This window comes from Symphalangus syndactylus, chromosome X (genome assembly GCF_028878055.3).
Source record: "Symphalangus syndactylus isolate Jambi chromosome X, NHGRI_mSymSyn1-v2.1_pri, whole genome shotgun sequence".
In the NCBI taxonomy this organism is placed as follows: domain Eukaryota; kingdom Metazoa; phylum Chordata; class Mammalia; order Primates; family Hylobatidae; genus Symphalangus; species Symphalangus syndactylus.
The window spans coordinates 66880067-66952155 of record NC_072447.2 but is presented as its reverse complement, the minus strand read 5'-3'; the positions used below and the strand labels follow the sequence as shown (position 1 = coordinate 66952155).

The 72089-nt window shown below is 41.5% G+C and overlaps 1 protein-coding gene and 1 pseudogene across 1 annotated transcript; both read right to left on the bottom strand.

Annotated features, from left to right (window-relative positions):
• Nucleotides 1–32575: 32575 nt before the first annotated feature.
• On the bottom strand, nucleotides 32576–43162 carry LOC129475317 (small ribosomal subunit protein bS18m-like). Its single transcript, XM_055267430.1, has 3 exons — nucleotides 43078–43162; nucleotides 34201–34305; nucleotides 32576–33047 (listed from the first exon to the last, which is right to left on the bottom strand). Exons 1-3 carry the CDS (start codon nucleotides 43160–43162, stop codon nucleotides 32605–32607), a joined length of 633 nt encoding a protein of 210 aa, XP_055123405.1. The 3' UTR covers nucleotides 32576–32604.
• Nucleotides 43163–50353: 7191 nt separating this feature from the next.
• On the bottom strand, nucleotides 50354–52147 carry LOC129475316 (large ribosomal subunit protein bL32m-like; annotated as a pseudogene).
• Between the last annotated feature and the right edge of the window lie 19942 nt (nucleotides 52148–72089).

Here is a 72089-nt window from a genome sequence, read left to right as displayed (position 1 = left end):
TCTCTGTTCTTATGATTCAGGTTGGATTTTTGTCACCCAGCATAGAACACTTCTGATTATACATATCAAGTAAGAATTTAGTAGGTTTCCTATCTGTTTCACTTTTTAGGAATACCATGATGAACTATCCAATGCCATAGGTCTGTGGGAGTCAGACTATTTTGATTGCTGCTCTGACTCTGCTGTCCATTATGGTAACTGCACCCATCTTGCCTTTCATGTTTGAGTGCTGCCACTTGGCCCCTGCCACTTTGGGATCCAATTACTCCGTTGCATTCAAGTCTCCCAATTGAATAGCTGTGGCTCTCACTGTAAAGTCTGGCCTACAGAGAAAAATAATCACAGAGCCCTTTGAATGCTGGGCCCTTCCTCACAAATTTATTTCTCACAGTATTGGTAAAATGCATGTCCTTGTGTCCAAAAAGCTTATGACAAAAAGCTCACTATCACAGATGATTAAAGAAATGCAAACCAAAACCACAATGAGATAACATCTCACACCAATCAGAATGGCTTTTTTTTTTTTTTAGAGACAGAGTCTTGCTCTGTCGCCTAGGCTGGAGTGCAATGGCGTGATCACTGCAACTTCTGCCCCCTGGGTTCAAGCAATTCTCCTGCCTCAGCTTCCCAAGTAGCTGGGATTACAGGTGCCCGCCACCATGCCTTGTTAACTTTTCATATTTTTAGTAGAGATGGAATTTCGCCATGTTGGCCAGGCTGGTCTCAAACTCTTAACCTCAGGTAATCCACCCACCTTGGCCTTTCAAAGTGCTGGGATTACAGGCATGAGCCATGGTGCCTGGCCCAGGATGGCTATTATTAAAAAATCAAAAAATAACAGATGCTGGTGAGGTTACAGAGAAAAGGGAACACATACACTGTTGGTGGGAGTGTAAATTAGTCCAACCATTGTGGAAAGCAGAGTGGTGATTCCTCAGTTAAAAACAGAACTATCATTTGACCCAGCGATCCCATTACCGGGTATATACCCAAAGGAATATAAATTGTTCTACTATAAAGACACATGCACACATACGTTCATTGCAGCACTATTCACAATAGCAAAGACATGGAATCAACCTAAATGCCCATCAATGGTAGACTGGATAAAGAAAATGTGGTACGTACTGGCCGGGCGCAGTGGCTCACGCCTGTAATCCCAGCACTTTGGGAGGCCGAGGTGGGCGGATCACCTGAGGTTGGGAGTTCGAGACCAGCCTGACTAACATGGAGAAACCTCATCTCTACTAAAAATACAAAATTAGCCGGGCGTGGTGGTGCGTGCCTGTAATACTAGCTTCTCGGGGGGCTGAGGCAGGAGAATCACTTGAACCCGGGAGGCGGAGGTTGTGGTGAGCCGAGATCGTGCCATTGCACTCCAGCCTGGGCAACAAGAGCAAAACTCCGTCTCAAAAAAAAAAAGAAAATGTGGTACATATATACCATGGAATACTAGGCAGCTGTAAAAAAGAATGAGATCATGTTTTTGTGGAAACATGAAGTGGGCTGGAGGCCATTATCCTTAGCAAACTAATGCAGAAACAGAAAACCAAATACTACATGTTGTCACTGATAAATGGGAGCTAAATGACAAGAACACATGGACACAAAGAAGAGAACGACACACACTGGGGCCTCCTTGAGGATGGAGAGTGGGAGGAGAGAGAGGATCAGAAAAAATAACTATTAGGTACTAGGCTTAGTACCTGGGTGACAAAATAATCTGTACAACAAACCCCCATGACACAAGTTTACCTATGTAACAAACCTGCACATGTACCCCTCAACCTAAAATAAACATTTGAAAAAAAAGAAATGAATGTCTTCCAGACCCCACCAGTGTGGGTGAGTAGGTCTTAAATGACAAATGCACTCTAACATTCCAATCTCTCTAAATCTTTGTATCTCTTCCTTTACATTAAATTAAGGCAGGTCATGGCAGGGCATGGTGGCTCACACCTGTAATCCCAGCACTTTGGGAGGCTGAGGGGGGTGGACCACCTGAGGTCAGGAGTTCGAGACCAGCCTGGCGAACATGGTGAAACCCCGTTTCTACTAAAAATACAAAAATTAGCTGGGCCTGGTGGCACATGCCTGTAGTCCCAGAGAGGACTGAGGCACAAGAGGCTGAGGCACAAGAATCGCTTGAACCTGGGAGGCAGAGGTTGCAGTGAGCTGAGACCGTGCCACTGCACTTCAGCCTGGGTGACAGAGTGAGACTCCATCTCAAAAAAAAAAAAAAAATTAAGGCAGGTCAGAAATTTCCAGTTCACTCATTGTGGGCCATCTTCTTGTCCATATTTGAGACGACCACCCAAACAAATTGTTAGAGCCCTTTCTAACCCCCTGAGATGCACCATCAAATGCAGAATCTCTACTTACTGAGCCCCTATCAATAAATTTGGTCTGATCCAACTTTACGTTCCTTCCATTATTTCACTCAGTGATTATCCATTCCTACACATGTTCCCTGGATTTCCGGCTGTATAAATTAGGAAACTCAGATAGTTCTTTTGGAGTGTAGCATGCTGTTTCTTGGGTCACACATTGTACTTCACCTTTAGGGACCACTGAGACTTGAGTCTAGTTATAGGTCTAGAAGCAAAGAGGGGCGGTGGTGGGGTGGGTTCCTGAGGAGAATCAGCATTGCCTTGCATGGTAACTGTCTTAGAGGAGACCATTACAGTTTCCTCGGGCAAAGCATCAGTCATCCTCTCAGACCGTGATGGGAAGGCTTAATACCACTGGGAGCAGAGAGGCCAAAACCACTGGTGAGGATTTTTGTTCTATTCAGGCCTTCAGTGGATTGAATGATGCCTACTCACATTGGGCAGGGCCCTCCGTTTTACTCAGTCCACCAATCCAAATGCTAAATCTCTTTTGGAAACACCCTCACATAAACACTGAGAAACAATGTTTAATCAGATATCTAGGCACCGCATAGCCCAGTCAAATTGACACAAAATCAACCATCACATTCAGGAAGGCAAGCTTCTCCCTGGTAGAATTCCTCTTGTATCACATTAGCCTCCCTTGCATGCCTACCCTTAGGCCCATCAGTAACTAAAAGGGGCTGGGTGCGGTGGCTCACGTCTGTAATCCCAGCACTTTGGAAGGCCGTGGCAGGTGGATCACTTGAAGTCAGGAGTTCGAGACCAGCCTGGCCAACATGGTGAAACCCCATCTCTACTAAAAAATACAAAAATTAGCTGGGCGTGGCTGGGCGCAGTAGCTCACACCTGTGATCCCAGCACTTTGGGAGGTCGAGGCGGGTGGATCACCAGGTCAGGAGATCAAAACCATCCTGGCTAACAAGGTGAAACCCCGTCTCTACTAAAAATACAAAAAATTAGCCGGGCGTGGTGGCGGGCGCCTGTAGCCCTGTAGTCCCAGCTACTCAGGAGGCTGAGACATGAGAATGGCATGAACCCGGGAGGCGGAGCTTGCAGCGAGCCAAGATCGCGCCACTGCACTCCAGCCTGGGCGACAGAGCCAGACTATAAATTACTGTTGATGATAGTTACCCTGTTGTGCTATCAAGTACTAGATCTTATTCATTCTTATTCATTCTATGTAACTATATTTTTGTACCCTTCAACCACAGCCCCTACTACCCTTTCCAGCCTCTGGTAACCATCATTCTACTCTTTATCTCCATGAGTTCAGTTGTTTTCATTTTTAACTCTCACAAATAAGAACATGCAAAGTTTGTCTTTTTTTGCCTGCCTTATTCCACTTAACATAATGACCTCCAGTTCCACCCATGTTGTTGCAAATGACAGGATCTCATTCCTTTTTATTGCTGAATAGTACTCCATTGCGTATCTGTACCACATTTTATTTATCCATTCATCTGTCGATGGACACTTAGATTGCTTCCAAATCTTGGCTACTGTGAACAGTGCTGCAATAAACATGGGAGTGCAGTTGTCTCTTCAGTACACTGGTTTCCTTTCTTTAGGGTATATACCTGGCAGTGAGATTGCTGGATCATATGGTAGCTCTATTTTTAGTTTTTTTGAGGAAACTCCAAACTGTTTTCCATAGTGGTTGTATTAATTTACTTTCCCACCAATAGTATACAAGAGTTTCCTTTTCTCCATATCCTCACCAGCATTTGTTATTGCCTGTCTTTTGGAAAAAAGCCTTTTTAGGGCCGGGCATGGTGGCTCACGCCTGTAATCCCAGCACTTTGGGAGGTCGAGGAGGGCGGATCACGAGGTCAGGAGTTTGAGACCATCCTGGCTAACACGGTGAAACCCCGTCTCTACTAAAAGTACAAAAAATTTTCTGGGTGTGGTGGTGGGCGCCTGTAGTCCCAGCTACTTGGAGGCTGAGGCAGGAGAATGGCGTGAACCTGGGAGGTGGAGCTTACAGTGAGCTGAGATCGTGCCACTGCACTCCAGCCTGGGCAACAGAGCAAGACTCCGTCTCAAAAAAAAAAAAAGCCTTTTTAACTGGGGTGAGATGATTCTCTCATAGCTTTGATTTGCATTTCTCTGATGATCAGTGGTGTTGAGCACCTTTTCATGTACCTGTTTGCCATTTTTATGTCTTTTTTGAGAAATGTCTATTCCGATCTTTTGTCCATTTTAAATTAGATTATTAGATTTTTTTCCCTATAGAGTTGTTTGAGCTCCTTATATATTCTGGTTATTAATTCCTTGTCGGATGGGTAGTTTGCAAACATTTTCTCCCATTCTGTGGGTTGTCTCTTCACTTTGTTGATAGTTTCCTTTGCTATGCAGGTTTTTAATTTGATGTGATCCCTTTTGTCCATTTTTGCTTTGGTTGCCTGTGTTTGTGGGATATTACTCAAGAAATCCTTCCCCAGACCAATGTCCTGGAGAGTTTCCCCAATGTTCTCTTTTAGTAGTTTCAAAATTTGAAGTCTTAGATTTAATTCTTTAATACATTTTGATTTGATTTTTTTATATGCCAAGAGATAGGGGTCTAGTTTCATTCTTCTGCACATGGATATCCAGTTTTGCCAGCACCATTTACTGAAGAGACTGTCTTTTCCCCATTGTATGTTCTTGGCATGTTCTGGTGAAGCAGTGAGTCAAGGGTGGAGGATCCCTGGGCAGGGCAGTGGTGCCATAGGTGTGCGGCTAACATGGCACCTGTGGCTCAGGGTTATTTGCCCAGAAGATGGCTGTTGGGTCTGCCCAGGTCACACTCCCAAAGCTGGGCCTCCCTCCCCTCTCTACCCCAGGGGCAGGCCTGACCTGTTAGATTTGTCCCAAGCCTCACATGCGTAGATTGCTGGGCTGTTGCTTGTGTTCTGGACTGCGGGGCTCCCTCAGGCAGAAGCTGCAGCTGGCCAACAGGCTACACCATTCTGGGACCTGCCTTTCAGAGGAAGGGGTGCTCAGCTCCCATACCAGGACACGAACTGGCACCTCACTTGTCTCAGTGTTCTAAGAGTGGGGTCCCCTCCCCTGCTCAAGCTCTGGCCATAGATTTCAGCTCCATATCCCTGGGCAATGTGCTCAAACTCTGGGGGTGGGAGGAGGTGGGACCAGGCCCACAGCTTTGTCCCCTGGCTCCTCCGAGTTGAGCACTGGTTGTACTGGGGCTGTGGGGGGCAACCTGTTCCAAGGCCACTGGCAAAATACTCAGGTGGGGCAGTGGAAGCTGTACTGTGTGCACCTTCTTATGGGAGCAGGTAGGCAAGCAGACTTGGGAGGGGCCAGCAGATAAGGGGCAGGCAGATCAGATGTGCCCCAGCCCCACTGGAAAAGCAGCCCTACTCTCATCTAGCCTGGATGTCAGCAGGGGCTAGAGTCACTCACAGGAAGATGGAGAGCTTTGGGGGTTGGGTGCCTATGGTCACATTTTGCTGCAGCTGCCCCATGTGAAACCTGGGTGCCACTTAGTTTTTGGTTTTTGTTTTTGTTTCTTTGTTTGTTTTGAGACAGAGGTTTACTCCTGTTGCCCAGGCTGGAATGCAGTGGCACGATCTCCCGGGTTCAAGGGATTCTTCTGCCTCAGCCTCCCGAGTAGCTGGGACTACAGGCGCCCACCACCACGCCTAGCTAATTTAAAAAATATTTTTAGTAGAAATGGAGTTTCACCATGTTGGCCAGTCTGGTGCAAGCCTGGGCAATGGCGGGTGCCCCTCCCCCAGCCTTGCCGCTGCCTTGCAGTTTGATTTCAGACTGCTGTGCTAGCAATCAGCGAGACTCTGTGGGCATAGGACCCTCCAAGCCAGGTGCGGGATATAATCTCCTGGTGTGCCGTTTTTTAAGCCCGTCGGAAAAGCACAGTATTAGGGTGGGAGTGACCCGATTTTCCAAGTGCCGTCTGTCACCCCTTTCTTTGACTAGGAAAGGGAACTCCCTGACTCCTTGTGCTTCCCCAGTGAGGCAATGCCTCGCCCTGCTTCGGCTTGCACACAGTGCACTGCACCCACTGTCCTGCGCCCACTGTCTGGCACTCCCTAGTGAGATGAACCTGGTACCTCAGATGGAAATGCAGAAATCACCCGTCTTCTGCGTCACTCACGCTAGGAGCTGTAGACCGGAGCTCTTCCTATTCGGCCATCTTGGCTCCACTCCAGCACAAGCATTCTTATACACCAATAACAGACAAATAGAGAGCCAAATCATGAGTGGACTCCCATTGATAGACTGCTAGCAAGACTAATAGAGAAGAAAAGAGAGAAGAATCAAATAAACGCAATAAAAAATGATAAAGGGGATATCACCACCGATCCCACAGAAATACAAACTACCGTCAGAGAATACTATAAACACCTTTATGCAAATAAACTAGAAAATCTAGAAGAATGCCGGGCGCGGTGGCTCACGCTTGTAATCCCAGCACTTTGGGAGGCCGAGGCGGGCGGATCATGAGGTCAGGAGATCGAGACCACGGTGAAACCCCGTCTCTACTAAAAATACAAAAAATTAGCCGGGCGTGGTGGCGGGCACCTGTAGTCCCAGCTACTCAGAGAGGCTGAGGCAGGAGAATGGCGTGAACCCGGGAGGCGGAGCTTGCAGTGAGCTGAGATTGCGCCACAGCACTCCAGCCTGGGCGACAGAGCGAGATTCCGTCTCAAAAAAAAAAAAAAAAAAAAAGAAAATCTAGAAGAAATGGATAAATTCCTCGACACATACACTCTCCCAAGACTAAACAAGGAAGAAGTTGCATCTCTGAATAGACCAATAACAGGCTCTGAAATTGAGGCAATAATTAAATGCAGGATGACGCTTCAAAGAGAATAAAATACCTAGGAATCCAACTTACAAGGGATGTGAAGGACCTCTTCAAGGAGAACTACAAACAACTGCTCAATGAAATAAAACAGGATACAAACAAATGGAAGAACATTCCATGCTCATGGGTAGGAAGAATCGATATCGTGAAAATGGCCATACTGCCCAAGGTAATTTATAGATTCAATGCCATCCCTATCAAGCTACCAATGACTTTCTTCACAGAACTGGAAAAAACTACTTTAAAGTTCATATGGAACCAAAAAAGAGCCTGCATAGCCAAGTCAATCCTAAGCCAAAAGAACAAAGCTGGAGGCATCATGCTACCTGACTTCAAACTATACTACAAGGCTACAGTAACCACAACAGCATGGTACTGGTACCAAAACAGAGATATAGACCAATGGAACAGAACAGAGCCCTCAGAAATAATGCCACATATCTACAATTATCTGATCTTTGACAAACCTGACAAAAACAAGCAATGGGGAAAGGATTCCCTATTTAATAAATGGTGCTGGGAAAACTGGCTAGCCATATGTAGAAAGCTGAAACTGGATCCCTTCCTTACACCTTATACAAAAATTAATTCAAGATAGATTAAACACTTAAATGTTAGACCTAAAACCATAAAAACCCTAGAAGAAAACCTAGGCAATACCATTCAGGACATAGGCATGGGCAAGGACTTCATGTCTAAAACACCAAAAGCAATGGCAACAAAAGCCACAATTGACAAATGGGATCTAATTAAACTAAAGAGCTTCTGCACAGCAAAAGAAACTACCATCAGAGTGGACAGGCAACCTACAGAATGGGAGAAAATTTTTGCAATCTACTCATCTGACAAAGGGCTAACATCCAGAATCTACAATGAACTTAAACAAATTTACAAGAAAAAAACAAACAACCCCATCAAAAAGTGGGCAAAGGATATGAACAGACACTTCTCAAAAGAAGACATTTATGCAGCCAAAAGACACACGAAAAAATGCTCATCATCACTGGCCATCAGAGAAATGCAAATGAAAACAACAGTGAGATACCATCTCACACCAGTTACAATGGCGATCATTAAAAAGTCAGGAAACAACAAGAGCTGGAGAGGATGTGGAGAAATAGGAACACTTTTACACTGTTGGTGGGACTGTAAACTAGTTCAACCATTGTGGAAGTCAGTGTGGCGATTCCTCAGGGATCTAGAGCTAGAATTACCATTTGACCCAGCCATCCCATTACTGGGTATATAACCAAAGGATTATAAATCATGCTGGTATAAAGACACATGCACATGTATGTTTATTGCGGCACTATTCACAATAGCAAAGACTTGGAACCAACCCAAATGTCCATCAATAATAGACTGGATTAAGAAAATGTGGCACATATACACCATGGGATACTATGCAGCCATAAAAAATGATGAGTTAATGTCCTTTGTAGGGACATGGATGAAGCTGGAAACCATCATTCTCAGCAAACTATCGCAAGGACAAAAAACCAAACACCGCATGTTCTCACTCATAGGTGGGAATTGAACAATGAGAACACATGGACACAGGAAGGGGAACATCACACACCGGGGCCTGTTGTGGGGTGGGGGGTGGGGGAGGGATAGCATTAGGAGATATACCTAATGCTAAATGACGAGTTAATGGGTGCAGCACAACAACATAGCACATGTATACATATGTAACAAACCTGCACGTTGTGCACATGTACCCTAAAACTTATAGTATAATAAAAAAAGGCCGGGTGCGGTGGCTCACGCTTGTAATCCCAGCACTTTGGGAGGCCGAGGCAGGCGGATCACGAGGTCAGGAGATCGAGACCATTCTGGCCAACACAGTGAAACCCCGTCTCTACTAAAAATACAAAAAAAAATTAGCCGGGCAAGGTGGCGGGCGCCTGTAGTCCCAGCTACTCGGGAGGCTGAGGCAGGAGAATGGTGTGAACCCCGGGGGGCGGAGCCTGCAGTGAGCCGAGATCACGCCACTGCACTCCAGCCTGGGCGACAGCGAGACTCTGTCTCAAAAATAAAAATAAAAATAAAAATAAAAAAATAAAAAATAAAAAAAAAAAGAAAAAAATAAGACAGAAAAAACTGTCCTAAAATTTACATGGAAAAGAGCCAGAATAGCCAAAGCCATCCTGAGGAAAAAGAACAAAACTGGAGGAATTACATTGCCTGACTTCAAATTATACTGCAGAGCCATAGTAAGCAAAACAGCATGGCATTGGCATAAAAACAGAAACTTAACCCAATGGAACAGAGTAGAGAACCCCAAAATAAATTTGTACATTTACAATGAACTCATTTTTAACAAAAACCCCAAGAACATACATTCGGGGAAAAGACAGTCTCTTCAATAAATGACGCTGGCAAAGCTGTATATCTATATGCAGAAGAATGAAACTAGACCCCTATCTCTCACCATACACAAACATCAAATCAAAATGGATTAACGAATTAAATCTAAGATCTCAAACTGTGTAACTACTACAAGAAAATATTGGGCAAAATCCAATTGGACATTGGATTGGGTAAAGATTTCCTTAGTAATAACCCACAAGCACAGGTAATCAAAGCAAAAATGGACAAATGAGATCACATCAAGTTAAGAAGCTTCTGTACAGCAAATGAAACAATCAACAAAGTGAAGAGACAACCCCCAAATTTGAGAAAAGATTTGCAAACTACCCATCTGACAAGAGATTAATAACTAGAACATATAAGGAGCTCAAACAACTCTATAGAAAAAAATCTAATAATCCAACTAAAAATGGGCATAAGATTTGAATAAACATTTCCCAAAAGAAGACATACAAAAGGCAAACAGGTATATGAAAAGGTGCTCAATATCACTGACCATCAGAGAAATGCAAATAAAAATTACAATGAGATATCATTTCACCTCAGTTAAAATAGCTTTTATCCAAAAGACAGCAAATGGTGGTGAGAATGTGGAGAAAAGGAAACTCTCATATGCTGTTGGTGGGAATGTAAATTAGTACATTCACTATGTAGAACAGTCTGGAGGTTCTTCAAAAATCTAAAAACTGAGCTACCATATGATCCAGCAATCCCACTGCTAAGTATATACCTAAAAGAAAGAAAATCATTATATCAAAGAAATATCTGCGCTCCTGTGTTTATTCAAGCTCTAGTCACAATAGGCAAGATTTGGAAGCAATCTTAGTGTCCATCAACAGATGAAGGGATAGAGAAAATGTGGCACATATACACAGCAGAGTACTATTCAACCATAAAAAAGAATGAGCCCAAAAAAGGAATGTTATAGTCATATGCAAGAATGCGTGGAATCGGGGTCATTATATTAAGTAAAACAAGCCAGGCACAGAAAGACAAACTTCACATGTTCTCACTCATTGATGGGAGCTAAAAATGAAAACAATTGAACTCACGGCGATAAAGAGTAGAATGATGGTTACCAGAGGCTGGGAAGCATTGTGGTGGGGTTGGGGTAAATGGGAATGGTTAATGGGTACAAAGAAATAGAAAGAATGAATAAGATGTAGTCTTTTTGGTTTTTTTTTTTTTTTTGAGACAGAGCTTCACTCTTTTGCCCAGGCTGGAGTGAAGTGGCACAATCTTGGCTCACTGCAACCTCTGCCTGCTGGGTTCAAACAATTCTCCTGCCTCAGCCTCCCAAGTAGCCGGGATTATAAGCTCCTGCCACCATGTCTGGCTAATTTTTGTATTTTTAGTAGAGATGAGGTTTCACCATGTTGGCCAGGCTGGTCTCAAACTCCTGACCTCAGGTGATCCACCTGCCTTGGCCTCCCAAAGTGCTGGGATTACAGGCGTGAGCCACCGATAGCACAACAGGGTGACTACTGTCAACAATAATTTATTGTGCATTTAAACATAACTAAAAGTATATAATTGGATTGTTTGTAACACAAAAGGTAAATGCATGAGGTGATGGATACCTCATTTACCTGGATGTAATTATTTTGATACAGTCATAAAATGTGTAATAATTACATCCAGGTAAATGAGGTATCCATCACCTCATGCATTTACCCTTTGTGTTACAAACAATCCACCTATTATGTACCCACAAAAAATAAAAATTGAAAAAGAAAAATCACACAAAAATAACAAAGATAGGCACAGAAAAACAAACTTTTCATGCTCTCACATATCTGTGGGAACTTAAAATTAAAACAACTGAACACGTGGAAATAAAGAGTAGAACAATGAATGGCTACCAGAGGCTGGGAAGGCTAGTGGTGGGGTGGACTGTGAGGTTGGGTACAAAAATACAGTTAGACGGAATTAGTAAGATCTAGTATTTGATAGCACAACAGGGTGAATACAGTCAACAATAACTTATAGCACATTTTAAACAATTGAAAGAGTATAATTGGAATGTTTGTAACACAAGGAAAGGATAAAGGTTTGAGGTGATGGATACCCCATTTACCCTGATGTGATTATTATGCATTGTATACCTGTATCAAAACAAAACATCTCATGTACCCCATAAATATATTCATTTACTATGTAGTATAAAAATTAAAGATAAAAATTTTTAAAGAGGAAAACAAATTAGGCCTATTTACAAGGCATTCATTGAAAACATGAACCATGGATTCTTAGTGGATGGGGAAAAAATTGACACGGCAGAGATATAAAGAAAGGTAGAAAGATGAGTTAGTTCGCCTAGCAATTTTGACGAAGTCTAAGAAGAGATGAAGTGAAAGCAGTAATGTATCAGGCTGTAAGGAGAGAAGGCTTTGGTCCCACCAGGATACTTAAATAGGAAGTTTCTGAGGTAGAGAAGTTTCACCTTATGATAAAATCCAGGATGTAACTGTAGGCATAGGTGACTGAGATGAGTGTAGAAAAAGGACATTAGAGATGAGGACATGGAAAGAAGAGGCCAAGTTATTGGACAGGATGAATATTGAATTAATCCAGAACGATGGCAGGAGTTGTGATGAAGAGAGCTATTAGCCAAGTGCCAAGGTTTTAAATGTATGAAGGGGTATATCATAGGTTTGTAGGTGACAGTGATGAAGAGTGGTAGAGCCAAATGGCCAGAGCCTCCAAGGAACATGATCCTCTTCATAGTAGAGAGGGAGTATTGGTTGGCAGTAGCATTGTGGAGTCATGACGCTGTCTTTTTGTTTCCACCCTGATATATAAGGGCAGTATAAGAATGAGCAGCCTTGGCCGGGCGTGGCAGCTCATGCCTATAATCTCAGCACTTTGGGAGGCCAAAGCGGGCAGATCACCTGAGTTCAGGAGTTTGAGATAATCAGCCTGGCCAACATGGTGAAACCCTGTCTCTACTAAAAATACAAATATTGGCCAGGCATGGTGGTGGGCGCCTGTAGTTCCAGCTACCTGGGAAGCTGAGGCAGGAGAATTGCTTGAACCTGGGAAGTGGAGGCTGCAGTGAGCCGAGATCGTGCCACTGCACTCCAGCCTGGGCAACAGAGTGAGACTCCATCTCAAAAAAAAAAAAAAAAAAAGAATGAGCAGCCTCACTGCAGAGAGCTGCAGTAGAAGTAGGGTGACTGGGGATTGCCAGGGTTGAGTTAAGGTAGAAAGAGCAAGTAACTTCCATCGAAATTGAGAATATAAAGGAGTTGTGCACCACCGAGCAGGAGTTTCAGGGAATTTGTTGTAAGGATCTGAGAGAGCAAAGAGAAGGTCTGGAGTGTAGTACATGAAGGGAGAGGAAGCCAAAGCATTAGGGAGAGAGGAAAAACAACAAAATGCATTGGTCTGGGCAGGGACTAGGGAAAATAGGGATTGGAGGCAGGGTAGAATTGGCTGGGTCACCAGGTTGTCAAGGTCGTAAGTCCTGACCATGGGATAATGGACACTAACACTCAGAATTCTGTTGCAGACTGGTGGATAGACTCCCAAGTCAGCACAATAGACCATATATTTCTGGCTCCAGAAACTTTAAGGCCCTTCACACTGTAAAGGTAGACGCAGTGGTGTTGCCTAAGTGCTCAGAAATCACGGGGTCTGTGGGAGTGGAGAGGATGCTGTACAGTCAGGTAGGTATCTAATTGGTGGAGAGTAGTATGGCTGTGGATGGAGATCATTGTTGACAAGATCATTGTTGACTCTGGGAGTTGGGTGCGGGGTTGGTGATGGAAATGTTTAAAGAAATAACTTTAGGTTCAGAGAGTTTAAAGGATTTACCAAGGACACAGCTGGCAAGTGGCAGAGCTGAGACTCAAAATCCGATCTGCACTTATGAATCTGTAATTATTTCAAAATAAAAAGGTTTTTGTAAAGGTTAAAAGAATCAGAGCTATGTAGTTCTGAATCATTATGCTGACTTTTCAGATAGAAAGGAATGCCACAAAAGAAAAAATATCAAACTGCCTTCAGTGGTTTCATTCCCAAATCTGAATGCTAGAAGATAGTGAAACAATGTCTAACATTGGCATATGGACAGCAGAATCCTTCAAAATAAAAATTGACAGGCCACCAACAAAGAAAACCCCCAAGCCTTGACCCAGCATGGCAGGGAGTCCTTGCTCCTCTGGAAATCCCAGTGTTCAGGAGAAAGATGCCAGCCCCAGCCAGAGGTGGGCTATTACAGTCATATAATCCCCTGGGATCAATCATCTCCAGTGTTCCTCCTGGGACTGTCCCTGAAGGACAGGACAAGGAAAATCTGCCAGGAGGAAGAACCTAGGGAATCCAGATTTGCTGACAAAAGACTTGCTTCTCTTCTAAGGATGTAATCCAACAATTGATGACCATAAGATTCACTGTCCTGTCACTTATGTGTCCTGCAGGATGTAATAAATGCACTGACCAGGTGATGCTGAACTAAGGTCTCTCTCTCTCTGTTTGTCTCTCCTCCTCCTCCCCCCAACCCTTTCCCTACTTTCTTCTTTCTTTTTTAAAGTTGGAGTTTTGTTGGGGTTGCACTATTTTGCTTCCACCATTTTGATGGGTCAATCTTCTGAGTTTATCTCCCAGGAATTTAGTTTATTTTGGTATAATTTGTATGGTATTAAGATAGTATGATTATCAGAAGACCCAAGGAGATTAGCATCTTTCCCCAGACCACTGTCATCACTCTCTATAAAATTCTAAATGAGGCCGGGCGCGGTGGCTCACGCTTGTAATCCCAGCACTTTGGGAGGCCGAGGCGGGCGGATCACGAGGTCAGGAGATCGAGACCACGGTGAAACCCCGTCTCTACTAAAAAATACAAAAAAAAATTAGCCGGGCGTGGTGGCGGGTGCCTGTAGTCCCAGCTACTTGGAGAGGCTGAGACAGGAGAATGGCGTGAACCCGGGAGGCGGAGCTTGCAGTGAGCCGAGATTGTGCCACTGCACTCCAGCCTGGGCAACAGAGCGAGACTCCGTCTCAAAAAAAAAAAAAAAAAAAAAAAATTCTAAATGGAGAGATATGCCTAGGGGAAATGACAAATGAAAAATAAGATGCATTTTCAAATACCTGCCAACTTGAGAGCATCTACTCCTGTAATGACAGGATCTCATTCCTACCCCAAAGTATCCTGTAGTTATTTCTCCTTTTAAAGCCATCACTCAGGACCCCCTCCTGGTCACTGTCTCCCCAGATGTTAGCCAGTACCCTAGCCTATTAATATTTTAAATAAATTTTACCTGTTTTTGAAATTTATGTTTGTGAGATGCATCCTAATTGTGTCTACAGTAGTTCATTTATTGTCATTGTTATAGAGTTTTCCATCTTGCAATACACTTTTTTGTTGTTGTTAAAAAGAGACATTCTTCAAAGTAATGGGGCTTTAAAAAGTCATTTAGATGGGAGAAGAAGTGCCAGTGATTGACTTCTGATTTGACAAAGCAACATTACAAGTAATTATTTAAATTCTTTAGTCACACAAAGATGTCAATTGCAACATTATTACAAGGTCAAAAAATTATCAAACAAGACTCCCAATCAGAATTATAGGTTTCTTTTGAAGGCTATTTTCACAGGACATGGCAACAATTTCCCGTTTTGTTTTTTTTTTTTCATCTTGCAAGATCCTGTTGTGCAAATGATACTTCCAAGGCTAGATTTGTATGAAGAAATAATGTATCAATTGATAACAACTACTGAAAACACAGAAGCCTCTATTTTGCACAGAGGAAAAAATATATATTTTTGTGAGAGCTTTAAACCTAACATTTTAACAAGTCAGATTATTTTAAATTGTCTGGGATAAAGAATAGTGACTCTTTATAGCTGCAGAAAAAAGGAGATAACTGCTTCATCTGTTTCTGAGACTCTTTTTAAAAATAATCTTTGTATTATAAAATAAAACATAGAAACAGAAAACCACATGGATCAAATATATGGCTTAATGAATTACTAAAAGGTGAAAAGCACCCAGATATGAAATAGAACTTTGCCAGTCACCCAGGAAGCCCCTTCTATGTGCCACATCCCAATCATAGTCCCCACTATCCATAATAAGTAACTAGTATCCTGGTTTTTATACCAATTAATTTCTTGTAAGTTTGTTGTAGTTTTATCATCCCAATGTCAATTCCTTAGGCGCTATAGTTGATATTGTCCACAAATCCATGTATCTTTCCTTCATCTTTTTAATTTTTTACCATTTAAATTTATACTAATAATACTACCAATATAAATACTGGAGATATTAAAATATTTTGGGCATATGATCTCTCCATTCTCTACTACCAGTTTTTAAAAATAGTCATACAATATCTACATTGTCAGAGCACATAGCCTACATAATATATTCTCTCTCTCTTAACACGTTTATTCTTAGTTCTGTAATAATTATACATTTCATGCTTACAACCAGTCCTATGCTTGGTTATAAACATATATCTGGTTATCTGGATCTGGTTATCTGGGCCTGGTTTTTTGGTAGGTTCTTCAGGAAGGTTTCATGGGAAAAATATTCCCTGAGTTTTTGCATAAGAGTTTCTCTGTGTTGTTTATACTTGAAAGTCAGTTTTGTGGTATATAAAAATCTTTATTTTATTTTATTTTTTATTTTTGTGGGTACCTAGTAGATGTATATATTTATGAGGTACATAAGATTTTTTTTGTTTTCTTTTTGAGACAGGGTCTCACTCTGACGCCCAGACTGGAGTGCAGTGGCACGATCTCGGCTCACTGCAACCTCCGCCTCCTGGGTTCAAGTGATTCTCCTGCCTCAGTCTCCTGAGTAGCTGGGATTACAGGTGTGCTCCACTACCGCTGGCTAATTTTTATACTTTTAGTAGAGATGGGGTTTCACCCTGTTGGCCAGGCTGGTCTTGAACTCCTGATCTCATATGATCCACCCGCCTCAGCCTCCCACAGTGCTGGGATTACAGGCGTGAGCCACCATGCCTGGCCTACATAAGATATTTTGATGTGACGTGATGCATAATCATCACATCAGGGTAAATGGGGTATCCATCACCTCATGCATTTATCCTTTGTGTTATAAACAATTCAATTATACTCTTTTTCTTTTCTTTTCTTTTCTTTTTTTTTTTTGAGAAGGAGTCTCGCTCTTTCACCCAGGCTGGAGTGCAGTGGCGCAATCTCGGCTCACTGCAGGCTCTGCCCCCCGGGGTTCACGCCATTCTCCTGCCTCAGCCTCCCGCATGGCTGGGACTACAGGCGCCCGCCACCTCGCCCGGCTAATTTTTTGTATTTTTAGTAGAGACGGGGTTTCACCGTGTTAGCCAGGATGGTCTTGATCTCCTGACCTCGTGATCCACCCGCCTTGGCCTCCCAAAGTGCTGGGATTACAGGGGTGAGCCACCATGCCCGGCCTCAATTATACTCTTTTAGTTACTTTTAAATGTACGATTACATTATTTTTGACTAGTCACCCTGTTGTGCTATCAAATACTAGGTCTTATTTATTCTTTCTAACTATGCTTTTTGTACATGTTAACCCTCCCCACTCCCCCTTCACCTCCTCTACAACCGTTCCCATCCTCTGGTAACCTTCCTTATACTCTCTATGTCCATGAGTTCAATTGTTTTGATTTTTTGATCCCACAAATAAATGAGAACATGTGACGTTTGTCTCTGTGCCTGGCTTATTTCACTTAACATAATGATCTCCAGTTCTATGCATATTGTTGCAAATGACAGTATCTCATTCTTTTTTATTGCTAAAAATTCCATTGTGTATATTTGATTCTTAGTTTAAAACATATCTACATTCTGACTTCTTAACACTTTCACTGTTATCATGCTGATCTAATTCGTCTCTTACTTAAATAATTTCAGTAGCATCCTAATTGTTCTTCCCTTTGCCTTTGCTCCTGTTTAGCCTTTTTCTTATTGTAGGGACATCATAGATACATCTTCAGCAAAAAATCCTCCCCTATGAAAGCAAATTCAAATAAATGGAAGAAGTGCCTGTTACTCCAGATGTACAGATGTCAATGTAAGGACACAGGAAACATGAAAAAGGAAATAAATATGACACCTCCAAAGGAAGATAATAATTCTCTAGCAAGAGATCTCAATCAAAAAGAAAACCTGGAAAAATAATTCAAAACGTCAATTCTAAAGAAGCACTGTGAGAGATAAGAGAATACTGAAAAATAAGACAAAGAAATCAGAAAAACAGCTCTGGATATAAATGAAAATTTTTTTTTTTTTTTGAGACGGAGTCTTGCTCTGTTGCCCAGGCTAGAGTGCAATGGTGCTATCTCGGCTCACTGCAACCTGCGCCTCCTGGGTTCAAGCAATTATCCTACCTCAGCATCCCGAGTAGCTAGGAATACAGGCACTCACCATCATGCCTAGCTAATTTTTGTATTTTTAGTAGAGACGGGGTTTCACCATATTGGCCAGGCTGGTCTTGAACTCTTGACCTCAAGTCATCCGCCTGCCTTGGCCTCCCAAAGTGCTGGGATTATAGGCGTGAGCCACCGATAGCAAAATATATTTGAAGGCTTCAACAATAGATTAAATCAAGCAGAAGAAAAAAATCTCAGAACTCAAAGACAGGTCTTTTGAAATAACTCAGTCAGAAAAAATAAAGATAAAAGAATAAAAATAATACACAGACCAGGTGCAGTGGCTCATGCCTGTAATCCCAGCACTTTGGCAGGCCAAGGCAGGAAGATCATTTGAAGCCAGGAGTTCAAGACCAGCCTGGGCAACACAGTGAGATCCCATCTCTAAAAAAAAAAAAAATAGCCAGGTGTGGTCACACATATCTATAGTCCTAGCTACTCAGGAGGCTGAGGTAGGAGGATTGCTTGAGCCCAGGAGTCTGAGACTTTAGTGAGCTATGACTGTGCCACTGCACTTTGGCCTGGGCAAAAGAGCAAGACACCGTAGAAGAAGAAGATGAAGAAGGAGGAGGAGGAGGAGGCAAAGGAGGAGAAAGAGGCACAAAGCCATATGATATATGGGACACCATGAAGCAACCAAATATTCGAATTTTCTGTGTCCCAGAAGGTGAAGAGAAAATGAAAGGTTAGAAAATCTATGTAATGAAATAATAGATGGAAACTTCCCAAGCCTAGCAAGAGTTTTAGACACCTGGACACATGAGGCTCAAAGATCCCCAAACAGATACAATTTAAAAGGTCTCCATGGCACATCAGACTGCCAAAAGACAAAGAGAAAATCCCTAACAGCAAGAATAAAGTAGCTAGTCACTTATAAGGGAACCTCCATCAGAACAACAGCAGATTTCTCAGCAGAAACCTTACAGGCCAAGAGAGAACAGGATGATATATTTGAATGATGAAAGAACAAAACTGTTAGACAAATATTATACCCAGTCAAGCTATCCTTCATAAATGAAGGAGAAATAAAGTCTTTCCTAGAGAAGCTGAGGGATTAATCACCACTAGACTGGCCTTTTAAGAAATGCTCATGGGCCAGGTGTGGTGGCTCACACCTGTAATCCCAGCACTTTGGAAGGATGAAGCGGGCGGATCATGAGGTCAGGAGTTCAAGACCAGCCTGGCCAACATGGTGAAACCCCGTCTCTACTAAAACTACAAAAAAAATTAGCTGGGCATGGTGGCACGCACCTATAATCCCAGCTACTCAGGAGGCTGGGCAGGAGAATTTCTGAACCCGGGAAGCAGAGGTTGCAGTGAGCCAAGATCGCACCACTGCACTCCAGCCTGGGCTGCAGAGAGACTCATCTCAAAAAAAAAAAAAAAAAAAGAAAAAAAGAAAAAAGAAATGCTGCTTAAGGAAATACGACACCCAGAAGCAAAAGAACAATAATTATCATCATGAAACGCACAAAAGTATAAAAACTACTGGTAAAGCAAACAAAAAAAAGGAAGAGAAAAAACTCAAACATTACCACTACAGAATACCATCAAACCACAAAGATAAACAATGAGAGAAAGAAAGGAACAAAGAATACACAAAACAACCAGAAATCAATTAATAGAATGACAGGAATAATCCTTTGCATATTGATAATAATCTTGAATGTAAATAAATGAAAATTCTCACTTAAAATTTATGGCTGAATGGATAGCAAAACATGACTCAACTATATGTTACCTATAAGAGACTCATCTGACCTATGAAGACACATATAGACTGAAAATAAAGGATGGAAAAAGATATTCCATGTAAGCAGAAACCAAAAGCAAACAGAGTAGCTATACTTATATCAGATAAAACAGACATTAGGCCAAAAACAGTAAACAGGGACAAAGAAGGTTATCATATAATAATAAAGGGATCAATTCTGCAAGATGATATAATAATTCTAAACATAGATGCACCTAATGCTGGAACAGATATATAAAGAAAATATTAGATCTAAAGGGAGAGATAGATTCCAATACAATAATAGTTAGGACTTCAACACCCCTGTGTCAACATTATACAGATCTTCTATTCAGAAAATCAACAATGAAACATTGAACTTAATTGGCACTATAGACCAAATGGACCAGACAGATATTTACAGGGCATATCATCCAACAGCTACAAAATACACATTCTTCTCAACACATGAAATATTCTCCAGGATAGACCATATTTTAGGCCACAAAACAAGTCTCAATAATTTTTAAAAATTTGAAATTATATCAGGTATCTTCTCAGACCTCAATGGAATAAAACTAGAAATCAATAACAAGAGCAAATTTGGCAACTGTATAAATACATGGAAATTAAACAACATGCTCCTGAATAATATTTGAGAAATTAAGGAGGCAATCAAAAATTTATTAAAATAAATGAAAATTGGGATACCCCATTTACCCTGATGTGAATATTACTTACTGTATGCCTGCATCAAAATATCTTATGTGACCCCAAAATATATACCTACCACATACCCACAGAAACTAAAAATTAAGAAAAAAGCAAGTGACAATTAAAACTCAACATATCGGGCCGGGCGCGGTGGCTCACGCTTGTAATCCCAGCACTTTGGGAGGCCGAGGTGGGTGGATCACGAGGTCAGGAGATCGAGACCACGGTGAAACCCCGTCTCTACTAAAAATACAAAAAAATTAGCCAGGCGTGGTGGCGAGCGCCTGTAGTCCTAACTACTCGGAGAGGCTGAGGCAGGAGAATGGCGTGAACCCGGGAGGCGGAGCTTGCAGTGAGCCGAGATTGCGCCACTGCATTCCAGCCTGGGCGACAGAGTGAGACTCTGTCTCGAAAAAAAAGAAACAAAAAAACTCAACATATCAAAACCTATGGGGTATGGCAAAAGCAGCACTAAGAGGGAAGTTTATAGCAATAAGCACCTTCATTAGAAAAGCAAAAAGATTTTAAATAAACAATCTAATGATGCACTTCAAAGAAATAGAAAAGCAGGAAAGAACCAAATCCAAAATTAGTAGAAGAAAAGAAATAATAAAGAGCACAGCAAAACTTAAAAAATTAGACACACATTGCCGGGCACGGTGGCTCACGCCTGTAATCCCAGCACTTTGGGAGGCTGAGGTGGGCGGATCACGAGGTCAGGAGATCGAGACCATCCTGGCTAACACGGTGAAACCCCGTCTCTACTAAAAATAGAAAAAATTAGCCAGGCGCGGTGGCGGGCGCCTGTAGTCCTAGCTGCTTGAGAGGATGAGGCAGGAGAATCGCTTGAACCCGGGAGGTGGAGGTTGCAGTGAGCTGAGATCACTCCACTGCACTCCAGTTTGGGTGACAGAGCAAGATTCCGCCTCAAAAAAAAAAAAAAAAAAAGATACAATTAAAATCGAAAATAAAAAGAAGACACCATCACTGATAACACAAAAATATAACAGAGCATCAGAGACTATTATAAAGTGATACACTAACAAACTGGAAAACCTAGAGAAAATGGATAAATTCCTGGACAAATAAAACCTGCCAAGATTGGACTAGGCACGGTGGCTCACGCCTGTAATCCCAGCACTTTGGGAGGCTGAGGCGGGTGGATCACCTGAGGTCAGGTGTTCGAGACCAGCCTGGCCAACATGGTGAAACCCCCCCCATACTAAAAATGCAAAAAAATTAGATGGGCACGGTGGTGGGCGCCTGTAATCCCAGCTACTCGGGAGGCTGAGGCAGGAGAATCGCTTGAACCCGAGAGGCGGAGGTTGCAGTGAGCCGAGAACACGCCATTGCACTCCAGCGTGGGCGACAAGAGTGAAACTCCATCTCAAAAAAAAAAGAAAAGAAAAGAAAAAAGAAAAAGAAAAAAAATCAATAAACCTACTAAGATTGAATCAGAAAGAAATAGGAAACTGAAACAAACCAATAACAAGTAATGAGATTAAGCTAGTAATAAAAAAAGTCTCCCCAAAACAACAACAAAAAAGACCAGGACCAGATGTCTTCACTGCCAAATTCTACCTAATATACAGAGAAGAACTAACACCAAAGCTCCTCAAACTATTCCAAAAAATGGAAGACAAGAGGATTTTCTGTCTCATTCTACAAGGCCAGCATTACCCTGATACCAAAACCAGACAAGAATGCAACAACAACAAATAAAAAACTACAGGCCAATATCCCTGATGAACATAGAAGCAAAAATGCTCAAGAAAATACTATCAAACTGAATCCAACAGAACATTAAAAATATAATGCACCATGATCAATTGAGATTTATCCCAGGGATGCAAGGGTGATTTAACAGATGCATATCACATCAACAGAATGAAGCACCAAAACTATGAGATCATCTCAATAGAAAAAGCATTTGATACAATTCGTTGTTATTTCACGGTAATAACTCTCAAGAAACTAGGCATAGAAGGAACATATCTCAACATAATAAAGGCCACGTATGACAAACCAACAGATAACATCACACTGAATGGAGAAAAGCTGAAATCCTTTTCTCTAAGAAATGGAATAAGACAAGGATGCCCACTTTCACCACTCCTATTCAACATAGTACTGGAAGTCCTAGCCAGCGTAATAACAGAAGGGAAAGAAGTAAAAAGCATCCAAATTGGAAAAGAGGAGGTCAAATTGTCCTTCTTTGCATGTGACATAATCTTATACTAGAAAAACCTAAGGAAAGTCACAGACACAAAATTAACTAACAAAAATCAGTAGCATTTCCATACACCAATGAAACCAGCTGAGGAAGAAATCAAGAAGGCAGTCCCATTTAAAATAGGTACAAAAATACCTAGGAATAAATTTATCCAAGGAGGTGAAAGACCTCTACAAGGAAAACTGCAAAACAGTGATAAAAGAAATAGAAGAGGACACAAATAAATGGAAAGGTATCCCATGCTCTTGGATCAGAAGAATTAATATCGTTAAAATGACCATACTATCCAAAGCAATCTACAGATTTAATGCAATCTCTATCAAAATACTAAAGTCATTTTTTTCATAGAAGTAGAAAAAACATTTCTAAAACTTGTATGGAATCACAAAAGACCCCAAATAGCCAAGGAAATCCCAAGAAAAAAGAACAAAGCTGAAGGCATTACATTACTTGACCTCAACATATATTACGAGGCTATATTACCCCAAACAGCATGGTATTGGCATAAAAACAGATACAGACTAATGGAGCAGAATAGAGAACACAGAAATAAATCCACATATTTACGGCCAACTGATTTTCAACAAAGGTGCCAAGAACATACATTGGGGAAAACACGTTTCTCTTCAATAAAGGTGCTGGGAAAATTGGATATCCATATGCAGAAAGATGAAACTGCACCCCTATCTTTCACCAAATTAAAAAATTAACTTAAGACGGATTAAATACTTAAACATAAGACCTGAAACTCTATAACCACTAGAAGCAACCATAGGAGGAAAACTTCAGGACATTGGTCTAGACAAAGATGTTATGGCCAGGACCTCAAAAGCCTGGGAAACAAAAACAAAAATAGACAAACGGGACTATAATAAACTAAAAAGCTTCTGCAGGCCAGGTGCGGTGACTCACGCCTGTAATCCCAGCACTTTGGGAGGCTGAGGCAGGGGCTCACGAGGTCACGAGTTTGAGACCAGCCTGGCCAATATGGTGAAACCCCGTCTCTACTAAAAATGCAAAAATTAGCCTGGCGTGGTGGCACGCACCTGTAGTCCCAGCTACTCAGGAGGCTGTGGCAGGAGAATAGCTTGAATCCAGGAGGTGGAGGTTGCAGTGAGCCAAGATTGCACCACTGCACTCCAGCCTGGGCGACAGAGTGAGACTGTTTCAAAAAAAAAAAAAAAAAGCTTCTACATAGCAAAGGAAACAATCAACAGAGTGAAGAGACAAACTGTTAAATGGGAGAAAATATTTGCAAATTATTTATCTGACAAGAACTAACATCAAGAATATACAAGAAACACAAACTATTTAAAAATAACAAAAAATAAATAATCCCATTAAAAAGTGGGCAAAAGACATGCATAGGCATTTTTTTAAAAGAAGACATACAAATGGCCAATAATTATATGTAAAAAATGCTCAACATCGCTAATTTTATATGTAATTTTATATGTAAAAAATGCTGAACATCGCTAATCATCAGGGAAATGCAAATTAATCCTACCCCAGTTAGGCAAAAAACAACAAATGGTAGCAAAGATGTGAAGAACACGAATTTTTTTTTTTTTTTTGAGATGGAGTCTCACTCTGTTGCCCAGGCTGGAGTGTAGTGGCAAGATCTCGGCTCACTGCAACCTCTGCCTCCCGGGTTCAAGCAATTCTCCTGCCTCAGCCTCCCTCCCAAGTAGCTGGGATTACAGGCGCCTGCCACTACACCTGGCTAATTTTTTTGTATTTTTAGTAGAGACAGGGTTTCACCATGTTGGCCAGGCTGGTCTTGAACTGTTGACCTCAGGTGATCCACCCGCCTCGGCCTCCCAAAGTGCTGGGATTACAGGCGTGAGCCATTGTGCCTGGCCTGGAAATTTTTATACATTGTTGGCGGAAATGTAAATTAACACAGCCACTATGAAAAAAGTATGGAGATCTCTCAAAAAACTAAAAATAGAACTAAGATATGATCCAGCAATCCCACTACTGGGTATTTATCCAAAGGAAATTAAATTAGCATATTGAAGAATACCTGCACCCCCCATGTTTATTGCAGGACTGCGTACAATAGCAAAGATATAGACTCAAGGTAAGTGTTCATCAACAGATGAATGGATAAAGAAAATGTGGTATATATACACAGTATAATATTATTTGGCCATAAAAAATGAAATCATGTAATTTACAGCAACATGGATGGTACTGGAGGTCATTATGCTTAGTGAAATAAACCAACCACCAATATAGAAACATCACATGTTCTCACCCATATGTGGGAGCTAAAAAAGTTGATCAGGAGGTAGAAAGTAAAATGATATATATTAGGGGTTGGGAAGGATATGTGTTCGGGAGATGAACAGAGAGGTTGGTTAATGGGTACAAACATACAGTTATACAGAAGGAATAAGTTCCAATGTTCAATAACAGAGTAGGATAACTACAGTTAACAACAATGTATTGTATATTTCAAAATAGCTAGAAGAGAGGACTTGTAATGTCCCCAACACATAGAAATGATAAATACTTGAGGTGATGCATACCCTAAATACTCCAACTTGATCATTACACATACATGCATGTAACAAAATATCGCATGTACCCCATAAATATGTACAAATATTATGTATCAATAAAAATTTGGAAATTAAACAACACTCTCCAAATAATCCATGGGTAAAGAAATAAATCATAAGGGAAATTAGAAAACTGTTTTGAACAAAATGAAAATGAAACACACAACAAATTAAATTTTATGGGATTTAGTTAAAATAGTGTTTAGATGGAAATATATGCTTGTAAATGTTTCTATTAGATAAGTAAGATCTAGGAGTGATGTCAGCAAAGTGGCAGAATAGGAAGTCCCAGCCCTGATCCCACTACAGAAACACCAATTTAACAATATAGAGACCAAAATACCTTTATTAGTAATTCAGACTCCAGTTAAGAAATTGTCGTTCTTCAAAAAAGCACAAAATCAGTAACAGCCACATTGAAACAAGTAAGAAGAGAAATTTCACTTTACCTGCGTAAGCCACCGCCTTACACTGGCCCAGCTCAGTGCTGAGAGAGATGGTCTCAGCCCACGACTTCTCCTTCAGGAGGAAGAGGTAGTGGAGCATGCATCCAACATCCCTAGTATTTTGAGGCACTACCTGAGGGACCTGTTTCTGTCCTTTCTCAATCAATCTCCAGTATGAGATTTCTGAGGGAACTGGCATAGTTTGAACACCTGGGGGCAGCCAAGAAAAAAGATAAAAGGTGGACAGCATACCGCAGCCAGCACAGTTCTGTAGGATCAGAAGGAACAGGCCCCCGAGACTTCTTCCTCAGGAGGGAGGGAGAGGAGTGGAGCATGCACCCAATGTTACAGCCTTTCAGCGTACTGCCCTAGGAAAAAGAAGGTAGCTTACTGTTGCCAACATAGATGAGATTGGGAGAATGTGTATAACCATGAGCGTGCACATCCACAGTAAAGGTTTGAGAGGCTCTCAAGGGATTAGTAACCAGAATATATAAGGAACTCAAATAATGACAGCAAAAAACCCAATAATAATACAATTAAAATATGGGCAAATGATCTGAATTGACATTTCTCAAAAGAAGACATACAAATGGCCAAAAAGTATATGAAAAAATGCCCAATGTCACTAATCAGAGAAATGCAGACCAAAACCACAATAAAACTTCACCTCACCCCAGTTAAAGTGGCTATTATCAAAAAGACAAATTAGAATATGTGGAAGGCAAAAAAAAAAAAGAAAACAAAAACAAAAAGACAAAAAATAACAAATGTGGATAAGGATGTGGAGAAAAGGGAACTCTTATACATTGTTGTTGGGAACGTAAAGTAGTGCAGCCATTATGGAAAAAAGTGTGGAAGTTTCTCAAAAAACTAAAAATAGAACTACCATATAATCCGTAAATCCCACTGCTGGGTATTTATCCAAAAGAAAGTAAATCAATATATCAAAGAGATCTCTGCAACCTCATGTTTATTGCAGCACTGTTCACAATAGCCACAATTTGTAATCAACCTAAATGTCCATCAGCAGATGAGTGGATAAAGAAAATGTGGTACATATACACAGTGGAATACTATTCGACAATGAAAATCAATGAAATTCTGTCAATCATGGCAACCTGGATGAACCTGGAGGATAGGATATAATGTTAAGTGAAATAAGTCAGGTACAGAAAGATAAATGCCAGAAATTCTCATTCATATGTGGGGGCTAAAAAAATTCAGTTTATAAAAGTAGAAGGTAGAATTATGGTCATTAAAAGCTGGAAAGGGGATGGAGGAAGGTAGGGTAGGGAAAAGCTAGTTAACAGATACAAAATTATAGCTAGATGGGAGGAATAAGTTCTAGTGTTCTATAGCACTATAGGGTGAATATAGTTTGCAATAATTTATTGTATATGTTTAAAAGCTAGAAAAGAGAATTTTTAATGTTCCCAACACAAAGAAATGATAAACGATTGAGGTGATGCCTATCCTAATGAACCTGGTTTAATCATTACACGGTGTATTCATGTATCAAAGTACTACACTGTGCCACATAAATATGTATAATTATTATGCGTCAACTAAAAATAAAATGAAAAAAATAAACACATGACTTAAGGCCGCCCCCTAAAAAAACTAAAACTAAAAACAGAATTACTATATGATACACCAATCCCACTACTGGGTATATGCCCAAAGGAATTGAAATCAGTATGCCAAAAAGATGTCTGCACTCTGATGTTCATTGCAGCATTATTCACAATAGCCAAGATATGGAAAAAACCTAAGTGACGATAAAAGGATGAATAAATTTTAACGATGTCATACACACACACACACACACACACACACACAATTGAACACTATTCACCCTTAAAAGAACAGGAAATTCTATTTGTAACAACGTGAATGAATGAATAAACCTAGAGAACATTATGTTAAGTGAAATAAGCCAGGCACAGAGAGACAGAAACCATATAATCTCACTTTTATCTGGACTCTAAAACTCTTTCAGAGTTTAACTCCTAGAAGTAGAGAGTAGAATGGTGGTTACCAGAGGCTGGGGGGAAAGGGGCGGGAATGGACAGGCAAAGGGGAGATGTTGGTCAACGGTTACAGTGTTACAGTTAGACTAATAAGTTCTGGAGTACCATTGCACAGCACGGGGACTATAGTTAATACTAATGTATATTTCAGAATAGCTAAAAGAGAAGATTTTAAAATGTTCTTTCAGCCAAGCATGGTGGCTCTGGCCTGTAATCCCAGTGCTTTGAGAGGCTGAGGTGGGAGGATCACTTGAGTTGAGGACTTTGAGACCAGCCTGGGCAACACAGTAAGACCCTGTCTCTATCAATCAATCAATCAATCAATCAATATTCTTCCCACAAAGAAATAAATATTTGATGTGATGCATATACTAATTAGCCTGATTTGATTATTCCACATGTATACATGTATCAAAACATTACATTGTACCCCATAAGTACATATAATTATTATTGGAAATTAAAAATAAAATAAAACTTTTTTTAAAAAGCCATATAAAAGCACAGTTGCAAATGATACGGTGTAACCATGAAGTGCTGGCAGAAAGACCATCTCAGTGTGCAATAATCTGAAATATGATCAGTGTTTTTAAAGCTTAAAAACATAACAGCTACAATAATTTTTTAAGGGATATACAATATAAAAGATGTAAATTGTATCATTGTACACATAAAATGTCTGCAGGGTGGAGTTAAAGTTTACAATTGTTTAATGTGATCAAAGTTAAGTTGTTATCAGCTCAAACTAGCTTGTATCTGTAAGATGTTTTATGTAAGCCTCATGGTAACCACAAAACAGAAACCTAGAGTAGATATACAATGATAAAAAGTAAGTAATCAAAGTATACTACCAGAGAAAATAATCTAATCATAAAGGAAGACAGCAGGAGAAAGAAAAGAACAAAGGCTCTATAAAATAACCAGAAAGGCCAGGCACAGTGGCTCATGCCTGTAATCCCAGCATTTTGGGAGGCCAAGGCAGGCAGATCACCTGAGGTCAGGAGTTTGAGACCAGCCTGGCCAACATGGCAAAATCCATTCTCTACTAAAAATACAAAAGTTAGCCAGGCGTGGTGGCCGGTGCCTGCAATCCCAGCTACTAGGGAAGCTGAGGCAGGAGAATCGCTTGAACCCGGGAGGCGGAGGTTGCAGTGAGCTGAGATAGTGCCATTGCACTCCAGCCTGAGCAACAAGAGCAAAATTCTGTCTCAGAAAAAAACAAAAACAAAAACAAAAAACAGAAAAACAACAAAACAGCAGTAGAAGTTCTTATCTATCAATAATCATCTTGATTAAATTCTCCAATCAAAAGGCATAGAGTGAATGAATAAAAAACAAGACCCAACTATGTGTTCCCTAGAAGAGACTCACTTAACCTTTAAGGTCACACATTGATTGAAAGTGAAAGGATGGGAAAAGATATTCTATGCAAATTAAAACCAAAAGAGAACAGGGGTAGTGATACTTATTTAAGAAAAAATAGGCCGGGCGCGGTGGCTCAAGCCTGTAATCCCAGCACTTTGGGAGGCCGAGGCGGGCGGATCACGAGGTCAGGAGATCGAGACCATCCTGGCTAACACGGTGAAACCCTGTCTCTACTAAAAATACAAAAAATTAGCCGGGCGTGTTGGCGGGCGCCTGTAGTCCCAGCTCCTCGGGAGGCTGAGGCAGGAGAATGGCCTGAACCCGGGAGGCGGAGCTTGCAGTGAGCCGAGACTGCGCCACTGCACTCCAGCCTGGGTGACACAGCAAGACTCCGTCTCAAAAAAAAAAAAAAAAAAAGAAAAAATAAACTTTAGGTCAAAAACTAAAACAAGACTGATATGGTTTGGATCTGTGTCCCCACCAAATCTCATGTTGAATTGTAATCCCTAATGTTGGAGGTGCGGCCTAATGGGAGGTTTTTGGATCATGGCAGAGGATTTCTCATGAATGGTTTTGCACCATCCCCCTTGATACTGTCCTTGTGATAGTGAGTGGGTTCTTGTGAGATCTGGTTGTTTAAAAGTGTGTGGCACCTCCGGCCCTCTCTCTCTTGCTCTTGCTCTGGTGACATGACTGCTCTGCCTTAGCCTTCTGCCATGATTGTAAGTTTCCTGAGGTCTCCCCAGAAGCCAAGCAGATGCCAGCAGCATGCATCCTGTACAGCCTGCAGAACTGTGAGCCAATTAAACCTCTTTTCTTTATAAATTACCCAGTCTCAGGTATTTCTGTATAGCAATATGAGAATAGACTAATACAGAGACTAAGAGAGTCATTATATAATGATAAAGGAAAAATTTATCAAGAAGATATAACAATTTTAAATATATATGCATACAACATTGGAGCACCTACATATATAAAGCTAATGTTCATAGATCCAAAGACAGAGATAGATTATAATATAATAATATTAGGAAACTTCAATATCCTACTTTCAAAAATGGACAGATCATCAAGTCAGGAAATTAATAAGGGAATATTAGACTTGAAATACACTTTAGACCAAATGGACATAGCAGACATATAAAAAACATTCCATTCAATAGCAACAGAATACACATTCTTCTCAAGAGCACACAAAACATTCTCCAGGGTACAGCATACGTTAGGTCACAAAAGAAGTCTTTTTTTTTTTTTTTTTGAGACGGAGTTTCGCTCTTGTTGCCCAGGCTGGAGTGCAATGGCATGATCTTGGCTCACTGCAACCTCTGCCTCCCGGGTTCAAGCGATTCTCCTGCCTCAGACTCACGAGTAGCTAGGATTACAGGTATGCGCCACTACGCCCGGCTAATTTTTGTATTTTTAGTAGAGATGAGGTTTCTCCATGTTGGTCAGGCTAGTCTTGAACTCCTGACCTCAGGTGATCCGCCCGCCTCGGCCTCCCAAAGTGCTGGGATTACAGGCATGAGCCACCACATCTGGCCAAAACAAGTCTTAACAAATTTAATTAGACTGAAATACTATCAAGTGTCTTTTTCAACCAGAAAGGTATGAAACTAGAAATAAATAATAAAAATAATTTTGGGAAATTCACAAATAAATGAAAATTAAACAACGTGTTCCTAAACAACCAATTGGTCAATAAATATATTAAAGACAAAATTTAAAAATATCTTGAGACAAACAAAAATGGAAACAAAACATACCAAAACTTATGGGATTCAGCAAAGAGGAAATTTTATAACAGTAAACACCTACATTCAAAAAGAAGAATGATCAGCCAGGTGCGGTGTCTCACGCCTGTAATCCCAGCACTTTGGGAGGCCCAGGTGGGTGGATCACCTGAGGTCAGGAGTTCGAGACCAGCCTGACCAACATGGAGAAACCCCATCTCTACTAAAAATACAAAATTAGCCGGGTGTGGTGGCACATGCCTGTAATCCCAGCTACTCTGGAGGCTGAGGCAGGAGAATTGCTCGAACCTGGGAGGTGGAAGCTACAGTGAGCTGAGATGACGCCATTGCACTCCAGCCTGGGCAACAAGAGCAAAACTCCATCTCAAAAAAACAAAACAAACAAACAAAAAAACAAAAAGAAGAATGATCACAAATAACCTAAAGTTATGTCTCAAGGAATTCATTCTTTTTATGGCTGAATACTACTCCATTGGGTATAAGTACCATATTTTCTTTTTTTTCTTTTGAGCCAGTCTCACCCTGTTGCCCAGGCTGGAGTGCAGTGGCTCGCCCTCTGCTCACTGCAACCTCTGCCTCCCGGGTTCAAGCAATTCTCCTGCCTCAGCCTCCCGAGTAGCTGGGATTACAGGCGCCCGCCACCACGTCCGGCCAATTTTTATATTTTCAGTAGAGACTGGGTTTCACCATGTTGGCCAGGCTGGTCCCAAACCCCTGACCTCGGGTGATCCGCCCACCTTAGCCTCCCAAAGTGCTGTGATTACAGGCATGAGCCACAGCGCCCGGCTCACATTTTCATTTTCTTTTTTGAGATGGAGTCTCGCTCTTTCACCCAGGCTGGAGTGCAGTGGCGTGATCTCGGCTCACTGCAAGCTCCGCCTCCCGGGTTCACGCCATTCTCCTGCCTCAGCCTCCCGAGTAGCTGGGACTACAGGCGCCCACCACCACACCCAGCTAATTTTTTTTTTTTTTGTATTTTTAGTAGAGACGGGGTTTCACCATGTTAGCCAGGATGGTCTCGATCTCCTGACCTCGTGATCCGCCCGCCTCAGCCTCCCAAAGTGCTGGGATTACAGGCCTGAGCCACCGCGCCCGGCCACATTTTCTTTATCCATTCATCTGTTGATGGATACTTAGGTTGTTCCCAAATCTTAGCTATTGTAAACAGTGGGGCAACAAGCATGAGAGTGCACATAACTCTTTGATATACTGATTTCCTTTCTTTTGGGTATAGACCCAGCAGTAAGATTGCTGGATCATGGCAGCTCTATTTTTAGTTTTTGTTTTTTTTTTTTTTTTTGGAGATGGAGTCTGGCTCTGTCGCCCAGGCTGGAGTGCAGTGGCTTGATGTCTGCTCACTGCAAGCTCCGCCTCCCGGGTTCACGCCATTCTCCTGCCTCAGCCTCCCGAATAGCTGGGACTATAGGCGCCCGCCACCGCGCCCGGCTAATTTTTTTGTATTTTTAGTACAGACAGGGTTTCACTGTGTTAGCCAGGATGGTCTCGATCTCCTGACCTCGTGATCCGCCCGCCTCGGCCTTCCAAAGTGCTGGGATTACAGGCGTGAGCCACCGCGCCTGGCCTCTATTTTTAGTTTTATTGAGAAACCTCCAAACTGTTCTCCTTAGTAGTTGTACTAATTTACATTCCCACCAACAGTGTATTAGTGTTCCCTTTTCTCCACGTCCTCACCAGCATTTGTTATTGCCTGACTTTTGGGTAAAAGCCATTTTTCTTTTTTACTGTAAAATAAGTTTATTGATGGTAACGTGATAGAATTTATTCCTGATATCTGATGTTACAAACTTTAGGGTCCTTGAGATATGCAGGATCTTTGTATGTAACTGGCATAAACCCCATTATTTGAGCTCTCTTAATTGCTTTTGTGATTTCTTTCTGTTTCTTCCCACAAAGACCTGTAATGTGCCTTCCATAAATGCATCCAGTAAATGGAGAAACAAACTGGGACAAAAGCTGTGCATTCTTATAATTTACATGCTTTCCACACAAGATACATTTCTTAAGAGATTCTTTATAAGGGTTTTCCATTGGAGTAGGCAGGTCCTCAATGCTGGATACCTGTTTATATTGTGAACAACCCCTTCTCGAAAGCACCGTGGGAGTCCCGGGATGTGTAAGGCTGACAGCAGCCGTTACCAGGTGTGTCAACTTCTTCCTCCCTAGACCACCGCAAACAGCAACCGTAGCAATCTTGGTTCCGCCTGGGTAAAAGCCATTTTAACTGAAGTGAGATAATATCTCACTATAGTTTTGATTTGCATTTCTCTGATGGTCAGTGATATTGAGCACCTTATCATATGCCTGTTTGTCATTTGTATGTCTTCTTTTGAGAAATGCCTATTCAACTCTTTTGCCCATTTTTTGATTGGAGTATTAGATTTTTTTCCAATACAGTTGTTTGAGCTCCTTGTTTATTCTGGTTAGTAATCAATTCCCTTGTCAGATGGGTAGTTAGCAAAAGTATTTTTTCCCATTCTGTGTATTGTCTCTTCACTTTGTTGATTGTTTCCTTTGCTGTGCAGCCTTTTTTTTTTTTTTTTTTTGAGACGGAGTTTCGCTCTTGTCGCCCAGGCTGGAGTGCAATGTGCAATCTTGGCTCACCACAACCTCCGCCTCCCAGGTTCAAGTGATTCTCCTGCCTCGGCCTCCAGAGTATCTGGGATTGCAGGCATGTGCCACCACGTCCAGCTAATTTCGTAATTTAATAGAGACGGGGTTACTCCATGTTGGTCAGGCTGGTCTGGAACTCCCGACCTCAAGTGATCCGCCTGCCTCGGCCTCCCAAAGTGTAGGGATTACAGGCGTGAGCCACCATGCCCAGCCTTTGACCTTTTAATAATAGCCATTCTGACTGGTATTCAATTAAAGCTCAAGGGCTCTTCTGTCAGCTTTTGGTGAACGCTGCCTGGCCTGGGACTTACCCTTCAAGCAGGTCCAGAAATGCTGTCCAAGAGCCTAGGCCTGGACTCAGGGAACCCAAGAGCCTGCGTGTTGTTCTACCTCATTGTAGCTGAGCTGGTACCTAAAGTTCAAGGCAAAGTCTCCTTTACTTTTCCCTCTGCTTTTCTCAAACAGAAGGAGTCTTTCACCTTAGCCTTCACAGCTGGGAATGTGCTGGGTCACACCTGAAGCCAGTACATCTCAGAGGTCAAGGCCCACAGCATACTCCCTGCATATTACTGCTGGTTATTCAGGGCCTAAGGGCTTAGTCAGCACATGATGAATCCTGCAGGACTAGGTCCTTCCCTTCAAGGCACTGGGTTCCCTTTTGGCCCAGTATGTATCTAGAAATGTCATTCAGGAGTTAGGGCCCAGAATGGGGGCCTCACAACTCTGTCCAATGCCCTGTCCTACTGCGGCTGAGCTGGTATCCAAGATGCAAGACAAAGTCCTGCTTACTCTTCAGTCTCCTCTCCTTAAACAGGAGGGAGTCACTTTCATTGCCTTGAGCTGCACTGCCTAGGGTTGGGGGAGGAATGGCACAAGCACTCCCTTAGCGACCCCAGCTGGTGTCTCCCTGGCTCTAAGCCCAGCTGGACACTAGGATTTGCCTAGGAATGGCAGTTCCTGTGTCCTGGACCGCATTTCAAGTTTACCTAGGACCCCAGAGCACTTCAGCCCATGGTGGTGAGGCTTGCTGAGAAACTCAAGTTCTGACCACTCAGATGGCTGACTTCCCTCTGGTCCAAATGCTTCCTCCATGTGCAGGTGCTGGCTGAGCCTAGTACAGCTTTATTCTCTGCTACAACAGGGCAGCACTGAGTTCAATGTAAAGTCATCCCAGTCTGCTGCACTCTCCCTCTCCAAAGTACACAGATTCTCTCTCTGCACCACACAGACACTGCCAGAGGATGGGAGAGGTGTGGTGTCGGCAATTCAAGACTGTCTCTCCTGCCCTGCTCAATGCCTCTTTCGGAGATATGAAGCTAAATCCAGGTACTGTGATTGCTCACCTGATTTTTTGTTCTTGTGATGGTGCTTTTCTGTATGTAGATAATTGTTAAAATTTGGTTTTCCAGTTGGGGTCGGGGGAAGAATGGTGTAGGCTTCTATTCCACCATCTTCCTCTGCCCTCCTAATTTGAAAAGGTTTTTTGAGAAGATAAAATTGATAAACTGCCAGCTAGACTAACCAAAAAAAAAAAAAAAAAGACCTAAATAAACAAAATCAGAAACAAAGAGGATTTATTACAATGGATACTACAGAAATACAAAAGATCATAGAGTCTATTATGAACAACCATATGCTAACAAACTGAAAATCCTAGAAGAAATGGATAAATATTTGGACACAAATGACCTACCAAGATTGAATCAAGAAGAAAAAACCTGAACATACCAATAATGAGCAATGAGATTACATCAGTAATAAAAAGTCTTCTAAGAAAGAAAATCCTAGGTCTGAATAGCTTCACTGCCACATTCTACCAAACATATAAAGAAGTAATACCAATTCTTCTCAAATGATTCTTAAAATGTTAAACAGAATTTATTCTATGAAACTAGCATTACTCTAATTCAAAAATCAGGCATAAACACAACAAAAAAGGAAGCTACGGGCCAATATCCATGATGAACATATAAGCAAAAAATGCTCAATAAAATACAAGCAAACCAAATCCAATAACACATCAAAAGGAGAATACACCATAATCAAATGGGATTTATTCCAGGGATGCAAGGAAAGCTCAACATATGCAAATCAATAAATGTGATACATAACACCAATAGAATGATGGAAAAAAATATGGTCATCTTAATAGATGCAGAAAAGCATTTAATAAAATTCAACATCCCTTAATGATAAAAATTCTGAACTAATTATGCATAGAAGGAACATACCTTCATTTATGCTAAGTGAAAAAAACCAGTCATGGAAAGATAAATATTACATGATCTTCCTTATATGTGGAACCAAAAAATCCAACTTACAGAAGTAGAGAGTAGAATGGTGGTTATCAGGGAGTGGATGAGTGAAGGTGGGGAATGGGGAGATGTTGATCAAAGAGTATAAGGTCTCAGTTAGAAGTAATAAATTTTCAATATCTATTGCCAAGCATAGTGACTATAGTTAATAATAATGTATTGTATATTCCAAAATTGCTTAAAAAATAGATTTTAAATGTTTTCACTACAAAAATGATAAATGTGCTAGGTGATGGGTATGTTAATTAGCTTGATATAATCATGCCACAATGTCCATGTCCTAGTGTTCCATGGAAGTTAGAACTTGTGAGCAATGAAATTGGATATTTAGCTGATGCCATTTCTTTTTTTTTTTTTTTTTTGAGACAGAGTCTCGCACTGTCGCCCAGGCTGGAGTGCAGTGACGCGATCTCGGCTCACCACAACCTCCACCTCCCAGGTTCAAGAGATTCTCCTGCCGCAGCCTCCCGAGTAGCTGGGATTACAGGTGCCCGCCACCACACCTGGCTAATTTTTTGTATTTTTAGTAGAGATGGAGTTTCACTGTGTTGGCCAGTGGTCTCGAACACCTGACCTCGTGATCCACCCACCTCAGCCACCCAAAGTGCTGGGATTACAGGTGTGAGCCACCACGCCCAGCCCATTTCTTTTTTTTTGAAATTGACAAATAAAAATGGAAACATTTATGGAGTACATCCTGATGTTTCAAAATATGTATACATTGTGAAATGGCTACAACTAGCTAATGAATATATGCATTACCTCACATACTTACCATTTTTGTGTGTGGTGAGAACACTTAAAATCTACTCCTTTAGTGATTTCCAAGTATACAATACATTGCTGTTAACCATAGTCATTATGTTGTACCATAGATCTATTGAACCTATTCCTCCTGTTTAAATGAAAATTTTTATTCTTTGATCAATATCTCCTAATGCCCAATCACCATTCTACTCACTCTTCCATGACTAGCTGAAGCTAATTCTAAGCAGAGTGTTGAAGGAGCAACCTGTTCCTTTTGCCTGGTTATAGTCAAATGAGAGAAGAGAGAAATGATTTAAGAATGGAATTGTTAATCAAAATGGAAGCAGAACTTAAAAATTTGGAAACTTTTCAGCCTATCCATATTGAAAAAGAAATGAGAAAGCCTGAATGGAGATAATAAGGGTAAGGCCAGATTACTGTTGCTTTTTTTTTTTTTTTTTTTTTGAGATGGAGTCTTGCTCTGTCGCCCAGGCCAGAGTGCAGCAGTGCTATCTCGGCCCACTGTAATCTCCACCTCCCAGGTTCAAGTGATTCTGCTGGCTCAGCCTCCCAAGTACCTGGGATTACAGCACGCACCAACACATCAGGGTAATTTTTGTATTTTTAGTAGAGACAGGGTTTCACCATGTTGGCCAGACTGGTCTCGAACATCTGACCTCAAGTGATCCACCCACCTCGGCCTCTCAAAGTGCTGGGTTTACAGGCATGAGCCACTTCACCCAGCCCCCAGTTTACTGTTTGATAAGGAAATTAGTATGGCTGGCCCCATCACAAAGGAAATCAGGTGTTATTCATCAACACAATGGAATAATGACCCTAAAGGCATTTCAGGGCTCCTAGAGGCGGCCTCTCCCATCATAAGCCCAGACTGCAAGGGCCTAGGGAGCAGATCTTTTTACTGTCTCCATAGTTTTACCTTTTCCAGAATATCATGTAGTTGAAACCTTTTGGGATTATTCTTTCCTGTTTGCTTATTTTGGTCTCTGTCTTTGATGTTGCAGTCTTTTCTCAAATGCTTGCTGATCAGTGGTTGTTGGCTGATATTTAAGAATGCAGCAATAAAAATCTCATTGGAAGCTCTGTGCATGGGGACAGGGCTAGGCAACCGGTGTCTTTTTTTTAAGTATAATTAGGGATCTGACTATTATACTGCAGACCCTCCGAATGCCAAATGCCATGGTCTTTTCTCTAAGGTTGTTCAGTTTCATTAGAAAAGAACTCTATATTTTTTGCCTAACAGGTAGACACCTGGCTGCTGTAAATTGTACACAAAGGGATGAGTTGACAGTTTTATATATAGCCTTTCAATTAAAATCCCTGTTTTCAGCCCCACATCTCACTCCCACCCTTCATCATACCTGGCATTGTCAAGACCAAGACACTCCAGGCTCCTGCAGAGAAAGAGCAACTCCTTCCTCTGAAGCATCACCTCCATGCTTACCCCAGGCTGTGGCTTCCTCCACCATGCTCCATCAGTCACCATTCCTCCATTTACATCCTATCATCCAGAAATTAGATGAAATCTCTCTTCTGCTGATGAACCTGCTCCCATTGTCATCACTGTGTTTTTTTTACCTTTTTAAAAATTTATTTATGGCTGGGTGTGGTGGCTTATGCCTGTAATCCCAGCACTTTGGGGGGCCGAGGTGGGCAGATCACCTGAGGTCAGGAGTTAAAAACCAGCCTGGCCAACATGGTGAAACCCCATCTCTACTAAAAATACAAAAATTAGCCGGGTGTGGAGGCTCACACCTGTAATCCCAGCTACTCAGGAGGCTGGGGCAGGAGAATCACTTGAACTGGGAAGCGGAGGTTACAGCAAGCTGAGATCGCTCCACTGCACTCCAGTCTGGGAGACAGAGCAAGACTCCGTCTCAAAAATATAAAAAATAAGTAAATAAAAATAAAATTTATTTATGATCATTTTTAGCAGGGTCTCAGGAGGAAGTGGAGATAAACACGTGATAAATCTGTCTTCTTGACCTGGAAATCGACTAGTCTTTGTTTGTTTTATTGTTTTTTTCTGGTAATTATCTTAATATCTCTAAATATATACAGATTTTTCTATTTATTAACTTATTTATCAATTTTAGTCATTATCTACTGACTTCCTGTTATTTATACCACCCAAATGCCCTCTTCTCATTTCCCCAATATAGCCATGTCACTAATTACATATTCTCTATTCCTTACCTTTGTGCCTTTAACTAATAGACTTATATTCTCCTTTCTATATCTTAACTTCTGCCATCTGTACTTTTACTTTTATATTAACAAGGTTAATACTTTTTTTTTTTGAGCCTGAGTTTTGCTCTTGTTACCCAGGCTGGAGTGCAATGGCATGATCTCAGCTCACTGCAACCTTCCCCTCCTGGGTTCGAGTGATTTTCCTGCCTCAGCCTCCCAAGTAGCTGGGATTATAGGCGCCTGAGAGCACGCTCAGCTAATTTTTTTGTATTTTTAGTAGAGACGGGGTTTCACCATGTTGGCCAGGCTGGTCTCAAACTTCTGACCTCAGGTGATCCACCCGCCTCAACTTCCCAAAGTGCTAGGATTACAGGCGTGAGCCACCGTACCCGGCCCGAAGGTCAATAATTTATATCCTGGCCGGGCGCGGTGGCTCACGCTTGTAATCCCAGCACTTTGGGAGGCCGAGGTGGGCGGATCATGAGGTCAGGCGATCGAGACCACGGTGAAACCCCGTCTCTACTAAAAATAACAAAAAAAAATTAGCCGGGCGTGGTGGCGGGCGCTACTCGGAGAGGCTGAGGCAGGAGAATGGCGTGAACCCTGGAGGCGGAGCTTGCAGTGAGCCGAGATTGCGCCACTGCACTCCAGCCTGGGCGACAGAGCGAGACTCCGTCTCAAAAAAAAAAAAAAAAAAATAATAAAAATAAAAAAAAAATTATATCCTATTTATAACCATAATTATGTCATCCTGAGACAGGAATAATATAGGATGGTTACAGGAGAATAGAAAATTCCAGGCAGCAGTTTCACATGAATAGCAAAAATGAAACTGTTAAAATAGCTGCATAATCTGGGGTTGATAAGTGTTTACACTATTGTGATGATATAAATATTGTTCCAGAAAGATCCAATTAGCATAGTATGATTATTTATTTTTTTTTAAATTTTTTTTTTGAGACAAGGTCTTGCTCTGTCCCCCAGGCTGGCGTGCAGTCGGCTGCACGATCACAGCTCACTGCTGTGATCCCTGGGGCTCAGGTGAGATCCTCCTTCCTCAGCCTCCCGAGTAGCTGGGACTACCGGGGTGTGTCACCATGCCCAGCTAATTTTTTTTTGTAGTTTTGTAGAGACAGGGTTTCTCCATATTGCCCAGGTTGGTCTCAAACTTCCGGGCTCAAGTTATCTACCTGCCTCGGCTTACCAAAATGCTGGGATTACAGATGTGGGCCACCATGCCTGGCCTATATTTCTTTTCTTGTACAGTTTTTTTCCCCTGGAGTTTCTAATTGTCTTTCTTTTCTTCCTTGCATTGTCTGACTTTATCAACTAAAGTTATTCCAAATTCTCAAGGAAAGTATAAAATAATTTGAATCCCCCTTTTTCCCAGATACCTTCTTCCTGGAGTCCTCCACCTTCCTGTTCCAATCTGGACTGATTGCTCTGTAGGCCTGTGGCACAGCTGTCGTCCTGGGACGTCTCTTCATTATTCTTCTAGGTTGGACTCTGATATAGTTTGGATATTTGTCTTCACCCAAATGTCATGTTGAATGCTGGAGGTGGGGCCTGGTGGGAGAAGTTTCAGTCATGGAGGCCGATCTCTCATGGTTCAGTACTGTCTTTGCAATAGTGAGTGAGTTACTGGGAAATCTGGTCCATGAAAAGTGTGTGGCACCCCACCCCCCAACTCTCTTTTGCTCCTGCTTTCACCATGTGACACGCCTGCTTCCCCTTTGCCTTCTGCTATAATTGTAAGCTACCTTAGGGCTCTCTAAAAGCCAACCAGATGCTAGCACCATGCTTTCTGTAAAACCTGCAGAACCATGAGCCAACTAAACCTCTTTTCTGTATGAATTACCTAGTCGCAGGTAGTTCTTGGTAGCAATGCAAGAATGACCTAACACAAACCCAATCTTTCTTGGACCCCATATCTTCCTCTTTCTTAGTTTACTCCCTTGTAGTGGACATTGTAGTTGTTCTGCAGCATCCATTCCACTCTTCCCGCGCTGTATAACAACTATGGGATGTGAGTGGGATTGACCCCACCACCAGCTCTAGGTATAGGCCTTTATTGGTATAAACTGATCTGAGTAATTTCACCCTCCTAGCCACAGTGATGACTGGTTCAGGGATGACCCAATCACAATGAGGCTTAGGACTTTTATTCAGCTTTTGAGGGAGGAAATGACCTATCTTCCCCTGGGTGAGAACAAAGAAGCATGTAGCCTGGTTGCTGCTGTTAGCCATCTTGTGAACATGTGGAAGGCCTACCTGAGGATGGAGCTGAAAAACGGAGGAGGCAGAGCTAAGAGAATCACAGAAATGGAACCATATTCCGCATCATGCCATGCCTGAAGTCTCCCTGCCCGTGGACTCTTCAGTTAAGTGAGCCAATGAATTGCATTTACTATTCAAGACAGTTTGAGTTGGGTTTTCTATTGCTTGCCCCTGAAAGCATTCTAATTTATGTTTTTGGTTTTCTCACTCTGGAAAGGGGATGGGTGCATGTTTGGTTTATATGAGGTATATTTGCACTGTATTCAGTGGAAACATTTTTTCAAAGTGTAAGTATGGGAGGAAGAGTATATGTGGTTGTTAGACAACCAAAGGAATGAACTCTAGTGCTCCCAAACATCCTTTCATCCTGTTTTGGGGGATTTCCCTCTAGAGTCTTGGTGAGAGGCAGGATCCCACTTCCTACTATGGAAACTGATGGTGGTCAGATACTTCCTTTCCCTGACCACGAGGCAACAAGGACTGACTAATCTTTTCACGGCTTTGAATCTGGAGCCAGCAACACAAATAAGCCAGAAATATTACAAAACTAACAGAAGGATGATAGATTAGGAGAATATGTTTGTGATATGCAAACCTGACAAAAGAACAATAAATAGAAAAAGAAGATAGTAAATGCAATAGGAAAATGGGCATAGGATATGAAGAATAAGTTACAGAAGGGGAAACTTGAGTTTACACAAGGGGAGATTTGAATATATCAAGAGATTTTTATCCCTACTAATGATTTGAGAAATGAAAATTAAAATAACGGTGAGAAGTCACTACAGCAATGGTAACAGGTAGAAAGTCAGATATTATCAAGGGCTGATGAGGATGTGAGGAAAAGGACAACCATGAGTTGGAATGTAAACTGGTACGGGTATTCCAGAGAGAGTTTGGCAGTACCAAACCATGAAATTAAGTATGTGTATACCCTACAACCCAGCAATCCTGCTTCTGGGCATATATTCCAGAGAAATTCTCACACAAGTCCTAAGGAAATATAGTTGAGGTTGTTCATTGCAGCATCGTTTGTGATAGTGAGGAATTGGAAGCAATCCAGGTGTTCATCACCATGGGATGGGGTAAGCAAACTGTTGTATATTCATAGAATGGAAAATTACAAAACAATTAAAAGTAATAAGCTAGATTTACATAGAGCCACATGGATAGGTCTCCAAAACCCAGTACTGAGTGAAAAAAGTAAGAAACAGAATGAGACTTGTAGCATAATTCTCTTTATGAAAATGTAAAACAACGCTGTGTATTTTCATGGATATACACATAAATAAACATATGAAAAGTGGGTTGAAAGTATACACATATTAATTACACTAAGAGGCTAAGTGTAATTAAGTTGGGCAGGAGAATGAGAGTGAGGATAGGGACTGATGGGAAAGAAGAATAATAAAACAAATAAGGTAAAAGCGCAGCCTTCAGTGAACTGGTGATAATGTGCCGTGAATTGCAGATTATGATTAACTCAACTCTGAAGTCCATAACAAATAAACCAAAACAACAGATGGCAGGACAATTAGCGCTCCTTTGCAGTGCCATGTGCTGGTAGGATAAGGTTCACTGGTAGGAGCAGTAGGGGTACCAGTATCAGCAGCAGCCTTCTAACCAGGCTGTTTCCACGGTAGGCCCTTAGCTGTGGTTCCTCCTGCCTACCTTCCTAGCTCCCACTCCGTGTTTTCAGCCTGATTCTCCAGACTTCTGTGAGCTAACTGATAACTTCATAATAAATCTCTTTTCTGTGTAAGTTAACTAGAGTCTGCTTCGGTTACTTGAATCCAAGAACCGTGACTGATACATCATGCATTTTGTCGGAGAACATCCTTAAGCAACATCTCTTCTTTTTCCCGTACATACATACCTATGATAAAGTAACTTCTTAGCCCATTTATGTCTGAGGTTGCATTTTTTTGAATTTTTGCCATCAGACCTTGGCAATGAGCTTGAGCAGTACGATATAAATAATTCTCATATGCTTAGTGTTCCAAAAATGGAACACTAAGCATACAGAAAGGTAAATTTGGGGTTCTTTGCATGTCTGAAAATGTAGTTATTTTACCTTCATAAGGACAGTTTGGCTTTAGAATTCTATGTTTAAAATATTCTTTCATCTGAATTTGGAAGATAATGCTTTCAGTGTGCATTGTTGATTAGAACTCAGATGTTAATATGATTGTTATTGTCATTCCTTTCTTGGCAACTTGTTTTCCCCACTTCTGAAAGCTTAAAATTTTTCTTGATACCTAATGTTTTGAAATGTCACAGTGACCTACCCAGAACTTGGATGTTTTTTCCATTATCTGTTTTGCTGAGCACTTGGTGGGTGGACTCTTTTTATCTGAAATTCATGTCTCTACTCTGAAATCACTGTTTCATTTGATAATTTCCTTCCTTTTATTTACCCTGTTCTCTTTTCTAGAACTCTATTAATGTATAATTATATACATTTAGTGTGTATAATTAATGTATAATTGTATACATTTAGTGTGTATAATTAATGTTTAATTGTATACATTTAGTGTGTATAATTAATGTTTAATTGTATACATTTAGTGTGTATAATTAATGTTTAATTATATACATTTAGTGTGTATAATTAATGTTTAATTATATACATTTATGTATAATTAAACTGTATAATTGTGTTTTTCCGCTCTTTTTTTCTCATATTTTCCATGTCTTTGTGGAGGCTTTTAAAAAATTTATTGAGATAATTGTAGACATTCATAGCCAGTTGTAAGAAAGAATATACAGTACCCAGTTTTCTCAATAACATTATGCAAAACCTTAATATGATATCACTACTAGAATAGTTTTTAAATTAATAGGCTTTACTTTTTTTTTTTTTTTTTTTGAGACGGAGTCTTGCTCTGTCGCCCAAGCTGGAGTGCAGTGGCGCAGTCTTGGCTCACTGCAAGCTCCGCCTCCCAGGTTCACGCCATTCTCCTGCCTCAGCCTCTCCAAGTAGCTGGGACTACAGGCGCCCGCCACCGCGCCCGGCCTAGGCTTTACTTTTTGAACAGTTTTATGTTTACAGAAAAATTAAGTGGGAGGAACGAAAGGGGAGAGTGAATACATCACCTTCAACTGAAATACCCAGGTTCTCCCATTGGGACTGATTAGGGAAATACCTGGACCCACGGAGAACGAAGAAAAGCCGGGTGGGGCGACAGCCCACCTGGGAGCAACACCCCCACACCAGGCCAAGGAAAGCGGTGAGTGATTGTGCGACCCTGGAAACCATGCTTCTCCCATGGATCTTTGCAACTTGTGGATCAGAAGATCCCCTTGTGAGCCCACGCTTCCAGGGCCTTGGGTCTGACACACAGCTGTGCCGAGTCTGGGCAGAGCAGCGGCTCAGGCACGCACAGACCCAGGAGCTTTACATACTCCGGCCCAGAATCCCCAACAAACATGTCTGCAACTCAGACAGGAGGCAGGAGACAAGGCAGGAGGTCTCCCACATACCCCTATGAAGGGGGCGGAATCCAGGGAGCTGAGTGGCGTCTCTCTCTCTTTTTTTTATTTTTTGTTTTTGAGACAGTCTCACTCTGTTGTCCAGGCTGGAGTGCAGTGGCGGCATCTCCGCTCACTGCAACCTCTGCCTCCCGGGTTCGAGCGATTCTCTGGCCTCAGCCTTCCGAGTAGCTGGGATTACAGGCTCCCGCCACCACGCCGGGCTCATTTTTGTATTTTTAGTAGGGACGGGGTTTCGCCATGTTGGCCAGGATGGTCTGGAATTCCTGACCTCAAGTGATCCACCCGCCTCTGCCTCCCAAAGTGTTGGGATTACAGGCGTGAGCCACCGCACCCAGCCAGTGGCGTCTTTCTGGAGGCCCCACTTCCACTGCACCTCACAAGATAAGACTCACTGGCTTGGAATTCCAGCCAGCTACTGGCAACAGGGTGAAGCCTACCTGAGACCAGACTGAGCCACCTTGAGGATGGGCAGGCGTCATCTCTGTTGTTTGGTCGACTCAGCTGTTCCAGCCTGTGGGCTTTGGAAAGTCCAAACGGCCCAGACAAGGAGGAGTCCCCAAAACAGAGCACCACAACAGCTTTGCCAGATCGTGGCCAGACTGCTTCTTAATGTGGCGCAGGATCCATTCTTCTTCACTGGGTGGGACCTCCCAGCCAGGCCCTCCAGCCACATCCACCCGCACATATTAGGAACAGAACTCTGATCTCTCCCTGGGACAGAGTGCCTGAGGGAGGGGAAGGCCGCCACCTGTGTTGGTTGAATGACTCAGCCATTCCAGCCTGCAGGCTTTGGAGAGTCCAAATGGTCCAGAGGAGGAAGGGTACCCCCAGCAGCGCGGCACAGCAGCCTTGCCAGATTGTGGCCCGGCTTCCTCTTTAAGCAGGGCCCCATCCATTCCTCCTCACTGAGTGGGACCTCCCGGCCAGGCACTCCAGCCACACCCGTCCTCAGGTATTAGGCACAGGGCTCTGATTTCTCCCTGGGACTGAGTGCCTGGGGGAGGGGAGGGCTGCCGCCTGGGTTGGTTGGACGAGGACTTAGCTGTTCCAGCCTGCGCGCTTTGGAGAGTCTAAGGCAGTTCCCCACCACAACACAGCTGTTTTGTCAAGGCGAGGCCAGGCTATTTCTTTAAGTTGGACCCTGATCCACTCCTCGCAGGGCAGGTCCTCCCAGCCGGGTCCTCCCAGCTGGGGCCTCTGGCCACCCCCACTCAGGTTCTACAGGGCCGACAGAGCTCTAATTTCTCCCTGGGATGGAGTGCCTGAGGGGCAGGCCAGGCCACCACCTTGGCTGTCTGGGCTTCTCAGCCGGTCCAGTTTGTGGGCCTTCCAGAGCCCAAACCATTTGGGGACTGAAGGGATCCCCAACACAGCACAGGTGCCTTACCAAAAAGCAGCCAGACTGCTCTTTTTTTTTTTTGAGACAGAGTCTTGCTCTGTCACCCATGCTGGAGTGCAGTGATGTGATCTCAGCTCACTGCAAGCTCCACCTCCCGGGTTCACGCCTTTCTCCTGCCTCAGCCTCCTGAGTAGCTGGGACTACAGGACCCCGCCACCACGCCAGGCTAATTTCTTTTTTGTATTTTTGATAGAGACAGGGTTTCACTGTGTTAGCCAGGATGGTCTCGATCTCCTGACCTTGTGATCCGCCCGCCTCGGCCTCCCAAAGTGCTAGGATTACAGGCATGAGCCACCGTGCCCAGCCAGCCAGACTGCTTCTTTAAGCAAGCCCCTGATCCTGTTCCTCCTGACTGGATGAGACCTCCCAACTGGGGTCTCCTGCCACCTCCTACAGGTGTGTTCCGGCTGGCAATAGGCCAGTACACTCCTGGGACAGAGCTTCCAGAGGAAGGGGCAGGGTGCCATCTTTGCTGTTTCACCAGTGATACCTCCAGGTACAGGAAAAACCAAGGCAACTAGGGTCTGGAGTGGAGCCCCAGCAAACCACAGCAGCCCTGTGGAAGAGTGGCAAGACTCTAAAAAGAAAAACAAACAGAAAACAACAAACACAAAAGCCCCATCCAAAGGTCAGCAACCTCAAAGACTGAAGGTAGATAAGCCCACAAAGATGAGAAAGAATCAATGCAAAAACGCTGAAAACTCAAAAGGCCAGAGTGCCGTTTTTCCTCCAAAGGACTGAAACACCTCTCCAGCAAGGGCTCAGAACTGGGCTCCTATTCAAAACAGTATTGGAAGTTCTGGCCAGGGCAATGAAGCAAGAGAAAGAAATAAAGGTATTCAAATAGGAAGAGAGGAAGTCAAACTATCTGTGTTTGCAAGTAACATGATCCTATATCTAGAAAGCCCCATTGTCTCAGCCCCAAAGTTTCTTAAGCTGATAAGCAACTTTGGCAAAGTCTCAGGATACAAAAATCAATGTGCAAAAATTGCTAGCATTTCTATACACCAACAACAGGCAAGCAGAGAGCCAAATCATGAATGAACTCCCATTCGCAATTGCTACAAAAAGAATAAAATATCTAGAAATACAGCTAACAAGGGAAATGAAGGACCTCTACAAGGAGAACTACATACCACTGCTTAAGGAAATCAGAAAGGACACAAACAAGTGGGAGCTGAATGATGAAATCACATGGATACATGGTGGGGAGCAAAACACACTGGGGGCTGTCAGAGGGTGGGAAGTGAGAGGAAGGAGAGCATAAGGAAGAATAGCTAATGGATCTGGGCTTAATACTTAGGTGATGGGATGATCTGTGCAGCAAACCACCATGACACACGTTTACCTATGTAACAAACGTGCACATCCTGCACATGTACCCCTGAACTTAAAAGTTTGAAATAAAAAAAAAAAGAAAAATTGAGTGGAAAGTATAGAGAGTTCCCATATACCACCTCACTCTGCTTATTTTTTGTATTATTAACATCTTGAGTTAGTGTGGTATATTTGTTAGAATTGATGAATCAATATGGATGTATTATTATTAATTAAAATACATAATTTACATTAGGGTTGATTCTGTGTTGTACCTTCTATGGGTTATGACAAATGTAATGTGTAATGACATGTGTCCACCATTACAGTATCAAACCCTAAATATCACCTGTGTTTCACCTACTCTCTCCCTACTACCACTTCTGAATCTCTCTGAACCACCAACCTTGTTACTGTCTTCGTAGTTTTGCCCTTTCTAGAATGTCATATAGTTGGAATCCCAGTATGTGGCCTTCTCAGATTGGCTTCCTTCATTTAGCAATCTGAACTTAAGATTCATCCTACTTTTTTATGGCTTGATAGCTCATTTCTTTTTAGTATTGAATAGTATTCCATTGTATGGATGTACCAACAGCTAGTTTATCACTATTGAAGGACATCTTGCTTGCATCCAAGTTTCGGCAATTGTGAATAAAGCTGCTATAAAAAATCTCATGTGAGGGTTTTTGTATGGATGGAAGTTTAGAACTCATTAGGGGAAATACCAAAGGGTGTGATTATAGCATCATATGATAAGACTATGTTTAGTTTCATAAGAAACTGCCAAACTGTATTCCAAAGTGGTTGTAACATTTTGCATTCCCACCAGCAATGAATGAGAGTTCCTGTTGCTTCACATCCCCAGCAGCAATTGGTGTTGTCAGTGTTTTGGATTTTAGCCCTTATAATAGGTATGTAGTGGTAATTGCAAATTAAAATAACAATCAGAAACCACTACACATGTATTAGCATTGGTCTATATGTCTGTCTTTATGTCAGTACCACACTGTTTTGATTACTGTAGCTATGTAATTTTTTTTTTTTTGAGACAGAGTTTGGCTCTGTCACCCAGGCTGGAGTGGCATGATCTCGGCTCACTGCAAGCTCTGCCTCCCGGGTTCACGCCATTCTCTTGCCTCAGCCTCCTGAGTAGCTGGGACTACAGGTGCCCGCCACCACACCCAGCTAATTTTTTTGTATTTTTAGTAGAGACGGGGTTTCACCATGTTAGCCAGGATGGTCTCGATCTCCTGACCTGGTGATCCGCCTGCCTCGGCCTCCGAAAGTGCTGGGATTGCAGGCGTGAGCCACCACGCCCGGCCACTATGTAATATGCTTTGAAATCAGGAAGTGGGAAAAATACAACTTTGTTCTCTTTTAAAAGATTGTTTTGGGTATTTGGGGTCCCTTGAAATATTAATTTCAGGATACATTTTTCTACTTCTGCAAAAAATACTATTGTGACTTTGATACTGATTGCAATAAATCTGTAGATCACTTTGTGTACTATTGACATTTTAACAATATTATTTTCCAATCCATGAACACAGTTCAGTTCATTTTTCTTCAGCAACACTTTGTAGTTTTTGTTTTGTTTTGTTTTGTTTTTGAGACAGAGTCTCACTCTGTTGCCCAGGCTGGAGTGCAGTGGCACAATCTTGGCTCACTGCAACCTCTGCCTCCCGGGTTCAAGCTATTCTCCTGCCTTGGACTCCCGAGTAGCTGGGATAACAGGTATGCCCCTCCACGCCTGGCTAATTTTTGTATTTTTAGGAGAGACAGGGTTTCGCCTTGTTGGCCAGGCCAGTCTCAAACTCCTGACCTCAACTGATCTGCCCGCCTCAGCCTTCCAAAGTGCTGGGATTACAGGTGTGAGCCACTGCACCCGGCCTTTTGATGCTATTCTAAATAGAATTTCAAAATGAATTTCGTTTTCAAATTGTTCATTTATAGAGATGTTCATAGTGTAGAGAAATGAAACGGATTTTTGCATGTTGATTTTGTATTCTGCAACTTCACTAAATTTATTTTTTAGTTCTAACAGGTGTGTGTGTGTCTATCTGTGTGTGTCTGTGTGTGTAATCTTTATGGTTGTCCACATATAAGATCATATCATTTGTGAACAGACATAACTATTTCTTCCTAATTTAGATGCCTCTTATTTCTTTTTCTTTTCTAATTGCTCTGGCTAGAACTTCCAATACAATGTTGAATAGAAGTGATGATAGTGGATATCCTTGTTTGTTTCTCATCTTATAGGAAATGTTTTGAATCTTCCACTGTTAAGTATGATGTTAGCTGTGGGTTTTTCATATATGGCCTTTATTATCTTGAGGTATTTTCCTGCTATTCATTCCTAGTTTATAGAGTGTTTTTATCATAAGTGACTGTTAAATTTTGTCAAATGTTTTTCTGCATTAGTTGAGGTGGTAATGTGGACTTTTTCCATTATTCTGTTAATGTGGTTTACTACATGGATTGATTTTCATATGTTGAACCAACCTTGCATTTCAGTAATAAATCCACTTGTCATGATGTATAATTCTCTTAATGTGCTGTTGAACTCTGCTAGTATTTTGTTGAATATTTTTGAATCACTATTTATCAGAGATATTGGTCTATAGTTTTCTTGTAGTGACTTTGTCTGGCTTTGGTATCAAGATAATGTTGGTCTCATTAAATGAATTCGGGAACTTTTCTCTCCTCTTCATTTTTTTTTCTTTTGGAAGAGTTTCAGGAGTATTTGTGTTCTTCTTTAAATGTTTTGTAGAATCCATGAGTGAGCCCATAGGGTCCTGAGGTTTTCTTTTGGGAGGTTTTTGACAGCTGATTCAGTGTCCTTGCTAATTACAGATTTGCTCAGATTTTCTATTTCTACATGATTCAGTCTTGGTAGGTTTGTTTTCTAGGAATTTGTCCCTTTCATCTAGGTTATCCAATTTGTTGACCTATAATTATTCATAGTAGTCTCTTAAGATCCTTTATATTTCTATAAAATTGTTTTTTCTTGCTATGAATTTTAAATTTTTTATTTTTGTTCTGGAAATTTTATGTTTACTTAAACCTTATATGTAATAGAAACATAATCCATTGAGCCTTTGGATACACAAAATTTTCAGCATTTACTCATATTATATTCTTCAAATTATCCCGCACAAAACTGCTTAGAAAGAATGTGTTAAACTATATTGATGATTAAAAAACAAGCACAACAACATAAAGAATCTTCCTCTATTTCAGGAGAAATGATTTACTGTGAAGTTATCCTTTTAACATCTTTGGTGTTAATTCTGGGTGAACCAAGATGGTCGCTTTCTGTCTCGTTCAATCATCCCCTTGCCCTGATCTTGTTCAGACGGCGTCTCTCCCGTGTACAGCACCATAGTCTCTATGGTGGGAGCCTTAAAAGGCCCCCCTTCTTGTTTCCCTGTCTGTTGTCTGATTTCTGCAGTCTCCTTGCACACTTTCTCATAGCAGTAGCCACAAAGGACATATTTCTGTTTCAGGTGATCACATTCAGGACAAACATCTATATTGTTCTTTTTTTTTTCATTTTCTTTTTGAGACAAAATTTTGCTCTGTCGCCCAAGCTGGAGTGCAGTGGGGCGACCTCGGCTCACTGCAACCTCCACCTCCCGGGTTCAAGTGATTCTTCTGCCTAAGCCTCCTGAGTAGCTGGGACTACAGGCGTGTGCCACCACGCCCGGTTAATTTTTTGTATTTTTAGTACAGATGGGGTTTCACTGTGTTGGCTAGGCTGGTCTTGATCTCCTAACCTCATGGTCCGCCCACCTCAGCCTCCCAAAGTGCTGGGATTACAGGCGTGAGCCACCATGCCCGCCTATACTGTTCTTAACTTTAATAAGCTTCTAAAGGTTTCTTCTCCTACACAGGTTAACTTCAATGGTGCGTCTGTTTTTGGGAGCTGCAATCCAAAAGATACTACACAAAAGGCTGGAATTCTCTTTACTTCCACTGGTATCATTTGCTGGCTCTGTAAATATGGCTGGGCTCTGTACTGCTAATGCTGGTCCCCACGGAGAACTAGGAAAGCCCGGCCAGCTCTATGGAAGCTTCCGCAGTAGTCGCTCCCAGTAGTTTCGAAGCAGTCCCTGGGCCGCAGGCCATGGTGGAACTGTAAAATTGGTTTTAACGTCCACTCTTTATTTCTGATTTTAGTTATTTGGGTCTTCTCTGTTTTTTTCTTAGTTAATCTGGCTAACAATTTGTCAATTTTGTTAATCTTCTCAAAGAAGCAACTCTTGATTTTCTTTATTTTCTCGATTATTTTTCTATTTACTATTTCATTTTTCTCTGCTCCATTATTTCCTTCCTTCTTCTAGCTTTGGGTTATTTTGTTTTTATTTTTTTACAGCCTTACAGTGTAAAGTTAGATTGTTGATTTGAGATCTTTGTTTTTTTTAGTATAAGTGATTACAGCTATAAATTTCCCTCTTTCCAGTGCTTTTGCCACATCCTACAAGTTTTGGTAAGTTGTATTTTCGTTTTCTTTTTTTGAGACGGAGTCTTGCTCTGTCGCCCAGCCTGGAGTGCAGTGGCGTGATCTCACCTCACTGCCACTTCCGTCTCCCGGGTTCAAGCGATTCTCCTGCCTCAGCCTCCCAAGTAGCTGGGATTACAGGTGTGTGCCACCAAGCCCGGCTAATTTTTGTATTCTTAGTAGAGATGGGATTTCGCCATGTTGGCCAGGCTACTCTTGAACTCCTGAGGTGATCTGCCCACCCCGGCCTCCTAAAGTGCTGGGATTAAAGGCGTGAGCCACCGCACCTGGCCTGTATTTTCATTTTCATTCATCTCAAGATATTTCCTAATTTCCCTAGTGATTTCTTCTTTGATCCATTGGTTGTTTACAAGTGAGTTGTTCAATTTCCACGTTTGGTAATTTTCCAGTTTTCCTTCTGCTGCTTTTCATGTGCGTCCCTGTGAAGATACCACCAAACAGGCTTTGTGTGAGCAACATGGCTGTTTATTTCACCTGGGTGCAGGTGGGCTGAGTCTGAAAAGAGAGTCAGCAAAGGGTGGTGGATTATCATTAGTTCTTATAGGTTTTGGGATAGGCGGTGAAGTTAAGAGCAATGTTTTGCGGGCAGGAGTGGATCTCACAAAGTACATTCTCAAGGGTGGGGAGAATTACAAAGAAACTTCTTAAGGGTGGGGGAGATTACAAAGTACCTTCTTAAGGGTAGGGGAGATTACAAAGTACATTGATCAGTTAAGGTGGGGCAAAAACAAATCACAATGGTGGAATGTCATCAGTTAAGGCTATTTTTACTTCTTTTGTGGATCTTCAGTTACTTCAGGCCATCTGGATGTATACATGCAAGTCACAGGGGATGTGATGGCTTGGCTTGGGCTCAGGGGCCTGACACTGCTGATTTCTGGTTTCATTCCATTGTGGTTAGAAAAGATGCCGGGCGTGGTGGCTCATGTCTGTAATCCCAGCACTTTGAGTGGCTGAGCTGGGTAGATCACTTGAGCTCAGGAGTTTGAGACCAGCCTAGCCAACATGGTGAAACCCCACCTCTCCTAAAAATACAAAAATTAGCCGGGCGTGGTGGTGTGTGCCTGTAATCCTAGCTACTCAGGAGGCTAAGACAGGAGAATAGCTTGAACCCGGGAGGTGGAGGTTGCAGTGAGCCGAGATTGCGCCACTGCACTCCAGCCTGGGGGACAGAGCGAGACCCTGTCTCAAAAAAAAAAAAAAAAAGAAAAAGAAAAGATACTTTTTGTTTTCAATATTTTTAGATTTATTGAGACTTGTTTTGTGGCTTAACATATGGTCTATCCTGGAGAATGCTCCATGTGTACTTAAGAAATATGTGTATTCTGCTATTGGTGGGTAAGTGTTCTGTTTTATGTCTGTTATATCTAATTGGCCTATAGTGTGTACAAGTCCTCTATTTTTTTATTGATCTTCTATATGGTTGTATTTTCCATATGAATATGTAGTCTTGGAGCCCCCTACTATTATTGTAGTTCTGTTTATTTCACTGTTCAATTCTTTTTTCTTCTTTTCTTTTTTCTTTCTTTTTTTTTTTTTTTTTTTTGAGACAGAGTCTCTGTCGTCCAAGCTGGTGTGCAATGGCGTGATCTCAGCTCACTGCAACCTCTGCCTCCTGGGTTCAAGCAATTCTCCTGCCTCAGCCTCCCAAGTAGCTGGGATTACAGGTGCACACCACCACGCCCAGCTAATTTTTGTATTTTCAGGAGAGATAGGGTTTCGCCATGTTGGCCAGGCTGGTCTTGAACTCCTGACCTCAGGTGATCCACCTCCTTGGCCTCCCAAAGTGCTGGGATTACAGGCGTGAGCTGCCACGCCCAGCCTTCTACCTTCAATTCTATCAATGTTTATTTTATGTATTTAGGAGATCTGATATTTAATGAATATGTTGATAATTGTTCTACTTCTTGGTGCATTGACCATTTTATCATTATTTAATGTCCTTCTTTGTCTCTTGTAACAGTTATTGCCTTAATGTCTATTTTGCCTTATATTTGTATAGCCATCTCTCTCTGCTCTCCTTTGGTTAGTCTTTGCATGAAATATCTTTCTAAAAAAATTCATTATAGTAAGAACACAACATGAGATCTACTGTCAACAAATTTTAAGCTTACAAAATTTACAGTATTGTTAACTATAGGCATGACGTTATATAGCATATCTCTACAACTTATTCATCTTGCATAACTGACACTTGATACCCATTGAATAGCAACTCCTCATTTCCCCTTTTTCCCAATCCCTGGTCACCACCATTCTATTATCTGGTTTTATGATTTTGATTATCTTAAATACCTCATCTAAGTAGAATCACACAGTATTTGTTCTATCACTGGCTTATTTTACTTAGCATAATGTCCTCAAAGTTCATTCATGTCATATGTGGCAAGATTTCCTCCATTTTTAACACTGAATAATATTCCATCATATGTGCATACCACAGTTTATTCATTCATCAGTTGATGGACATTTAGGTTGTTTCCGTATCTTGGTTGTAAATAATGATGTGATGAACATAGGAGTGCAAATATCTCTCCAAGTTCCTGATTTCAATTCTTTGGAATAAATAGCCGGAGATGGAATTGTTGGATTATATGGTAGTTCTATTTTCACCATGAGTATGTTTGTTGTGGGCTTTTCATTATGACCTTTACTACGTTGAGGTATTTTTCTTCTATTCCTAGTTTGCTGAAAGATTTCATTATGAAAATGTGTTAAATTTTCTTTTTAATTTTTTTAAATTTTATTTTAGATCTAGAGGGTACACGCACTTGTTTGTTACATGGGTATTACATGAGTAATAGTGGGGGTTGGGCTTCTAGTGTACCCATCACCCAAATATTGGACCTTATATCTAACAGGTAATTTTTCAACCCTCACCCCCCTCTCAGCCTCCCCCTTTTTGAAGTCCTTGGAGTCTATTTTCTCCATCTTTATGTCCATGTGTACCCTTTGTTTAGCTCCCATTTAATAAATGAGAAATGCAATATTTGATTTTCTGTTTCTGTGTTAGTTCACGTAGGATAATCGCCTCCACTGCATCCATGTTGCTGCAAAGGAAATGATTTCATTGTTTTTTATGATTGCATAGTATTCCATGGTGTATCTATATCACATTTTCTGTTTTTTAACATTTATTTATTTATTTATTTATCGAGACAGAGTTTTGCTCGTTGCCCAGGCTGGAATGCAGTGGTGTGATCTCGGCTCACTGCAATCTCCGCCTCCCGGGTTCAAGTGGTTCTCCTGCCTCAGCCTCCCAAGTAGCTGGAATTATAGGTGCTCGCCACTATGCCCGGCTAATTTTTGTATTTTTTAGTAGAGACGGGGTTTCACCATGTTGGCCAGGCTGGTCTTGAACTCCTGACCTCAGATGATCCACCTGCCTTGGCCTCCCAAAGTGCTGGGATTACAGGCATGAGCCACTGCTCCCAGCCCTTAACTTTTAAGTTCGGGGGTACGTGTGCAGGCTTGTTAGATAGGTAAACTTGTGTCACAGGTGTTTGTTGTACAGATTACTTCATCACCCAGGTATTAAGCCTAGTACCCATTAGTTATTTTTCCTGATCCTCTCCCTCCTCCCATTCTTCACCCTCCAATAGGCCCCAGTGTCTGTTGTTCCCCTCTATGTGTTCATGTGTTCTCATTTAACTCCAACTTATAAGTGAGAACATGCAGTATTTGGTTTTTTGTTCCTGTGTTAGTTTGCTAAGGATAATGGCCTCCAGCTCCATCCATGTTCCTGCAAGGAACATGATCTTGTTCTTTGTTATGGCTGCATAGTATTCATATGGTGTGTATGTACCACGTTTTCTTTATCCAGTCTACCATCATTGATGGGCATTTAAGTTGATTCCATGTCTTTGCTGTTCTGAATAGTGCTGCAATGAGCATATACGTGCATGTGTCTTTATGATAGAATGATTTATATTCTTTTGGAAATATACCCAGTAATGGGATTTCTGGGTTTGGTTTTGTTTTTGTCTTTTGTGTGTTTGTTTATTTGTTTTGTTTGTTTTTGAGACACTCTTGTTCTGTCACCCAGGCTGGAGTGCAGTGGCGTGATCTCGGCTCACTGCAACCTCTGCCTCCTGGGTTCAAGCAATTCTCCTGCCTCAGCCTCCCAAGTAACTGGGACTATGCGCCACCATGCCTGGCTAATTTTTATATTTTTAGTAGAGATGGGGTTTCACCATGTTGGCCAGGCTGGTCTTGAACCCCTGACCTCGTGATCCACCCACCTCGGCCTCCCAAAGTGCTGGGATTACAGGCGTGAGCCACTGTGCCCGACCAGTAGTTCTGTTTTTAGCTCTTTGAGGAATTGCCCCACTGCTTTCCACAATGGTTGAACTACTTTATACTTCCACCAACAGTATATAAGCATTCCTTTTTCTCTACAACCTTGCCAGCACCTGTTATTTTTTGACTTTTTAATAATGGCCATTCTGACTGGTGTGAGATGGTATCTCATTGTGGTTTTGATTTGCATTTCTCTAATGATCAATGATGCTAAACTTTTTTTTCATATGCTTGTTGGCCACATTATGTCTTCTTTTGAGAAGTGTCTGTTCATGTCCTTTGCCCACTTTTTAATGGGGTTGTTCTTTTTCTTGTAAATTTGTTTAAGTTCCTTATAGATGCATAATTTGGAAACATTTTCTCCCATTCTATTAGGTTGTCTGTTTACTGTTGATAGTTTCTTTTTTTTTTTTTTTTTTTGAGACGGAGTCTTGCTCTGTCACCCAGGCTGGAGTGCAGTGGCGCGATCTCGGCTCACTGCAAGCTCCACCTCCCGGGTTCACACCATTCTCCTGCCTCAGCCTCTCCGAGTAGCTGGGACTACAGGCGCCTGCCACCACGCCTGGCTAATTTTTTTGTATTTTTAGTAGAGACGGGGTTTCACCGTGTTAGCCAGGATGGTCTCGATCTCCTGACCTCGTGATCCGCCCGCCTCGGCCTCCCAAAGTGCTGGGATTACAGGCTTGAGCCACCGTGCCTGGCCGATAGTTTCTTTTGCTGTGCAGAAGCTCTTTAGTTTAATTAGCTCCCATTTGTAAATTTTTGCTTTTGTTGCAATTACTTTTGGTATCTTTGTCATGAAATCTTTGCCCATTTCTATGTCCAGAATATGCCACATTTTCTTGATCCACTCCATTGTTGGTGCAGGCTTAGGTTGGTTTCATGACTTTACTATTGTAAATAGTGCTGCAATAAACATATAAGTTCTGGTTGTCTTTCTAATATAACGATTTATTTTCCTTTGGGTGGATACCCAGGAGGTGGGATTGCTGGGTCAAATGATAGTTCTACTTTCAGTTCTTTGAGATATCTCCACACTGTTTTCTATAGAAGTTGAACTAATTTACATTCCCACCAGCAGTGTATGACTGTTCCTTTTTCTCTACATCCATTCCAACATGTGTTGGTTTTTAACTTTTTAATAAAAGTCATTCTGGCTTATGTAAGACGGTATCTCAGTGTGGTTTTAATTTGCAATTTTCTTAAATGCTTTTTGTGCATCTATTGACATAATTATGTGATTTTTTAGCTTTTATTCTGCTAATGTGGTGTATCGCATTAATTGATTTTCATCAGTTAAAACATCTTCGCTACATTGGTGTTGTGTGGGAAGTAAAATTTAGAAATCCTTGCATCCCAGGGATAAATTCCACTTGGACATGGTGTATAATCCTTTTAATGTGCTGTCTGGTTCAGTTTTGTAGTATTTTATTGAGGATTTTTACATCTATATTCATCAGAGATATTGGCCTGTTGTTTTCTCTTATGGTAATGTCTGGCTTTGTATCAGGGTAATGCTGGCCCCATAAAATGGGTTTTAGGCATTCCCTCCTCTTCATTTTTTGGAAGAGTTTGAGAAGAATTGGCATTAATTCTTCTTTAATTGTTATTAGGATTCACCAGTGAAGCCAAGCTCTGGGCTTTTCTTTGTTGGGAGGTTTTTTCATTACTGACTCAAAGTCCTTACTAACTATAGTTCTGCTCAGATTTTCTATTTCTTCATGCTTTAGTCTTAGTAGGTTGTACATTTGTAGGAATTTATCCATTAAATTTATCCATTAAATAAACTCTTCTTCCAATTTATCCAGTTTGCTGGCATATAATTGTTCACAGTAGTCTCTTATGATCCTTTTTATTTCTGTCGTGTTTACTTTATTTCTGTTGTAATGTCTCTTCTTTCATTTATGATTTTATTTGCGTCTTCAATAATTTTTAGTCAATTTTGCTTATCTTTAAAAAAATTTTTAGTTTTGTTGATTTTTTCTATTTTCCAGTTTGTTTATTTCTGCTCCAATTATTGTTATTTCTTTCCTTCTCCTAACTTTGGGCATAGTTTGTTCTTTTTTTTTCTAGCTCCTTGAGTTGAAAGACAGGTTGTTGGCCGGGCGCGGTGGCTCACGCTTGTAATCCCAGCACTTTGGGAGGCCGAGGCGGGCGGATCACGAGGTCAAGAGATCGAGACCACGGTGAAACCCCGTCTCTACTAAAAAAATACAAAAAATTAGCCGGGCGCGGTGGCGGGCGTCTGTAGTCCCAGCTACTCGGAGAGGCTGAGGCAGGAGAATGGCGTGAACCCGGGAGGCGGAGCTTGCAGTGAGCCGAGATTGCGCCACTGCACTCCAGCCTGGGCGACAGAGCGAGACTCCGTCTCAGAAAAAAAAAAAAAAAAAAAAAAAAAAAAAAAAGAAAGACAGGTTGTTTACTTGAGATATTTTTTCTTTTCTAATGTAAGCATTTCTTCCTATAAACTGCTCTCTCGGTACTGCTTTTGCTGCATTCCATTAGTTTGGATATGTTTTGTTCTCATTTTCATTTGACTTGTGGTATCTTCTCATTTTCTTTTTGATTTCTTTGACCCAATGGCTGTTCCAAAAGAGTATTGTTTAATTTCCACTTATTTGAAAATTTTCAGTTTTCCTTCTGCTATTGATTTCTAGTTTTATTTCACTATCATCAGAAAACTTATCTGGTATGATTTCAATCTTAAATTTGCTAAGAAATGTTTTTGACCTAACATGTAGTCTATCTTCGAGATTCTTCCATGTGCACTTAAAAAAATGTGTATTCTACTATTGTTGGGTGGAATATTCCATATATGTCTCTTAGGTCCATTTGGTCTATGGTGTTATTTAAGTCCTCTCTTTCCCTATTGATCTTCTATCTGGGTGTTCTACCCATTAATGAAAGTGGGATTTTGAAGTTTCCTACTATTATTGTATTGCTGTCTATTTCTTCCTTCAGCCTGTCAATGTTTGCTTTATGAAATTAAGAGAACTGATGTTGGGTGCATATATATTTGTAACGATTTTATCTTTCTGGCAGATTAGTCTTTTTATCATTATATAATGTTCTTCTTTGTCACTTGTGACAATTTTTGACTTAAATTATTATTTGTCTGAGTATCGCCACCCCTTCTTTCTTTTGTTTACCATTTGCATGAGATTTTTTTCCATGCCATTACTTTCAGCCTCTTGTGTCCTTAAATCTAAAGCGAGTTTCTTTTAGACAGCATGTAGTTTGCTCTTTTCTTTTTTAATGTATGTCTTTTCATTGGGGAGTTTAGTTCATTTGCATTTAAGGTAATTATTGATAAAGAAGAATTTACAATTGGCACGTTGTTAATTGTTTTGTGTTAGTCCTGTACTTCTTTTGTCTGTCTTTTCTTCTCTTGTTGTGCTCCTTTTTGTTTGTTTTATATTTTGTATTGCTATGATTTGATTCTTCTCTCTTTTTCTTTTGTGTTTCCTGTACAGGTATTTTTGTGGTTGTCATTACCTTGAAATTTATATAAAAAAGTTTATAACAGCCTATTTTAAGCTGATAACAACTTCAACTGCATGCATATATGCCACATCGTAACTTTTCCACTCCATATATTTTATTGTCTTATTGTCAAGATTTTCACCTATTCACATTGTGTACATTTAAATATATTTTAGTTATCATTATTTTTAGTATTTTAATCTTTCAACTCATACTGGAATTAAAAGTGGTTAACCCACCATCATTACAGTAATATAATTTTCTGTATTTGTCTATATATTTACGTTTATCAATGAGTTTCATACTTTCTTATGCTATCATGTTTATGTTTAGCATCCTTTTGTTTCAACTTGAATAACTCTCTTTAGCATTTCTTGTAAGGAAGATCTGGTACTGATGAAATTTCTCAGCTTTTATTTGTGTGAGGAAGTCTTTATTTCTCCTTCGTTTTTGAAGGGCTATATTGCAAGATGTAGCATTCTTGGTTGGAAGGTTTTTTGTTTTTTTTTTCAACACTTTGTGTATATTATCTCATTCCTTTCTGGGCTACATAATTTCCTTTTTATTTAAACTTTTTAACTGTTAATTGAAAAATTAGAATTGTGTATATTTATGGGGCACAATATGATGTTATGATATATGTATACAGTGTGAAGTAATTAGATCAAGTGACTTGACGTATCCATCACCTCAAATACTTATCAATTTTTGTAGTGAGAAAATTTGAAATTTGCTCTCTTAGCAATTTTGAAATATGCAATACATTATTATCATTAACTATACTCACCATGCTGTGCAATAGATATCAAAAAAATTTATTCCTCCTGTCTAACTGAAATTTTGTATCTGTTGACCAACATCTCTCAATTCCCCTTAACCCCTGGCCCCTGGTAACCACTATTCTGTTCTCTGCTTCTATAAGTTTGATTAACAGGTATATTAAGTTTGATTAACAGGTATATTAAGTTTTAGATTCCACATATACGTGAGATCATGCAGTACTTGACTTTCTGTACCTAGCATATTTTATGTAGCATAATATCCTCCAGGTTCATCTTTTTTGTTGGTAATGGCAGGATTTCCTTCTTTTGAAATACTAAATAGCATTTCACTGTGAATGTATACATTTTCTTTTTTTTTTTTTTTTTTGAGACGGAGTCTTGCTGTGTCACCCAGGCTGGAGTGCAGTGGCGCGATCTCGGCTCACTGCAAGCTCCGCCTCCCGGGTTCAGGCCATTCTCCTGCCTCAGCCTCCCGAGGAGCTGGGACTACAGGCGCCCGCCAACACGCCCGGCTAATTTTTTGTATTTTTAGTAGAGACAGGGTTTCACCGTGTTAGCCAGGATGGTCTCGATCTCCTGACCTCGTGATCCGCCCGCCTCAGCCTCCCAAAGTGCTGGGATTACAGGCTTGAGCCACCGCGCCCGGCCTAGAATGTATACATTTTCTTAATCCATTCATTTGTTGATGGACATTTAGGTTGATTCCATATCTTGGCTATTGTGAATAATGTTGCAATAAATATGGAAGTGCAGATATCTCTTTGACATACTGATTTCAAATCCTTTGGCTATATACCCAGTAGTGGGATTTCTAGATCATATGGTAGTTATATTTTTAGTTTGTAGAATGTCTACACAATTTTCCATGATGACTCTACTAATTTACACTCCCACCAACAGCATACAAGGGTTGCCCCTTCTCTGCATCCTTGCCAACAGTTGTTATTTTTTGTCTTTTTGATACTAGCCTTCCTGACAGGTGTGAGGTGATACCTCATTCTGGCTTTAATTAACATTTACATAATGATTAATGATTTTGTGCATTTTTTCACATATCTGTTGGCCATTTGTATACACACACATCTCTCAAGAACATAATACTTTTCAGTGACAGTCTAGTCTAAACCTATGTTTGGGGTAAAAAATTAACTCAGTGGAAGCATAATATTGTTAAAGTACACCCAGATTTTGTCACTACACAGAGCATTTAACTTTTTTTTTTTTTTTTTTCGAGAATGGAGTTTCGTTCTTGTTGCCCAGTCTGGAGTGCAATGGCATGATCTCAGCTCACTGCAACCTGCACCTCCCAGGTTCAAGTGATTCTCCTGCCTCAGCCTCCCGAGTAGCTGGGATTACAGGCATGCACCACCATGCCTGGCTAATTTTGTGTTTTTAGTAGAGACAGGGTTTCTCCATGTTGGTCAGGCTGGTCTTGAACTCCCAACCTCAGGTGATTCGCCTTCCTTGGCCTCCCAAAGTGCTGGGATTACAGGCGTGAGCCACCACGCTCTGTCCAGAACATTTAGCATTTTAATCATAGTAGGTAATATTTTCTGAGTGCTTACTCTGTATTGGGCACTAGAATTACCTTCATTTCATAAAAAAGGAAAGTAAGGCTTCCAGGTGTCATTCACTCAGGGTCACAAAGCTAATAAATGGAACAGAAAATGGCACCAGGACTGTCTAACCACAGTCAACCCACATAACTACATCACAGAGCTGTCCTGGTTTCCACCAGTCACATTTAGATTAATAGCGATAGCACAACTTTCTCTAAGATCAGTGGGGATACCTGAGAGACATTAAGTAAAAAGACTATTCTGGTAAGTTTGCTTCCAAGGTGAATTGACATCGTTTCCTCTGGAGACAGAAAACTTCTACCAGCTTTTATTTAAAAACTTTTTTTTCATAAAACCATAACACTTAATTTTTTTTTTTTTTTGATACAGAGTCTTGTTCTGTCGCCCAGGCTGGAGTGCAGTGGTGCAATCTCGGCTCACTGCAATCTCCACCTCCCAGGTTCAAGCGATTCTCCTGCCTCAGCCTCCTGAGTAACTGGGAGTACAGGTGCGTGCTACCATGCCCGGCTAATTTTTGTATTTTTAGTAGAGACAGGGTTTCACCATGTTGATCAGGCTGGTCTCGAACTCCTGACCTCGTGATCCACCACCCTCGGCCTCCCAAAGTGCTGGGATTACAGGCGTGAGGCACCCTGCCCAGCCAACACTTAAATTTTAGTTTTATCAAAGTAATATATGCACATCATTAAAAGAAATAAAATGCTACTAAAGGGCTCATAACAAAACCTAGCAATATCCTGTAGCACTTCTTCCCACTGCATGTCGTACAGGAAACTACTTTCAACACTTTTAGCTGTTTCTTCAGAATTTACCGTTTCCAAATCCCTTCTCCTTTGCCACCTCCAATTCAGAGGCTAAACAACCAGCTGTTTGCTTTCTTAGCTTCCTTTGTAGCTAAGGATGGCTATATTATCCAGCTATAGCCAATGAGATGTTTGCTGAGGGCCTTTTACTTCCTGAACAAAGACACTTACATAGCTAATGCCGTCCCCTTCCTTATTTCTGCTTTGAATATAGTCGTGCTGTCTGGAGCTGTAACAACCATCTTGTGATCATGTAGGGATTAGCATGAGGATGAAGACAACATGTTAAGGAAGAAAGTCAGAAAGAGCCTGATTTCTTGATAACATCATTGAGCAGCTGAACCCATGCTGCACTTCCTGTTAACTGAAAAATATATAAAGCCATATGTGTTTAAGACCCTGTCAGCTGGGTGTTTTTTGTTTGTTTGTTTGTTTTTACTTATGGCTGAAAGGAGTTTTAAGTGATGGGCCACCATGATTCTTCATAATATTCTTCATAATATTTTTTCTGTGTTTTTCTAACTTAGCAATTAGAGACATTATCTTTTGACATCTCCTTACGGTAGAAGATGATTTATCTCTTTTCCATCCCCTATTTTCCCTCCATTTACTCTTTTCATAGGTTTATATCTCAATTCCTAGTAAATCAGTAGTCACTACGAAGTCAAGACATGTACTATAATTACCTTAAAAATTTTTTTTAATGTTTCTGGTTTTAATAATTGCTTGATTTTTTTCCACTTGAATGTGCCTAGCCTTTGTTTTTCACATTTGCTTCATCAGTTCATTTATAAACCTATTAGCATATTTTTTCATAAATGTGCAAGCATATCAGCCCATTGATTTAAGAACACAATAAAATGCTGACTCGGAGCTCTGCGTAAGGGGAAGGGGCTTGTCAAGTCTACTATTGGACTTTCCTTTAAGGTGACTGGATGGAGACTTGCACAGTCTGCCAGAGGACCTCTGATTACAGAATGTGGAGACCATTGCTCTGGGACTGTTTGATTTCTTTGGTGAACTCTCTGATATTTTGCTGGAGTGTAGATAACTTGGTTCTTGTGATTTCTACCCATGAAGTAAGGGGAAGGTGGAGGGAGATCAACTGTTCCAATACACACTTTCAATTATCCCCTGTTTCAGGCTTTGTGTCTTCCTCCCACCATCAGGATACCTCTACTGCACCTCTCCAGGATTTGGCAGGGTAGATGAGCTCTCTCCCAGTGGATCCCTTCCCACATGTGGACTCTGCTCATGCCTTTCCCTGCCCTGCTTTCTCAGTTACCACCCCTCCCACCCCCTTTCTGCTTGCCAGAAGGTTATTGAAATCTCTTCACCACTGATGGGAACTCCTCCAGCTTTCTTTGGAGTTGTGAGTTTATACATTTGATTCCTTTACTCTTATTTTTTAGGATCTCAAGAGTTAGAGGAGACAAATGCATTCAATCTTCTTGAATGGAAACCCAAATCTGCCACAGACTCTTTGGATATGTCAGGTCTGTAGAGCAACATCTGTGAACCATTGACAATGGAAACAGCGTGTGTTTGGGAGTCTTATGGATTTGAGTTTGAATTCTTACTCTCTGACCTCTTTACCCAACTCATTTGTACCCATGGACCTTAATTTTCTCCTTTGTAAAGTGAGAATAATAATGTCTACTTGTTGGAGTTCTGGGAAGATTTCTGCAGATATTGTATGTATATAAAGCATTCAACAAAGGACATGGTAGGTGTAGGTTTCAAAAAAACAGGAGTGATCATTTTTTAATGGAAGCAAGTGATTGGAAAGATTTAAGTCAAGTTTCGTGAGGGGTGGGGGGCTTGGATGCCAGGATTTACTATTCTTGACATTGAGGAGACTTGGCAGGCTTCTGAGCAAGAGAATGACGTGATCCCAAATAAGTTTTTGGATTTTCCCTCATCTGGTCTAAGGAGGAAGCAAGAAGCCCTTGGCTCAGCAGCTCTTGGGTTAAAATCTTCATCTGCATCTGAGTTATTTGTAACTGTTGTCATAGCAACGAGTTTGGCAATTGAGCCAGTGCTGCAAGCTCCTGACAGTCTGGAGCGGAGGGCAGTGAAAAAAGATGGAAGATTCAGAACTGGAGTTATCTGTAACTAGCATCTCACTTTTCTGACTTATCTGAAGCTTCCAGGTTAAGATGAGGGTGAGAGTCCTTCAGGGAATGTCATTGGATGTTAGAGACTCTCCTGTCCAATCAGGAGATTAGAGATATTTCTGATGTGAAAATAAGCTCTGAGAGGTCCAGCAGCTGACTCAAGGACACAACAAAGCAGGAATAGAGACAGGACTAGACTTTTAAAAAAGGACTTAGGGTCATGGAACTGAAGCAAAATAAACCGGGAGGGGACCTTTGGAAATGTTTTGTCCACCTCCCCACCAACACACACATGCCTTTTTGTGTTGTTCATATGAGGAACCTGGGACCCAGAGTGGTTTAGAACAGACTCAGCTTCACACAGCAATTCCGGTGGTGACTTGGGATCAAAACCCAGAGGACTCGGGCCTCGCAGACCTGGGTACTTCCTGGGGAAGTGGCAGTCTAGGAGTCACAGTCCAGAGAAGCCCCTCTCTGCTGACTGCCAAGACCGGGCCTCCCAGAGTAACATGGATTTGACTGCCTTGGCTTCTGACTGCCTTGGCCTTTGAGCTCCTCAAATCCAACATGCATGTGTCCAGGTCACATTTCCCCTCCCCCATGCCCTCCTTTGTCTGCATGTATGTGTGTCCTCCTGCCTGTGGCATCGCTGTTGCCCAAATGGCAGCCCAGCCCCACCCCACCCTGGACCAAGCACACCTGCCACATCCATATTGCCTACAGGGCTAGGCATTTCTTGAACATTCTCTTAGGTAATTTATTCCTCCCAATTATCATTCTCCATCTCCCAGTTTAGCAGGTGGAAACCTAAAGGACCAGAGAAAGATAGTGACTGGCCCAAAGTCACACAGTGAGTCTTAGCCCGAATCCCTCCTCCTCATAATGATCCTCCTCATTTTACATGTTTCTGCCCATTCTTTTTTTTTTTTTTTTTTTTTGAGACGGAGTCTCGCTCTGTCACCCAGGCTGGAGTGCAGTGGCGCGATCTCGGCTCACTGCAAGCTCCGCCTCCTGGGTTCACGCCATTCTCCTGCCTCAGCCTCTCCAAGTAGCTGGGACTACAGGCGCCCGCCACCACGCCCGGCTAATTTTTTGTATTTTTAGTAGAGACGGGGTTTCACCGTGGTCTCGATCTCCTGACCTCGTGATCCGCCCGCCTCGGCCTCCCAAAGTGCTGGGATTACAAGCGTGAGCCACCACGCCCGGCGTTTCTGCCCATTCTATCCCACACTGATTTCTCAGCCCTCAGAGTTCCTCTGGCACTTATCTTTGTCTTAATCACCCCCTTAAACTTGTGCAATTTCCTCTGTGCCCTCTGCCTTATGTGCAGCCTAAAATCCTCCTGTTTCCTCCTAGCTGATCCACCAAGTCTTGTTGACTTTCTCCTTTCTGCCTTTCATATCCACCTTCTTTCCTCATCCTCTGCCACTGTCCTATTTCAGTCTCAAAACCCCTCAAATGAACAACCTCAAGTCTACTCCCTAGCCCCCTGCTTCCAGAGTGGCCATTCACTGCATGAATTTAGGTGCATAAATGGTTGGATGATGAATGAAATTTGGATTCAGCTCTGTTATTGTGCATTGTTGCTTAAGAGAGCCTGTCTGACATCACTTGTTGCCTGCCAGTTTTCCCTCTGCTCCAGGATGTGAATTCTCTAGGAGGGGGTTTGGGTCAGTTAATTCAGGGTAATGTGACCCAACAGTCCAAATTAGATCTAGTTAGATCTTGAGCAATGAGGTGTGGTGGAAGAAAAGGCATGCAGGATGGAAATTGAGAGGGCTTATGAAGTAGGTGCTATTATTTCCCCTCGCCCTTATAGGTAAGGAAACTGAGGCCCAGGGAGACAGTTCTAAGAGGAAAGTTTGTAACAGTGAACACACACATGAAAAAAGAAACATCTCAAATAAATAACCTAACCTTACACCACAAGAAACTAGAAGAGCAAACTAATTCCAAGGTTAGCATAAGGAAGGAAATAACAAAGATCAGAGGATAAAGGAAATAGAGCCTAGAAAAGCAACAGAAAAAAAATCAATACAACTAAGAGTTAGTTTTTTGAAAATACAAATAAAATCAAATATTTAGCTAGACGAAGAAAAAACAAAGGAGGCTGGGCGTGGTGGATCACGCCTGTAATCCCAGTAATTTGGAAGGCAGAGGCGGGCAGATCACCTGAGGTCAGGAGTTCGAGACCAGCCTAACCAACATGGTGAAACCCCATCTCTATTAAAACTATAAAATTCACTGGGCATGGTGGTGCATGCTTGTAATCCCAGCTACTCGGGAGGCTGAGGCAGAAGAATCACTTTAACCGGGGAGGTGGAGGTTGTGGTGAGCTGAGGTCGCGCCATTGCACTCCAGCCTGAGAAATAAGAGTGAAACTCCATCTCAAAAAAAAAAAAAAAAAGAAAAGAAAAAGAAAAAAGAAAGGATATACATATAAAATCAGAAATGAAAGAGGAGACGTTACAACTGATACCAAAGAAATATAATGGATCATAAGAGACTTCTGTGTACAATTATATGCCAACAATTTGGATAACCTAGAAGAAACTGATAAATTTCTACAAACATACAACCTATTAAAACTGGATTGTGAAAAAGTAGAAAATCTGAACAGACCAATAACAAGTAAGGCAATTGAATCAGTAATCAAAAATCTCCCAGTGAAGAAAAACCCAGGATCTGATTGCTTCACTGGTGAATTCTACCAAACATTTAAAGAATAATTAATACCAATTCTTCTCAAACTTTTCCAAAAAATGGAGGAGGAGGAAACACTTCCTAACCCTTTAACAAGACCAGCATTATCCTGGTACCAAAACCAGACAAAGACACCTTAAGAAAAGAAAGCTGACCAGGCCCGGTGGCTCACACCTGTAATCTCAGCATTTGGGAGGCTGAGGCGGGTGGATCACCAGAAGTCAGGAGTTCGAGACCAGCCTGGCCAACATGGTGAAACCCCGTCTCTACTAAAAATACAAAAATTAGCCGGGGGTGGTGGCCGGTGCCTGTAATCCCAGCTACTAGGGAGGCTGAGGCAGAAGAATCACTTGAACCCAGGAGGCGGAGGTTGCAGTGAGCCGAGATCGCGCCATTGCACTCCAGCCTGGGCGACGAGAAGAAAACTCCGTCTCAAAAAAAAAAAAAAGAAAGAAAGAAAAAAAAAACTAGAAAAAAACATAGGTGAAAAGCCCCATGACATTGTTTTTCTCAATGATTTTTTGATGTGACACCAAGAGCACAGGTAACAAAAGCAAAAATAAATGAGACTACATCAAACTAAAAAGTTTCTGCACAGCAAAGGGAATAATCAACAGAATGAAAAGGTAACCTATAGAATAGGAGGAAGTATTTGTAAACCATATATCTGATAAAAGGTTAATATGGATGAACCTTGAAAACTTTATGCTAAGTGAAATGAACCTGACACAGAAAGACAAATACTGGCCGGGTGTGATGGCTCACGCCTGTAATCCCAACACTTTGGAGGTGGGCGGATCACAAGGTCAAGAGATCGAGACCATCCTGGCCAACATGGTGAAATCCCGTCTCTACTAAAAATACAAAAATTAGCTGAGCATGGTGGTGGGTGCCTGTAGTCCCAGCTACTCTGGAGGCTGAGGCAGGAGAATCACTTGAACCCAGGAGGCAGAGGTTGCAGTGAGCCGAGATCGCACCACTGCACTCCAGCCTGGCGACAGAGCAAGACTCCTTCAAAAGAAAAAAAAAAAAGACAAATACTGCATGCTCTCATTTATATGTGTAATCTAAAAAAGATGAACTTGTAGAAAAAGAGTGTAGAAGTATAGTACCAGGGACCAGGAGCTAAGGGAACCAGGGAGATGTTGGTGAAAGGATGTAAACTTTCAGTTAAAGATGAATAAGTTCTGGGGACCTAATGCACATAGCCTGATGACTACAGTTAATAATGATGTATCATATACTTGAAATTTTCTAGGAGAGTAAATATTAAGTATTTTTACCACAAAAAATAACTATGTGAGGTCATAGATATATTATTAGCTTGATCACGATAATCATTTCACTTTGTATATGTTAATCAAAACATCACATTGTGCATCTTTATATATATAATAAAAATTAATAAATGGATAAATGAATGAATTGACTTAAAATTTTAAGGAAAAGAAAATTTGGGGCCAGGTGCAGTGGTTCACTCCTGTAATCCCAGCTATTTGAGAGGCCAAGGCGGGCAGGTCACTTGAGGTCAGGAGTTCAAGACCAGCCTGACCAACATGGAGAAACCCCGTCTCTAATAAAAATACAAAATTAGCCGGGCATGGTGGTGCATGCCTGTAATCCCAGCTACTTGGGAGGCTGAGGCAGGAGAATTGCTTGAACCCAGGAGGTGGAGGATGCAGTGAGCTGCGATTGCACCACTGCACTCCAGCCTGGGCAATAGAATGAGACTTTGTCTCGAAAAAGAAAGGAAGAAAAGGAAAAAGAAAATTTGGGGAAAACCACATACTATCTACCACCCAAACACAACCAGTGTTAGCACCTTGGTGTATTTAGTCTGTATTCTAGACCTTAACAAATAAACAGAACATAGTTGGGATCAGGCTGTACAGTCAATTTTATGCTGCAATTTGCATGTAAACATTTTCCCATTAGAATTCTTTATAAACTTTATTTAAATGGCTCCAAAAATATGTCACTGAATAGATATACTTACGGAATTCCTTCCTGTGTGGGTTTCAGCATTTCTTTCTTTTTTTTTTTTTTTTTAATTTGTTTGACCATGTTTTAGGTTTGATTTTCTGTGTCTTATTTTTTTTTTTTTTTTTTTTTTTTTTGAGATGGAGTCTCGCTCTGTCGCCCAGGCTGGAGTGCAGTGGCGCGATCTCGGCTCACTGCAAGCTCCGCCTCCCAGGTTCACGCCATTCTCCTGCCTCAGCCTCTCCAAGTAGCTGGGACTACAGGCGCCCGCCACCACGCCCGGCTAATTTTTTTGTATTTTTAGTAGAGACGGGGTTTCACCGTGGTCTCGATCTCCTGACCTCGTGATCCGCCCGCCTCGGCCTCCCAAAGTGCTGGGATTACAAGCATGAGCCACCGCGCCCGGCCTCTGTGTCTTATTTTTGGAGGTAATGTAAAGAAGGATTGTTGTTTGAAAGAGGTTAGGAAAAATAAGTAGGCTTTTTAGAAACGGTAGTATTTGAGGGGAACTTTGGAGCGTGTAATACATGCACAGGATAAACGCTTCAAACAACACAGGAAAGTATACAGTGAAAATTAAGTTTCTTTTTCACCGCTCACCCTCAGGTCCCCAGTTCTCCACTGAGGATCACCACCATTACCACTTTGTATGGCCTTTGTGTGGCTACTCTAAGCCCATGCAAGTATGTGTGTGTGTTTTCTTTTATATATGTATTTTGAAAATTTCAGGCTTACTCAAAATTTCTAAGAAAAGCACAAGGAACTCCTGTGTACTCTTCACTCAGATTCCCTAAATGTTAACATTTTCTCACATTTGCTTTATCCTACTCCATTTATCCCTCTCTCTCATATATGTGTCTGTGTTTGTATGTTTACTTCTTTTTTCCCCCTCAACAAGTTGAGAATCAGTTGCAGACATAGTACCTCATTACCCTTAAATACTTCTGGGTGTATTTTCTAAATCAAGGGATTATCTTATGTAAACAGAGTAATTATCAAAATCAGAAAACTAAAAAATATGTAATACTATTAAATTCATAATCTACAGACCTTATTCAGAACTAGCCAATTTCCTCAACAACATTCTTTATAGCAAAAGAAAAAAACAAATCATGTGCATTTAGTTGTCATATCTCTTTAGTCTCCTACAATCTGGAAGAGATCCTTGGTCTTTTTTTTTTTTTTTTCCAGATGGAGTTTTGCTCTTGTTGCCCAGTCTGGAGTGTTAATGGCACGATCTTGGCTCACTGCAACCTCCACCTCCCTGGTTCAAGCGATTCTCCTGCTTCAGCCTCCCAAGTAGCTGGGATTTCACAGGCATGCGCCACCATGCCCGGCTAATTTTGTATTTTTAGTGAAGACAGGGTTTCACCACGTTGGTCAGGCTGGTCTTGAACTCCTGACCTCACGTAATCCACTCACCTTGGCCTCCCAAAGCACTGGGATTACAGGTGTAAGCCACCGCGCCCAGCCTCTGTCTTTCTTTATGGTTCATAACATTGTCATTTTTGGAGTTCAGGCTAGTTATTTGTAGGCTGTCCCTTAATGTAAGTTTGTCTGATGTTTCCTCATGATTACACTCAGGTTATGGATTTTTTTTTTTTTTTTGAGACAGAGTCTCACTCTGTTGCCCAGGCTGGAGTGCAGTGGGGTGATATTGGCTCACTGCAACCTCCACCTCCCAGGTTCAAGCTATTCTCTGGCCTCAGCCTCCTGAGTAGCTGGGATTACAGGCACCCACGACCACACCGGACTAATTTTTGTATATTTAGTAGAGACAGGGTTTCACCATGTTGGCCAGGCTGGTCTCGAACTCCTGACCTCAGGTGATCAGCTGGCCTTGGACTCCCAAAGTGCTGGGATTACAAATGTGAGCCACCACATCTGGCCAGGTTATGCAGTTTGATGGGACTATAACAGAAGTGATGCTGTGTCCTTTTCAGTGCATTGTGTCAGGAGACACATGATGTCTAATAGTCCCATTAATTTTGATCCTAACTTTGATCACTTGGGTAATATAGAGTCCACCAGGTTTCTCCACTGTCAAGTTACTTAATTAATAAGTATCTTGTGTAGAGATGAATTGTGCTTATGTAAATATATTGTTACTCAAACTTCTACCCACCGGTTTTAACATTCACTGATGATTCTCTCTGGAAACAATTATTATGGTCATGGTTGCCAAATGGAGATTTTCTTTAAAAAAATTTTTTTTTTAAATTTTTGTTTTAATTTTTTTTTCCAAGACAGAGTCTTGCTCTTTCTCCCAGGCTGGAGTGCAGTGGCACGATCTCGGCTCACTGCAACCTCTGCCTCCCAGGTTGAAGAAATTCTCCTGCCTCAGCCTCCTGAGTAGCTGGGATTACAGGTGCGCCCACCGCACCTGGCTAATTTTTGTATTTTTAGCAGAGGTGGGGTTTCACCATGTTTGTCAGGCTGATCTCGAACGCCTGACCCTGTGATCTGCCCGCCTCAGCCTCCCAAAGTGCTGGGATTACAGGAGTGAGCCACTGTGCCCAGACAGAGATTTTCAAATGCATTCTTTTTTTTTTTTTAATTATACTTTAAGTTTTAGGGTACATGTGCACAACATGCAGGTTAGTTAC

Excerpts from the sequence above, each read along its gene's own strand:
- LOC129475317 (XM_055267430.1), bottom strand. The coding sequence starts at position 43,162 with ATGCACACTGAAAGCATTATCTTCCAAATTCAGATGAAAGAATATTTT. Across the intron at positions 34,306-43,077 it reads GCCAAACTGTCCTTATGAAG|GCAGTGCAGCTCAAGGCAAT; the intron begins GTAAAATAACTA and ends CCCCAACCCTAG. Across the intron at positions 33,048-34,200 it reads TGGATACCAGCTCAGCCGCA|GCGGAACCAAGATTGCTACG; the intron begins GTAGGACAGGGC and ends GCTTTTACCCAG.